General features: G+C 50.5%; 1 non-coding gene across 1 annotated transcript; it reads left to right on the plus strand.

The window, feature by feature from the left end:
• The first annotated feature begins 40,253 nt into the window (after positions 1-40,253).
• Positions 40,254-40,326, plus strand: TRNAG-CCC (transfer RNA glycine (anticodon CCC)). Its single transcript has one exon. It is a non-coding gene; the product is annotated as a tRNA-Gly (tRNA).
• Positions 40,327-52,641: the final 12,315 nt, after the last annotated feature.

The following is a 52,641-nucleotide window of genomic DNA, read 5'->3' on the forward strand; positions in this document are numbered from 1 at the left end:
ATTTTTTTGGGCTCCAAAATCACTGCAGATGGCGACTGCTGCCATGAAATTAAAAGATGCTTACTCCTTGGAAGAAAAGTTATGACCAACCTAGACAGCATATTCAAAAGCAGAGACATTACTTTGTCAACAAAGGTCCGTCTAGTCAAGGCTATGGTTTTTCCTGTGGTCATGTATGGATGTGAGAGTTGGCCTGTGAAGAAGGCTGAGCGCCGAAAAATTGATGCTTTTGAACTGTGGTGTTGGAGAAGACTCTTGAGAGTCCCTTGGACTGCAAAGAGATCCAGCCAGTCCTTCCTAAAGGAGATCAGCCCTGGGATTTCTTTGGAAGGAATGATGCTAAAGCTGAAACTCCAGTAATTTGACCACCTCATGCAAAGAAGTGACTCATTGGAAAGGACTCTGATGCTGGGAGGGATTGGGGGCAGGAGGAGAAGGGGACGACAGAGGATGAGATGGCTGGATGGCATCACGGACTCGATGGATGTGAGTCTGGTTGAACTCCGGGAGTTGGTGATGGACAGGGAGGCCTGGCATGCTGCCATTCATGGGGTGGCAAAGAGTCGGACACGACTGAGCGACTGAACTGAACTGAACTGAACTGAACTGAACTGAAGCGATCCCAAAAGCACCAGAGATGATTCAGCACTCCAAAGGAAAAATAAACACCTTAAACTTACTTTAGTTTCTTTTAAACTAAGTATTTTAATGCAAAATTAATGTTAGTTAATTAATTAAAATAAGTTATGCCTTTATTCAGCTGTGCGGGGTCTTGGCTGGGGCATGTGGGATCTAGCCCCCTGACCAGGGCTCGAAACTTGGCCCCAGTGCCTTGGGAGTGCGAGTTTTAGCCTCTGGACCACCGAGTGGTCCAGTGAAGTCGCTCCGTCGTGTCCGACTTTGCGACCCCGTGGACTGTAGCCCACCAGGCTCCTCCATCCCTGGGATTCTCCAGCCAAGAACACTGGAGTGGGTTGCCACTTCCTTCTCCAGAGGATCTTCCAGACCCAGGGATGGAACCTAGGTCTCCCGCATTGGAGGCAGATGCTTTACCGTCTGAGCCACCAGGGGACCATCAAGGAAGTCCCTATATTAATTTTTAAATAAATTTTAACTTTTAATTTAGTTTTACTTGTTTATTGAAAAAATCTGTACGAGCACAATTCACAAATCAAAGGAAGACAGAGACACCGTGTTCAGAAGCCTCACTCCCACTTTGCCCCTCGGCTTCATTCCTCCCCGCCCACCAGGTGACCACACTTGTTAGTTTCTTGTGAAACTGCAAGCAGCTATGAAGAAATCTCCGTATTTCCCTCCCTGGCTTGCACGAGCGTGGTGGGCTGTGCGTGTGAGCTCACCTGGACTGCTGCGACCGAGCACCGCACGCTGGGCGGTCCTGGAGGCTGCAGGTTTGGCATCGGGGTACCAGCAGAGTCGGCTCCGTCTGAGGCCGGGCTGGACTCCGCTCCAGGAGCCGCCCCTTGGCCGGCAGACAGCCCAGCCGCCCGGCACGCCTGGCCGCGTCCACGTGTCCGCCCTCTCTGAGGGCGCCAGTCATCCTGGGTTAGGGCCCCTGAATGACCTCGTTGTCACTTGGCTACCTCTTTTTAAATTGCTTATTACTCTATTTTTGGCCGTGTCAACATGCAAATTTAGGGAGACAAAATTTAACCCATAATACTGTAATACTGTTCTGCTTTCTCTTTTTTTTCCACTTAGTCACATCACCCTGGAGATCTTCATATATCGACACAGAGAGAATTTTCTTGTTAGACATCATTTTTTTGTAGAAACCAAATTGCCATATAAACATGAGGCTGCTTAAGGACTATATCCATTTCTGGTGAAAAAGTACCTATTTTTCTTTCAGTAATACACTGTTTTAATTTCTCTACTGAAATTAATTAATATTATTAATTAAATTAATACAAATATTCTCTGTTAAAAAATTAACGTTTCGATATTTGATCGGTCAAGTCACCTCTCTGCACCACTGCCTTTTCCAAGTTGTATTGCCCATTTCTGTATTTCTTTAAAAAAAAACATTTTATTTAAATTAAAAGCAAAAAACTAAAAATTAAATAAGAAATATGGAAAATCTTATAGAAGGAAGTCTAAATAAACTATCCAAAATGCTACCAAGCAGGAAAGAGAATAGTGTTAAATATGGGATGAATATCACTTCAAACATATGTCTAAAGCTGTATGTACACAAATCAAAGGATTTTGTTAAAATTTCAACCATGAGAGAAGAATGAAAACTTGTGTGAAACTGAAAAAATCGCTGAACTTCAGAAAAAAAGGGCTTTTAAAAATAAGGTGTCCCTAAAATATTTCTCTGAGGTTATAAAACAATTAGAAACTTGGATATACGATATGCTTGCGTCTATGTGTCTCAGTTTCAGAAGAAAGCTGCGGACTCCTTGCTGTGCAGGAGGAGATTTGCGCTCTCAGAACTCTTTCTCCACTAGCACTTTGTCACTTAGATTTTAATTAGTATTTGGTCAAGTGTTACAACACATTTAGTTCAACAAACATTTCTCCAGTTGTGTAGTTTTAATCTGTGTTTACATGAATTTAGCACATAACACTGACCTTTTCTTTTCTTTTAAACTGCACAAAAACTTTTATACCATTTTCATCTCATCACTGGTTCTACTTCTTGTCATTCTTTTTGTGGTTTTTTTTTTTGCGAGAAGCGCCATACACAATATTTCTTGCATCCTTTCGTGATGGTGTGTGGCTTCCTGTTTCCTTTCTTGGCTGGTGACAAGCATCCAGGCTCCCACTTCCTTCCCCCCAAACATTACTAATATTGTCCCCTCCCCTCAATGTTCGGTGGTGGTGGCTTAGTTGCTAAGTTGTGTCCACTTTTCCAACCCGTGGACAAGTAGCCCGCCAGGCTCCTCTGTCCACGGGATTCTCCAGGCAAGAAGACTGGAGTGGGTTGCCACTCCCTTCTCCAGGGCACCTTTGCAGCCCAGGAATTGAACCCAGGTCTCCTGCATTGCAGGCAGACGCTTTACCAACTGAGCTACGAGGGAAGCCCCGCCCCCCCAACACACACACACAATGTTCACTGGTCACGAATGCTGCTGACCTCCTCCCTGATAAATGACTTGTTTATCCACCTAGATGCTGGAAGGATTACGTGTTCCGTCTTAAGTGTCAATAATTTCACAAAGTCTAAGGTATTTAATCAAACGCACCACCTTTGTTCAAATGCACCCCCACCCTGGGTTCCGATAGGAAAATCCACACTGGAGAAAAGCCTCACGAGTACAGCGAATGTGGGGAATCTCTTACTGCTGGCTCCGGCCTCCAGTATCAACAGAGTCCACAGTGGAGCAGGGAAGGAGTGCAGTGAAGACAGGAAACCTTTATTAATAAATCCAGTCTCTTTGCTCATCAGAGAACTCACGCTGGAGCAAGGCCTCTTGCGTGCGGTGAGTGTGCTGCTACTGCTGCTGAGTCACTTCCGTCGTGTCCGACTCTGTGCGACCCCACCAGGCTCCCCCGTCCCTGAGATTCTCCAGGCAAGAACACTGGAGTGGGTTGCCATTTCTTTCTCCAATGCGTGAAAGTGAAAAGTGAAAGTGAAGTCGCTCAGTTGTGTCCAACCCTCAGTGACCCCATGGACTGCAGCCCACCGGGCCCCTCCGTCCACGGGATTTTCCAGGCGAGAGCCTTGTGAATGTGGGAAACCTTCAATAGCAGATCAGGTCTCTTTGGTCATCAGAGAGCTCACACTGGAGAAAGGGCCTTATGAGTACAGCTGAGGACAGCGCTGGGGTTGGCGGAGCCTGGGGTGCTAGCAGCGTGGAGGACACGGGGCAGTCACCAGGCAGCAGGTGGACCATTTCTAGGGAGGAATTGGAGGCACTGGAGGGTGCGTCTTCTAATTATCATCTCCCAGCAATGGACAGGTATTTGGGATTCAGGGTCAGCTTGCCTATTTCAGGACAAGGGGAGTCTGGTCACTGTAACCCTCTTTCCCTTCCAAGCCAGCTTTGGGAACTCAAAGGACACCTAGCCCGCCCTCTGTCCCTGCCCTCCCCGCCCCTCCTCAGGAGCCCTGCTCAGACGCTGCACCCCACGCTCAGCGGGCACGACGATCCACTGGGAAGCAACGCTGATGGCTTTCCTGTGAATGAGCCTATTGCCTCCCTGCTAATGCTCTGTCACCTCCGTGCCAAGCTCTGCACTGGGTTTAGGGCAGCCAAGGGTGGAGAGGAGACTGGGATGATACTGTGTGACATCACTTGGGTGCAGCTGGCAAGCAACGGGAGTAAATGCACGTGCCGGATAGCAACAAGCTCAGCTTCAGGGGCCTCGCTGGAGGCTCGCTGACCGAGAGCCTGCCAGTGCAGGAGATGCGGGTGCCATCCTGGGTCGGGAAGACCCCCTGGAGGAGGGAGTGGAGGCCCGCTCCAGTGCTCCTGCCTGGAGAATCCTGCGGACAGGGGAGCCTGGGGGGCTACAGACCGTGGGGTCACAAAGAGATGGACACGACTCCGCAGCCACAGAGACGGTATCGATCGTTCTGGATACGTTTCCCCCAAAACACCCTGTGTTCCTCTGAGCCAAAGATGTCATGGTTTCCTCACTACAGGGCTCCTTGACTCCGTCCTACTCACGGCCCTTCTTTCCGTCCAGCGTCCTGGGTGCTGGTTTCGAGCTACTCCAGTCATCCTTGTGTCTGTTCATTCCGTCATCCCTTCAAATCCGTCACCTCAGCTGCTGCAGCCTCTTCGTATTTTTCTCCTGAAATTACTCCATGTTCTGGATCAGGAATCGGATGTCTTGCTCTTTCCAGATCATGTACTGGGTCTGGGATAGAGCTGGACTCTCGTTTTTCGTCTCGTTTTATTGCCTCAGCATCGAGCTGGGTTTTACTGAGTTCGTATCCTCTCTAGCTGCTCCGTATCATGAAGCGCGCCTGGACGTTTGCTTCTGTTCCGTAGACGACGTCTTCCTCCAGGCCGGGTTCTTTGATATTCCATGCAGCATTTTATGCGTTTTGCTCGTTATAACCTTGCGTAGCTGCGTGCCATTTCCTTCATCTTGCACGTTCTTATGACGGTACCCATCTGCCCAGAACTGCTATCTGCCCTGCTATCGTGTGGATAAGCTCTCCTTGACATTCTTCCCAAGACTCAGTTTATGTTGCACTCTGTGTGACTTGAGGGCACGTGGTGTGGATCAGGTCAGTGCAGAGTCAGCTGGAGCTGTTAGTGGCCCTAGTCAGGTCACTGGCTCTCTCCTGAGCATTTGCCTGGGGTCTTGATTCTGAAACACCCTCCCTCCCTCCTGGGGGCTCTGAGCTGTTTCTCTGAGACACTGGCCTCTCTGTAGCCTGGGGGTGACGTGTAACATTTCCCGCTTGTAAGGTTTCCATCCTCTCCTCCCCGGGTCTTCCTAGGTACCACTCCATCCATTTTTCTTCCAATTGGAGGATGTTTGTGAAATTTTCTATCCTTCTCTCTGTGAGAGGAGGTGAAGCGGAGGATATCCATCAGTTTCAAGTACCTCTGGGGGGATTTCAGTAAAACATTTTACTGAACCATCTGACACATCAGAATCAAGCGTAGATTGATGAGAACAGAGACTCCACAACGGGGAGCTGGGGACTGCAGCCGGCTCAGGACAAGATGACGAATACTACAAGTGGGAAGGAGAAAGCCTGGCTATATGGCCAGACACCGGAAACAAAATGCAAAAAAAGGCCAATAAAAGGTCCACGGAGTCGGTTTCTCATTTGATGTGCTGGGTTACGATACTGAACTGCTCACTCTAAGGCTTCAAAACCCCAGTCAGATAGGCTTGACACGCAGCCTCGAATCAGTGGGACTTCCAAGAATGACGATATTCTGCTGGTGTTATGAAAGTGAAAGACGCTTAGTCGTGTCCAGCCCTTTGCGAATAGTCCATGGAATTCTCCAGGCCAGAATACTGGAGTGGGCAGCCTTTCCCTTCTCCAGGAGATCTTCCCAAGCCAGGGATCGGACCCAGGTCTCCCGCATTGCAAGGGGATTCTTTACCAGCTGAGCCACAAGGGAAGCCCAAGAATACTGGAGTGGGTAGCCTATCCCTTCTCCAGCGGATCTTCCCAACCCAGGAATTGAACTGGGGTCTCCTGCATTGTAGGCAGATTCATTACCAACAGGGATATCAGGGAAGCTGTGGTGTTCTGGCGAGTGTCCAAGAAAAAGAAACCAACAGTGAAGAAAAGGAAGCGAAGTCTAGAACAGAGATCAAAAAATCGGTGGACGTCTTAAAGGCAGGAATGATCAAGAGAATTAGTCCCCCCATTAAACCATGAAAATGTCGGCTGGGGAAGGCAGGTTTCCAGTTTTCTTACCAGACACAGGAAGACGGGGTGACACTCACCAGGCGTACAGCGCCGACAGCTGTACTGACTGTGCAGACACAGTCAGCTGTCAGCTGTACTGACACCAAGCCACAAACGTTCAGGAACAGAAGTTACAGGCTTTCCTTGACACAGTTTGCGTCACACCCATGTCTCCTCTGTCTTGATATGTGGAATTGTTATTATCGGGCTTGCTAAATTATTCATGTAGAATCTACATCAGAAGCCTTCTAAAGACCTCTCATATGTAAATATTAGATGAAACTATTATTCATTGGGGATTTTTGCATTTTTTAATTGAAGCAAAATTTACATACAGTGAACTGCCCAGATCTCAGAACGCAATTCAATACATGTCAAAAAATACCTCCACCCAGGTAGCCAACATTCGCGACGCAGAACCTCTCTAGAAGCCCCAGGAAGTTCCCTTGCACCGTCTCCTGCTCCTCTCCCCCACTGCAAGCAGCTACGGCTCTGAGTTTTATTGTAGGTTATTTTGCCCGGTTTGGAACTTCCTGTGAAAGGGATCACACAGTGCAGGCCCTTTGGCACCTGGCTTCCTCGGCTCCTCACTCTCCGCGCTGTTGTAGCGTCACCAGTTTGCGCCTTTTCATGACTGATCAGTATTCTCCTGCACGGATACGCTGCAGGTTGTCTGTTCTCTTACTGCTAGACATTTATACTATTTCCAGGTTTGAACCATTCTTTTCTGTGTCTTCTTGTGAACAAACATTTTTGTTTCACTTGGGTAGAACTCACAGGTGGAGTTTCTGGCAGGTGTGTACTCACCTCGTAGGAAAACACCAGCTTTCCGCAGTGGCCGTGTGCTGTGCACTCCCGCCAGTGATGGGGCGTGTTCCGGCTGCTCCTCGCCTCTGCCGACGCTTGGCGCTGTCCTAATATTGCCATTCTGTTGGTAAGCAACAGGGCCTCATTTGGTTGGAACAGCAGTTATTGGATGACGGAGATGTGAGCATCTCTACACGTGCTTGTCGGCTATTTGAATTCTTTTTGAAGTATCTGCCAGCAACATTTGATGGAAAATCAACTGACTATGTGCCAGTCTATTTCTGGATTCCCTGTTCTCTCCCAGTGACCCACTGGTCCATGCTTATGGCCGTAGAATGCTGCCTTTGATCTCTTTAGCTCTGTAGTAAGCTATGAAATCATCCTGCGTGAGTCCTCAGCTTTGCTGAGTTTTTTCAAGATTGTTTTGACTCCTCTATAATCTCTGTGCTTATATAAGCTTAAGAATTTATCAATTTTTGCCAAGGGTCTGCTGTACTTTTGATTAGAATCACATTAAATCTGTAGATTAACTGGGGCGAGATTTTACATTTTAGCTAAATCGAGTCTTCCTGTGTCTAAGTTGGGTATATTTCTCCGTTCAGACCTTTAATCTCTCCTTGCAATGTTCTATATGCAAATACATTTCACACACATATAACATGTGAATGCTTTTATGCAAATAGTCAAGGAAACTATATTTGCATCATTGCTAAACACTTCTGGCGTTCTCAGTGAACTGATAAAAGATCTGTCGCCGAGCGGGAAGAGCACACAGTAAGCACTGTGTGGCTAAGAGCAACTGGACACTCGGGAGCTCCCAGTTCTATAAAATCGGTGATTTGACTTTGAAGCACAGTAGCAGCTCTTCCGGTTTCCTAGGTGGTGCAGCGGGAAAGACCCCGCCGGCCAGTGAAGCAGATTCAGGAGACCTGGCTTCGATCCCTGGGTGGGAAGATCCTCTGGGGGAGGCACTGGCAACCCACGCCCGTCTTCTTGCCGGGAGAACCCCACGGACAGAGAAGCCTGGTGGGCGACGGTCCAGGGGGTCGCACAGAGCTGGACACGACTGCACACAGCTGCAAGACACAGCAGCTTTCAGGGGAAAGCAGGACGGTGCTGGGGACAAGAGTTCAGTCTGACCGCCGTCCTGGGTGAAGCACGCTGTCCACCCCCACGCTCCATGGCTTGTTCCGACACTCATTGCCCGCTCTGCCCGGGAGTCTCTCCTTTCTGTCCATAAGAGGGGTGCCCTGCCCCCAACCGGCCGCTACCCTGGAGCCGGGTGCTGCTCACCTCCTCGCTGGACCACTGTAATAATATCCTAACTGGTCTTTGCACACCCAGGTCTTCAGCTGCCAATTCAACCCACATGCTGGACTCCAAAATTACTTTTAAAAGCATACACCTGCGTGGGTAATATATACTGGCTACTTCTGCTAAACAAAATGTTTCTTACACATTGCTTTCTTTCACATGGTATGGCAGAATACAATCTCCATATATCCATGGTAGTTCTGTTAAGTTAGAGGTTATTAATTTCCCAGTAAATAAAAGAATATGCTTTGAATAGTTTGCTTGAGACATCTGAATCACCACTCATTTTTCTCAGCTACAAAATGATCGAATTTGAAAGAAAATATGGCAGGAAGACAGAATACACCTCCTGCCTCTGTGAAGAACGTTAACTTCCCACCAGACCAAGCCTCTAGACTGCAGAAGAAGCCACCAGCAAATTGAGTCTCCCTGATGGATGATCTGAGTCAAATCTTCCTGCCTGTGACTTAAATCCTGATTTAAAATGTGATTAGCAACGATGTAAATAAATCCACACTTCCTGGAAGCCATGTTGGCAAAGACGAATAGTTGGCCATCATGTCAACAACCCCAAGAGAAGATTCCAATGTGATTTGCCAAGTATAAATCAGCAAGAGGAAATCTCTCCTGGATAGAAGTACAGCCTTGTGCCTCCAAGGGGTTCATCCACTTTACTTCCAAGCCGTTCTACAAACCTGACATAATCATGTCAAGGGGAAAAAAAAGCAAAACAAAAGGCGGGGTGTGCTGCCGCATCTCTGCTTGCCAAATTGGAGGGGAGAAAGCAGCCATTGTGCGGCTGCACCGTCCGGCGCGTTCCGGCAGTTCCAGCGGACAGAACAGCGTCCGTCACGTTCTGCATCGCAATTGCTCCTCGCCGCCCTCTCCCAGCTCATCATAACATCATTACGCTCCATTTTTTTCCCAGCCAGGGGCATCTATTTTCTCTCATCCAGGACAACAGCTTCAGGGCCCGGCCTTGATGCCTCCTCACAACGGTGAAATGTGTTTGCTTTTTGTTTCAGGCTTGGCGATCCCCATTTTCACACTCCTATTTGACAGATTTTCTTGCTGCCAAAAAAACAAATGCATTCAGCCCCAAAACTTCCATGGGGCTGAGCAAAGGAGCTCCCAGCTCCTCTGTACTGTAATTTACCCCCGAGCCAAGTTGTTCTGGGCCTGTGTTGAGGAGACGCACCGCTTTCATTCTTTTTATAGCCTTATAATTGCCCAAGGAGGGCTGCCTTTGTGTCCAACCCATCGGAACATTTCTATTTCTCTTTCTATTTGCGTCTACTCATGTATCCCCGCGTCGACGTTTTCTGGGCCAAAATCTTGTCAATAAAAATGTTCTGCTTTCATGGAGAACATTCTAAGATCTTGTGTGAATAGTAAGACTAGCTAATGGCTTTTCTGAGCATTACTCAGGGACAGACCCGTTTCTCGGGGCTTTTGGTAAAAAAAAAAAAAAAAAAAAAAAGGGCTACCCTCATTTTCATGCCAGTCACCAGGTGGTACCCCCAGGATTCTCCCTTTCCAGAACAGGGTGAGGAGGTCAGAGGGCTTGAGAAAGTTGCCACTGCAGACGTGGTGGAGCTGGAGTTAAGGCCAGGCCACCAGAGCCCAGGCCCCTGCCTTGCCCTCCTGCCTCCCACGGGGGCCACCACCAGCTCCCAGGGGGCTCAGATCCTCCTTCCAGCCCTGCCAGGAGGCAGTGTGGGCTCCTGGCTCACAAAGCAGACGATGGGCGTTAGAAGCCTGACGCACAGTCGGCACTGGCTGCATCTGACACACGGGGGCCTTGTTGAAATTTCTCTTCCTGGCTATATAGATTTTTAAACTGCTACGGCCTTGATCAAAGACTGTGTACCTGAGCATCAGCAGTTCTTCATCCCCGAGGTTGAAGTGGAACAGGCTTGCAAGCCGCTAGTCAAAGGAGGCCACATAGGAAGCCTGGCCACGGTGGAGAGACACTCGTGGAAAGATGACAGACGGAGGTGGAGATGCCCGCAGGCCCGGCTGTTCAGTCGTCCCCGTGCCAGACGCGTGACAAGTGAGACTTTCAGGCAGCCCAGCCAGTCACCTCCCGCCTACGACCTCACGAGAGACCCCAAGCAAGGACTGCTCAGCTGCCTCAGTCAAAGCCCAGACTCATGGGCACAATGGTCGGGGGCTCCTTTTCAGACTGCTGCCTTGGGGTGGTCTGTCACCATGTGGAAGAGCATCAGAGAACATCGGGGGACATCCTGGTGGCTCACGTCTGCACCAGATGTTTGCAGGCGGACCTGCCATCGCGACGAGCTCACTGCCTCTCCAGTGCACGCTGGCACCTGTCGGACTTGCATCCCTCGGGCCGGGTCTTACACGAGGACGGCCATGATTATTGAAGTTTTACGTGCCACCTGGGGCCTGAGACAAGTCCGTCCCCAAACAAGAGCTACATGGACCCAAGTGAGAGGCGGATAAACAGGATCACTGTCTTGGCCAGGCAACGGGCAGCACCCGTGTGTGAGGGTGAGTCGTGGGCCGTGGGCAGTGGCTTCCGCAGGGACATGGGCCCGTCTGGGGGTGCCAGCCCCTGGAGGGAAGCAGGGACCACACGGGACCCGTGTCCCCGTCAAGGTCACCAAGGTCTCGTGGGAGCTGAACCCGTCTCTTGCTTCTCATACGTCCATGGTTTTCTCTTCTGTTCGCCTCGATATTTAATGAGGGCTTTTTGAAAACTCCAGCCTACTTTTGGATATGCTGCAAGAAATCAGAGGTGGGCACAGCTTTGAGAGGGGAGTGCTGGGTTTCTGCGGGGACAGGCAGCTGCTCCCCGATCCACTGCAGCACTGATCACAAGAGCCAAAATATAGAAACGAGCTTCCATCCACAGACCCCTGGACACGAGATGCAGTCTGTTCTGCAGACTGTGTGTGTCCATCCCAGCCTCAAACAGCAACAGGACTCTGCCCCCTACGATGGCGTGGACAACACAGAAGACACTGTGCTTAGGCGGTTAGCCAGACGCCAGAGGACAAATGCTGTAGGGTTTCACTCACGCAGATAACTCAGAACAGGCGACCTCACGGAGGCTAGGGGGTCGGGGGGGGGGGTCAGTGTCCGACGGAACCAGACGCCATCCGGGAAGACGAGAAGCTTCTGGAGATGATGGAGCTGATGACTGGACCACGCTGTGAACATATGCGATGCCACTGAACTGGAGGCTTTGAAATGGTTAATAGGGTGATTTCTATATTATGTGTGTTTAGCACAGTAAAAAGAGAGCAAAACACTGTCCCACGCAACACGGGGAGGAAGGTTACGGGGGACAGAAAGAGGGTCACGTGCCCCAGGCCCCATTCTCCACACAGAGCTCTCCAACCACCGCTAAAACCAGACATCTTGGCCTCATAGGCAAAGAATCCCTTCACTAATTATGATGAAACGACAATGAGAAAAACAGCAGACACGTCAGGAGCACCCGCCAACATCACTCACTGTTCCGAACACACGTATTAACACATTTGGTCACAATCGCAAGCTTGGGAAGAAGTGCTAACTTTTAGTTGTGTGTACACACACCTACACCAGACACACAAACAGACACGACGGAGGCTGAGCGACCCGCCCAGAGCCACAGAGCCGATCGGGTGGGCAGGGGCCACTTAGCACCCGCAGCCGGTCCCGGCCGAGTGGGGGCCACTGTGGCTGGGAGCCTCCCACAGATGGGAGCATAGTCCAAGCGGCTGCTGGCACAGGCAGCTGGTGCCCCACAGAAGCCAGGGCCTCGGGGGGCTCAAGCCAGAGACAGGCACAGTCAGGCTCAGCGAAAGGAACCGATCACGGTGCAGCGAGCGACTCAATTGGAAATGGATGGTGAAACCTCAAAACCTGTTTATTTTTATTTTTGCCACAATTCACAAGAAAAGACACGCTGGCCGTTTGCCAGCAGCTTGAAGCAGAGAAGCCTGCTCCCTGAAGGCACCTGACTTCCGCCGGGACCCTCGACTGGGGAGGACGCGGTGGGCTCCAAGCACCCCTCCCCGCCCTGCCTCGCAGGCCTGGCCTCTCTCAGAAGCCTGCCTCCAGCTTCATGCGGGTCCCACAGGGGCTCACCCTGTGCCCTGTGCCCGAGCCAGTCGGGGCCTGGCATTCCCGGGTTGCAGCAAGGGGGCAGGAAGGGCCATGAGACCAGTCTCCTTGCCGCCCCCTCCCCCACGGGGTGCAGGGACGGAGCCAGACGCACAGCACGAGGGGGCGGTGGTCGCTGCGGGCCTGTGGGAAGATGTCCCAGCCGAGACGTCCGCTCTCCTCTGAATATCGGTGGGACCAGCACATGCAGGGGGGCCCGACAGGGACGCGAGGGCGGAGCCACAGGCCCTTCCCCCGCTGCTCCGTCGCTGCAGTCGTGTCCGACTCCGTGCGCCCCCAGGGACAGCAGCCCACCAGGCTCCTCTGTCTACAGGATTCTCCTGGCAAGAACACTGGAGTGGGTTGCCATGCCCGCCTCCAGGGGATCTTTCCAGCCCAGGGGTCGAGCCCACATTCTCCTGTGTCTCCTGCGCTGGCGGGAGAATTCCTTACGACCAGCGCCACCTGGGAACACACACAAAGCTGAATGCACAGAACGAAGCTCCCTCCTGACGTGTCGCCATAAGTGCGCACAAACTCAGGCCTTGAGGTTTTACACGTAGTGCGTGAAGGAAATTCTCAGAAAGTTAAGACAAACACTTGAGACCGGAACAACTGATTATAAGTATCATGGTGCGGACACAACAGACACAGAGGATACAGGAAGAGGCGGCAAGAATGCACAGAACTGTACATAAGAGGCCTCAGTGACCCAGATAACCTCGATGGTGTGATCACTCACCTAGAGCCAGACATCCTGGAATGTGAAGCCAAGTGGGCCTCAGGAAGCATCACTGCGAACAAAGCTAGTGGAGGTGATGGCATTCCAGCTGAGCTATTTCAAATCCTGGAAGATGATGCTGTGAAAGTGCTGCACTCAATATGCCAGCAAATTGGGAAAACTCAGCAGTGGCCACAGGACTGGAAAAGGTCAGTTTTCATTCCAATCCCAAAGAAAGGCAATGCCAAAGAATGCTCAGACTACCACACAACTGTACTCATTTCTCATGCTAGCAAAATAATCCTCAAAATTCTCCAAGGCAGGCTTCAATAGTACATGAACTGTGAACTTCCTGATGTTCAAGCTGGATTTAGAAAAGGCAGAAGAACCAGAGATCAAATTGCCAACATCCGCTGGATCATGGAAAAAGCAAGAGAGTTCCAGGAAAACATCTGTTTCTGCTTCATTGACTACACTAACGCCTTGACTGTGTGGATCACAACAAACTGTGGAAAATTCTGAAAGAGATGGGAATACCAGGCCACCTGACCTGCCTCCTGAGAAGCCTGTATGCAGGTCAAGAGGCAACAGTTATAACCAGACATGTAACAACAGACTGGTTCCAAATTGGGAAAGGAGTACATCAAGGCTGTATATTGTCACTACCTATTTAACTTATATGCAGAGCACATCATGCGAAATGCCAGGCTGGTGGAAGCACGAGCTCAAACCTAGATTGCCGGGAGAAATATCAATAACCTCAGATACTCAGATGACACCACCCTTATGGCAGAAAGTGAAGAGGAACTAAAGAGCCTCTTGATGAAAGTGAAAGAGGAGAGCGAAAAAGCTGGCTTAGAAGTCAGCATTCAAAAAGCAAGATCACAGCATCTGGTCCCATCACTTCATGGCAAATAGATGGGGAAACAGTGGAAACAGTGGCTGACTTTATTTTCTTGGGCTCCAAAATCACGGCAGATGGTGACTGCAGCCATGAAATTAAATGCTTACACCTTGGAAGGAAAGCTATGACCAACCTAGACAGCATATTAAAAAGCAGAGACATTACTTTGCCAACTAAGGTCCGTCTAGTCAAGGCTATGGTTCTTCCAGTGGTCATGTATGGATGTGAGAGTTGGACTGTGAAGAAATCTGAGCACCGAAGAATAGATGCTTTTGAAATGTGGTGTTGGAGAAGACTCTTGAGAGTCCCTTGGACTGCAAGGAGATCCAACCAGTCCATTCTAAAGGAGATCAGTCTTGGGTGTTCTTTGGAAGGAATGAGGCTAAAGCTGAAACTCCAGTACTTTGGCCACCTCATGCAAAGAGTTGACTCATTGGAAAAGACTCTGGTGCTGGGAGGGATTGGGGGCAAGAGGAGAAGGGGACGACAGAGGATGAGATGGCTGGATGGCATCACTGACTCGATGGACATGAGTTTGAGTGAACTCCGGGAGTTGGTGATGGACAGGGAGGCCTGGCGTGCTGCGATTCATGGGGTCGCAGAGTCGGACACGACTGAGCGACTGAACTGAACTGAACAGGGGGGCACCCAGAGCATTGGAAACTGAGCATTTTAGTGAAATAGAGACAAGATCCACTGTCTAGTGTGACATTAATTATAATTTATGATTACACATGAACTCTAGCCCACGCCCCAGATAATTTCTCTCTTCCACGAGACCCATGTCTTTACTAGTAACGAGCTCTCTGAGGGAACTCGGTGTTGGAATCGCTTCATTTTGTGCCAGGGACACCGAGGCACAGAGGGCTGCCTGGCTCATGCGCACATAGCGAGCAGTCATTGTGAAGTGGGGTCTCTGCAACCCCACAGACCGCAGCCCGCCAGGCTCCTCTGTCCAGGGGATTCCCCAGGCAGGAATCCTGGCATGGGCAGCCATGCCCTCCTCCAGGGGCTCTTCCCGACCCTGGGACTGAACCCGCGTCTCTTACGTCTCCTGCACGGCATGCGGCTTCTTCAACACTAGCGCCAGCTGAGCAGCCTTAATGTGAGGAGCCGTAGCTCCCAGCCTGCCCAGTGGCCCACGCTGCGTAACTCAGCACGTTTCCTCCTGTGTCTCCACGTTCCAGAGCTGGCTGCCCGGAGCCACGTGCACTGAAGATGTCCAAGTTACGTTAAATGAAAACACAGCGGCTGAACACGTGCAGAGAGCGAGTCCAGTCAGGAGTGTTTTGGGGATCGCCATATTAGCCGGTCCATTCCGAGCAATCTCTGGTCTACTGGAAACACAGGACAAAGAGCAGTCCCTCTCTCTCCTGCTGGGCGTGAATAAGGCGTCAGGGCTTCTCAGCAGTAGTCAAACAGGACAGAAGGAGACCCCGTCCAAAGCAGACAGAAAGGGGAGAGAAGGTCTTGGCGAGAGTCCCGAGCTCCCCAATCCGGCCTCACACAAAACGAGCCCCAGCTCCAGGCTCTCCAGCCACCGGACTGGACTTAGCGCCATGCCTTTCATGCTCCAGGAGGAGCCCGCCTGAGTCCCAGCGCTGATACAGCTCACACAGCGGCGACCGTCTGGACGGGTCCGGAAGAGGCTGTCACACGTTCCCGGTGATTCTTCGGGTGTGAAAACTGCAGGGGCCCGTAGGACTCTGCTTCCCACTTCTCAGCCTCTGCACAGTGTGAATTTTTATTTCTATGATACTGAGTAAATAAATGCCCCTGCCAGGGCAGGAGATGCGAGAGGCAGGTCCGATCCCCAGATGGGAAGATCTCCTGGAGAAGCAAACGGCAACCCACTCCAGTATTCTCGCCTGGAGAATTCTATGCCGGAGAAGCCTGGAGGGCTACAGTCCACGGAGTCGCCAAGAGAGGACATGACTGAGTGTACACGCACCCCTAGATGAATGAGAAAGACACGTCCAAGGAAGACTCAAGCTTGAGTGTCAGGCCCCCGTAAGCATCATGGTGGTGATGACTGTGGCTAATCAGGGAAAGCAGCCTCCTTTCTGAGGTCAAGTTGGACCTTTCCTACATGTTTCGAATGAGACTGTATGAAGGTTGTTTAAGGAATGCTCATAAATCATAATCTAAAGTCAAATTATAACATACTTGTGGACAATATAATATACTACATACAATATATTCTGTGGACAAAGACACGCAATGAATGACAATACATTCATTGAATTGAAATGAATGTATGATTGAAACCTCACTGCGATGTTGAAACCTCGCTGAATTCAGAGAACGGCTTCGATGCCTAATTTCAAACTACAGTGACGTTCTCAAAGTTCTGGACTTGACCCTCAGCTATGACACTCAAGACAATATCTAACCCGATCAATGAAACATGGGTAAGAAAAAGGATAGCATGCTGTTCTTATTTCCACAGAACGCTGAACTGTGAAAAATAATTCATATTTTACCCAAATGCATTCCAAGAAAGACCTCAGGAAGTTAGTTGGTAAACTAGTCAAATAGAAGATAGAATTCAGCTGCAATAGAGTTCTGAATTTACACAGGAAAAAAATGACTGAAAAAACCATGGAACAGTGGAAACTTTTCAACAGCAGCACAAATTTTGTCTTTCCACGTGAACACGAAGCACTTCCCCCTAAGCAGCGCATGTGGGATCCCCAGATCACACGCCCTTACTCACACCGAAGCTAGAGTTGCCTCCCAGGTCTGGCTCTGAGATTTCAGCACGAAACATCCTTCGAAACCTCGGCATTGTCAGCCACGCCCGCGCACAGAAGAACCGGCCTCACCACTCTCAGTCTGACCGCCTCCTGTCTTTTGCAACTCTCGTTTTCGTGTACAGACACATGTAGGGTGTTCTTTCTTCTTGATGAGTTACATAATGTCCTTGTCTGCCTCTGGTAATCTTTCACTGTTGTTCTGAAGTCTGCTTTATCTGATATTGGTACAGCTGCTCTTGCTTTCTTTTGATTAATATTTGTGTGGTATGTTTTTCCAGGCTGTAATTACTTTTAACCTACATACATCCTTATAGTCAAAGTGAAGTTCTTAGATACAATATAGAGTTGGGTGTGTATTTATCTCCTCTGTCAGCCTCTGTTAATTTCTGTATTTGGACCATTTCCCTTTGGTATAATTTTGGTACATCATGGATTAAGTCTGGAATTGGGGCATAGAAATGTTTTCTGTTGGTTTCCTCTCCATTTTTACCTTCATTTTCCTGACTTACTGATGTTTTCCAGAATTCCATTTAAATGTATCAATACTATTTTTTTTTTTTTTTGACCACACCCCAAGGCCTACGGGATCTGAGTTCCCCCACCAGGGACTGAACCCTGGGCCCTCAGCAGTGAGAGCACCGAGTCCCACCCAATGGACTCCAAGGAGTTCCCTATCGAGACTATTTTAAGGGTATCACTTGCCATCAGTTTTTTAGTGGTCGTATTAAATTATATGCATAAGCGATCACGGTCTACAGTGTTGACATTTGACTCGTTCGAGTGAACTGTAGAAAGCTAACTGCTTATCGTCCCCGTTCATGACCGTTTTACACATTTCATATACTCTAGAAGACTGGAGAATCGCATCAAACATGGTTTTAATTTTTCTTCCAGCCATCAAACGTAGCTTGGAAAACTAAAAAGGACCAGCGAGGGTGGGAGGGAGGCTCAGGAAGAGGGGATCTGTGTGCACAGGGCTGACTCGTGCTGTCTTTACAGCAGAAACTATCGCCACATTGTAGAGCAATTATACTCCAGTTGAAACGAATAAATAAAATGGAAGAAAGCTGGAAGGAAACTCCGTGGCGCTCAGCCTTATTCTGACCCTGCTGCTGTGTCCCCTTCCTTCCTGATACTTGCGTTTGCTGCTTCTATCCTTTCCTTTCTGTTTCAAGAAGTCTCTCGGTTACTTTTGTAGCTGGCAACATATTCTCTTAGTTTCCCTTCATCTGAACATATCTTGATTTGCCTGAAAGATGTTTGCTGGGTATAGAATTCAGTATTGATGGCTTTCTTTTTTTTTTTTTGGACCATTATGGTTTTTTGAGAAATTCACTTGCAGATTTTTTTTCCCACATAGATATGGTGTCATTTATCTCTCATTGCTTTCAAGATTTTTAATTTTTAGTTTTCAGGGTTTTACTTCAGACACACACAAACCATGCGTCTTGCTGTGGATTTCTTTGGGTTTATTCTGTTAGGGGTTTCCTCGGCTTCTCGAACCTGTAAGCTGATGTGTTTTGCCGAATCAGGAAATGTTTGAGCCGTGTTTCTTTGAGCACTTCTTCAGGCCCAGCTTCCTCCTCCTTTCCTCCTGGGACTTCAAAGACACCACTGTTAGACCTTGCAGGATTATCTTCCGGGTGTCCCAGTCCATTCTCTCTGCTTTCCAGACTGAGAAATCTGTCTCCTTCTAGCTCCAAGTTTACAGACTCTGTTCTTGGTCTTCTCCATTCCTATTTAGCCCATCCACTGGATTTTATCGTTATATTTTGCAGTTCTAAGGTTCTCACTTGGTTTGTGCGCCTTCTACATTTTGCTGAGACTTCTATGTTCTCAGTTCTTTCAGGCACATTTTCAACTGCTTACTGGAGCATTTTTCATCAGTTAAACCCACTACAGATGATTGCGACATTTGTATTATTTTGCTGTCTGTTGATCGTCCTTTGTCATTCAAGTTGGTATTTTCCTGGCTCTTGGAATGATTCATGATTTTTATTGTGTCCTGGACATTTTGCGTGTTATGTTATGAGTGTCTGGATCTTACTTCATCTTCTGTTTGCAGGAAGCCTCCCCTGCTGCTGGTGAGGGATTGAGGATGTAACCTTCTTATAGCACGTGCCACACTCAGCCTCTACTGACCCCTCCAGTGTGGGGGAAGACCTCGTCACTGCTGAGCAGGGCTGGGGGTTTAGGCTCCCAACTAGACCTCCATAGGGGGCTTCCCCAGCGGCTCAGTGGTATGGAAGCTGTCTACAAGGTAGGAGATGTGGGTTCAGTTTCTGGGTCGGGAGAAGAATCTTGGATCTGGAAATGGCACCCCACTCCAGTATTCTTGCCTGGAGAATTCCATGGACAGAGGAGCCTGGTGGGCTACAGTCCACAGGGTCCCAGAGAGTCAGACACGACTGAGCGCTCACTCACTCAGACCCCCACGGACCCTCCCTGGCCAGGGAGAGAGGGACACCCTAGTACCGGCTCTTGTGTGCCTCCCATTACTGCTGCCGGGAGAGAGGCTTGTTACCACTGGGTGTAGATCCTGGCTCCCCACTCGGCCTTCTCTGATGCCTCTCAGTTGGGAAGGATGTCATCTCATAACAACTGAGCCCGAGTGAAAGTCCAGGCTCTCTAGTGAGCCTCTGTTATGGACAGAAGCCATGCTTTCTCTAGGCTGTTTGGCAGGAGAATGATTACTACCTGAACGTCTTCTGTCTAGCTAAGCTGTGCTTGTCTTGGTCATTTGCATAAAGAGGATTTTATCAAGGTTGATTTTGGGACAGGTATCTGTTCTCATGGGTGTCCCCAGGTTGTCATCTTCTCCAGCCCCCATTCCAGGGTGTATGAGGCAAAAGGGAAACCCGAAGAACGCACTGCCACGGTGCTCCCCAGCCCCCAGGGTCCCTGGGTGGTCTGCTTTTTCCCTCCACCTTTCAGACTCGTCTCACCTGTTTTATAAATAACGTTCAGGGTTTTTAGCTATACTGATCAGGAGGAACAGAGAAAAGTGTAACTATTCCATCTTCTCCACGTCCACTGTTCATTTCCTCACTTTAAAAACAACTGTTTTATCATTTATATGTTTCTCCCTAAACTTTATGTCATATAATTTTCCTGTCTTTGCAAGAGTTATCATATTGTGACTTGCCTTTTCAACTCAATATTAGGATTCTAAGATCTAGGATCCATCCACGCTGCTGCGTTTGGCAATGGCGCCCTCATTCCCTGCTGTGTGACAGTCCATCCTGAATAGAACACAGTTGACTCTGCATTTCCTGTTGACGGACATTTGGGTTACTTGTGGGTTTCTTGTGGTTATGAACAACGCCACCATATACTCTCTTATACAAGGTTTCTCCTGCACAGAGGCAAGAACGTCTCAGGAGTGGAATCGCTCTGAATGATGAAATTCAACACTTTTCACAGTTCAGTTCAGTCTCTCAGGCGTGTCCAACTCTTTGCGACCCCATGGACTGCAGCACACCAGGCTTCCCTGTCCATCACCAACTCCTGGAGCTCACTCAAACTCATGTCCATTGAGCTGGTGATGCCATCCAACCATCTCATCCTCTGTCGCCCCCTTCTCCTCCCACCTTCAATCGTTCCCAGCATCAGGGTCTCTTCCAATGAGTCAGTTCTTCCCATCAGGTGGCCAAAGGATTGGAGTTTCAGCTTCAGCATCAGTCCTTCCAATGAATATTCTCCTGAATATTTTCCTGATTTTCTTTAGGATGGACTGGTTGGATCTCCTTGCAGTTCAAGGGACTCTCAAGAGTCTTCTCCAGCACCACAGTTCAAAAGCATCAATTCTTTGGCACTCAGCTTTCTTTATAGTCCAACTTTCACATCCATACACGACTACTGGAAAAACCATAGCCTTGACTAGACGGACCTTTGTTGGCACAGTAATGTCTCTGCTTTTTAATGTGCTGTCTGGGCTGGTCGTCTGAAAAGAACATGTTATCTAAAGCTTGCCGCTGGCCGCTCAGTATCGCTTACTGGACTCTGTCGTCTACACCATTTCTCTGCTCTGTCTTCCGTGGTGTCAACTGTTTCCTAAGGCAAACGATTTCCTCCAGGGCCCCAAGGTGACAGCCGAAGCCTTCCCAGGGCTACACGGGCTTCCTCCTTCTGATCCAGAAGAAAAGAGAGAGGTTCAGCTCCAGCGCCCCCAGGACTGCGGACCTCATGAGCATTTAACCTCAGTAACTCACCACGTGGGCTTTCCAGTCTGGCCACACAAGCCCAGTGGTTCAAACTCACCCTCGGTCAGTACTCACAGACTTAGGAAACAAACGTACGGTTGCCGGGGCAAGGGATGGTTGGGGAGTTTGGGAAGGTCAGGCACGCTCTGCTGTATTTAAAATGGGTAGCCAACAAGGCCCTTCCTGAGCTCCAGCACATGGAACTCTGCTCAAGGTTATGTGCCAGGCCGGAAGGGAGGGGAGTTTGGGGGAGAATGGATACATGCGTATGTCTGGGTGTTCACGTGAAACTACCACAATATTGTTAAAGGGCTGTATCCCAATACACAATAAAATAAACAGTTTAAAGTCTGAAAAACAAAACAAAACCCTGCAGACAGTGTTGATAGGGACAAAGTATATAATTAAATAGTTAATCCCACTAGCAGACTGTAAGCAGAAATAACATAGGAGACCCCTGTAAGTTACTGATTACTCAGAAAAGCAGGCTTGTTAAACCACAAAACCAAGCAGGCCGCTTAGTAACGAAACCGTGCGGCAGAAGCATGAAGCATGCCCCCAAACAAGAACACGGCCGGTCGTGGCGTGAGACCTCCTGCCCAGGGAGCCCCGTGAGTTCACGATCCCTAGGACATGCCCTGAACACATCAAAGAAACAGTAATTTATGGAAAGGGCACATTTTCAAGTCAAGACCCTCATCGTACTGAGACCTGAAATAATATTTCCATTGCGCTGTGATAGACCCGGCTTCACCACGTAGGGACGAGAAAACTCCAACACCCAGCCTGGAGGAGGAGCTGATGATGGAGACGTTCTTCCCCAAATGAGGAAGAAAGTGGACCCCTCCCTCGCCCCGCTTTTCCTCTGATTAGAAACGTGGCCCGCTGAGTTCTCGGGGTGGCAGCCTCTGGCCCCTGCTTGCAAGCCTCGAGCAAGCCGTGTGCTCAGTTGCTCTGTCGTGTCCAGCTCTTTGCAACCTCATGGACTGCAGCCCACCAGGCTCCTCGGTCTGCGGGATTTCCCAGGCAAGAGTACTGGAGTGGGTTTGCCATCTGCTTCTCCAGGGGATCTTCCTGACCCAGGGATGGAAGCTGCACTGGCGGGTGGATTCTTTACCATTGTGCGGTGGGCCAGGTGTCAAAATTTGGCCCACACCCGACACTCAAGGGACGACTGAGGTCAGACAGCACCATGCAGGGAGTTTTAGCACAAGCCAGATAAACAGAAAACCCTTCAGCAAGGGAAGCGAGGATGAGCATTTCACTGAGTCACGCAAGGAGAGAGGGGCACGGGCACCTGCCATTTCTCCGGGAACACCCGAGTCGCAGTTACTGGAACCGATGCTGCTGGTTGAAGATGCAGGTTCCTGAGGGTGGTCACCATGGGGTGTGTCCATTCATGCATCCCCTCTTCCTTTCTCACGGCAATGCACACGCCATCTCTCAGCACAAGACTGCCCAGGACAGAACACCGATTTTCCTATCTTTCAGACAGAAAGATACAGCTGCATATCAGAATAGGTGCCTCTATTTTGGCAGTCAGATGTAAATGGGGATGTCATGCTACAGCTTCCAGGAAGGGTTCTCCTATGTGACTCATGGTTGCCCTTTGCCTCTTTTTCCCTTCCTCCTTCCTCCTGGCTGGAGAGCAAGCACAATGGCTGGAGCTCCAGCAGCCCTCCTAGCCCATGAGGTGACCTTGCAAAGGGAAGCCTGTCACAGCTGCACGAGGTGAGGTGTAGCAGGGCCCTCGGTGGGGAACATTGTACCAGCTCTGCACTGTTCACATGCAAGCTCCTTGCACATGAAACAAGCTTCTGTCTTACATAGACCACTGCTACTGCTGTTGCTTAATCAAACCTCATCCCAATATAACAGGTGTTTACTGAACCTACATGTCTTGGTGGGGCCAAGGAAGTGGCATTTTAAGCTGCATGCTGCTGGCCTGAATGAACCGCGATAATCAATACTGACCTTCCACTCCCTCATTTGTTAAAAAAAGATATTGGATGATGACCCAGCAATCCCACTACTGGGCGTTTACTCTGAGAAAACTGTAAATTCAAAAGGACACATGGGCCCTCAAAGTCCAGTGGAGCGCTATTCACAACAGCCAGGACTTGGAAGCAAACTAAATGTCCATCAACAGATGAATGGGTAAAGATGTGGTGCACGTGCACACACACGCACACGCACACACACGCACACACATGCACACACGCACACACAAGCACGCACACATGCACACGCACATGCACACACATGCACACACATGCACGCGCACACACACTGGACTGTTAGCCATAAAAAGGGAATGGAACCGACTCACTTGCAGAGACGCAGGTGGACCTAGAGCCTGCCATACAGAGTGAAGTAAAGTCGGAAAGAAAAAAACAAATACTGCTTATTTATGCATACATTTGGCATCTAGAAAACTGGTACCAATGAACCCATTTTCAGGGCAGGAATAGACATGCAGACGTAGAGAAGAGACACGTGGGCCCGGCTCGGGGAGGAGACCGCGGGAGGGGCTGAGAGCGTGGCGGTGACACACGGAAACCACCGCGGGTAAAAATAGCAGCTAGTGGGGAGCTGCCGGGCAGCCCCGGAAGCCCAGCTTGGCGCCCTGTGACGGCCAGAAGCGCGGGACGGGGATGGGGTGGGGGAGACCCAGAGGGAGGGAATTATGCGCACACCCAGCTGACCCCTCGGGACGCAGCAGGAACTGGCGCAGCGCTGTCAGACTGCACACTCCAGTAAAAACCATGCATACGCCGCGCAGGCTTCAGGCTTCCGGACACCAGACTGCATGAAACCGACCCAAGTCTCAGCGCTCGGGAGGCCTTCACCTCTAGTCACTGTGACTCTCAGCTCTGGACCCCTAGCTCAGCCCTCTCAGGGCTCTTGAGACCAGAAACAGGGTGTCACGCACTGCGGAGGGGCAGACCCCGTTGGAGATGACTGTGTCACGCACTGGGGAGGGGTAGACCCCGTTGGAGATGACTGTGTCACGCACTGCGGAGGGGTAGACCCCGTTGGAGATGACTGAGGTACACACCAGTCGCTGAGGAATTTGATTCCTGCAAACTGACCCAGGCAACCATGAGCACCTTGATTAACATGCATTCACAGAGCCTTCAGAGCTGAAGGGCAGCACCGCCAGGGCATCAAAACATCTCCACCACACTCCGACCTCGATCCAGCTTCAGGGGACACGACTATGGACACGCAGACTGCGGGGAAAATTGACCAGTACTGGGCCCCTGCCTTAGAAAGCGTGTTTACTGATGCTTACGTTAAATGTTCAGATTATTACTTTCTTTTCTTGTGATTTGAACCGGTCTTTTATTTTTTAGTTTTTTTAAATATTTTACTTTGTATTGGGATATAGCTGATTAACAAACAATGTTGTGACAGTCTCAGGTGAACAGCAAATGGGCACAACTATATATATAATATTATATTTAATCAATTAATAATATATTAATATACTATTTATTATTTATAGAAATAATATAAATTTATAAAAATAAATTATGTTTATATTGTAATATAATTTATATTATATTGTTTATTATATTATATATTATATATACAACTATATATATATAAACACACATATATATCCCCAGGGATCGAAGCCAGATCTCCAGCATTCCAGGCAGGTCCTTTACTGTCTGAGCTACCGGGGAAGCCCACACGGGTATCCATTCTCACCTAAACCTCCCTCCCGCCCAGCCTGCCACATAACACAGCCAGAGTCTCCTGTGCCATACAGTAGGCCCTTGTTGGTTGTCCGTTTTAAATACGGCAGTGTGTACACGTCCATCCGGACACCCCCCGGAACGACCCCCTGCCCCTCCTTCGCCCCAGCAACGGGAAGGTCGCTGGCTAAGTCTGGGAGTCTGTGTCTTCAGAGTTTCGCTTTCACCGCCTCGGTTCAGTACGGGCCTGAAAGCGGCCACCGAGAAAGCCGGGGACGGTCTCAGAGGAAGCAGGGCCAGCTGCTGCCCTTGGGATCACGGGCAGCGCGCCTTCCGCGCCTCTCATCAGCTGCAGCGCCCGTCCTAGGAGCTTTCAGGGCATCTGCCTCGGAACAGCTCCGAGAGACGGAAAGTGCTGTCTCCGAGTCGCAGACAAAGAGATTAGATGATACAGTTTGTAGCCCCTGGTCTTTTTCTACCTGTTTCGAAACGATTTATATCACACGTCAAGAAGAAATCCTGCGTTAACAGTTGGCCTTCAGATTTTTAGACTAAACTATTCTGTAGCTTTTGTGAGAAAAGGCAAGAGGAAAGCAAGAAGTGCCTAGAGATAAGTGAAAACACACCTCAAGACCTTTCGGACGTAGCAAAAGCAGTTCTAAGAGGGGAGTTTTCAGCCATACAAACTTACTTCAGGAAACAAGAAAAATTTCAAAGGAACAACCTAACCTTACAGCCCAACGCAGAACTAACAAAGCTCACAGTGATAAAGGAAAGACGTCACGAGGACGAGAGCAGAGAGAAATGGAACAGAGACGGACCAAACGACAGAAAGAGCAGTGAGACCAAAAGCTGGTTCTTCGGAATAACACACAAATTGATAGACCTCTAGCCAGACTCATCAAGGGAAAAAAAGGGAAGTGGCTCCAATAATAAAAATTAGAAATCGAAAAGGAGAATTTACGAGGAACAGCACAGAAATACAGAGGGTAAGAGACTACTGCAAGCAACTCTACGCCAGTAAAATGCACAACCTGGGAGAAATGGGCGAATTCTTGAAGGCGCCACCTTCCCAGACTGAGCCAGGAAGAAAGAGAAAACATGAACAGACCAGTTACAAGCACTGAAATTAAAACTATGGTTTAAGAACCTCCAACAAACACAGGTCCAGGGCCAAGTGGCTTCACAGGTGAATTCTATCAAACATTTAGAGAAGCGTTAACACCTATCCTTCTGAAACTCTTCAGAAGTCGCAGAGGAAGGAAACCTCCCAAACTCAGTCTTTCAGACCACCATAACCCTGATACAAAAACCATACAAAGATACCACAAAGAAGAAAATTACAGGCCAATATATCACTGATGAACACAGATGCAAAACTCCTCGACAAAACACTGACAATTCGTATTCAACAGTACAGTAAAAGGGTCGTACACCAGGACTGAGTGGGATTTATCCCAGCATGCAAGGATTTTTCCATACACGTAAATCAACCAGTGTGGCATGACACACCTCACCAACAAATGGAAGCGTAAAGACTGTAGGATTATCTCAACAGATGCAGAACAAACTTTTGACAAAATGCAATACCCATCTAGGATAAAATCTCCAGAAATTTGCCGTAGGGGAACCTACCTCAACATAATAAACGCCACATATGACAAACCCACAGCAAGCGTCATCCTCAACCAGAAAGCTGGACAGCTACACGTGAAAAAAGAGAGAGGAGGACGAGGGGTTTGGCTCCGCCATGCCACGTGTCCCCTGATCAGGGGTGGAGTCTGCGCCCTGCGGTGGAACTGTGGCGTCCTGGACGCCGGACGGCTATCAGTTTCCCAAAACTAGAACATTCGCTAACACCATACATGAAAATGAACTCAAAATGGATGAGAGGCCTAAATATAGGACGGACACTATAGAAGTCTTAGAGGAAAACACAGGCAGAACACTCTTTTACATAAATCATAGCAACATCTTTTGGGATGCATTCCCTTGTGACTCAGCTGGTAAAGAATCCGCCTGCAATGAGGGAGATCTGGGTTCAGTCCTTGGGTTGGGAAGATTCCCCTGGAGAAGGGAAAGGCTACCCATTCCAGCATTCTGGCCTAGAGAATTCCATGGACTGTATAGTCCATGGGGTCGCAGAGTCGGACACGACTGAGCAACTCCGACTTCACCTCCACAGTAACGAAAATAAAACCAGAAGTAAACAAATGGGGCCTAATCAAACTTAAAAGCCTTCGCAAGCAAAGGAAAGCATAAACAAAAAGATAACCCCACAAAATGGGAGAAATTATTTGCAAAGTAACCAACAAGGGATTGATTTCCAAAATATGAAACAGCTCAAAGAGCTCGGTATCAAAAAGAAACAAAGAAAACCCACAAACAACCCAATCAAAAATGGGCGGAGCATCTAAACAGACTTTTCTCCAAAGAAGACACGCAGATGGCTGAAAACCGCATGGAGAGATGCTAAGCTTCACGAATCACCAGAGACGCTAAAATTAAGGGGATTGCAAATTAAGACAGCAGTGAGGCATACCTCACCCTGGTCAGAATGGCCATCATTAAAAAGTCTAGAAGCAATAGATGCTAGAGATGGTCTGGAGAAAAGGGAACTGTCCTAGACTGCTGGTGGGAATAGAAATTGATTTAGCCACTATGGAGAACAGTATACAGTTTCCTTAAAAAAAGAAAAAAATCTAACTAAAAATAGAGCTGCCATACAATCCAGCAACCCCACTCTTGGACAGACATCCAGAGGAAACCACAGTTCAGAAAAGATACATGCACCCCGATGCTCTCTGCAGCACCTCTCACAGTGCCCAAGACATGGAAGCCACCTAAGTGCCCACCAGCAGAGGAGTAGTTAAGGAAGACGCGGTGCGCACACACACACACACACACACACACACACACACACACAGAGCGTGGAACACTGCTCTGCCATAAACAGGAATGAAATCACGCCATTCGCAGCAACATGGCTGGACCGAGATGATCATTCTAAGTGGAGGAAGTCAGAGACAAACATAGGTCATCACTGATACGTGGAATCTAAAGCCAGGATGCAAGGAGTGCGAATGAGGTGGGTCAACCTACAGCCTGTTATACACAGTGGAAAAAGTCAGAGAGAGAAAAACATACCGTATCTTAACCCGTATATATGGGATCCAGAAAGATGGCCCTGATCCTATCTGCAGGCAGCAATGGAGACGCAGACCCAGAGAACAGAAGGGAGGGGGTAAGAAGGAGAGGGTGGGACAGACGGAGAGAGTAACGTGGAAACTTATACGACTCATGTGTACACTAGACCGCCGGTGGGGATCTGCTGTGTGGCTCAGGGAACTCCAACGGGGGCTCTGCAGCAACTTAGAGCGGTGGGGTGGGGTGGGAGGCAGGAGGGAGGCGCAAGAGGGCGGGGACGAAGGTATACCTGGCCGATCCATGTTGTGCGGCGGAAACCAGCGCAGTATTGTAATCATCCTTCAGTTAAAAATAAAAATTTTAAAAGATGATACAAATGAGCTTATTTACAAAACAGAAACAGACTCACAGACTCGGAAAATAAAGTTATGGCGGCCAAAGGGGAAAGGCGGTGGGGAGGAATGAATTAGCAGGTTGGGACTGACACGCACACGCTGCAGTCTATGAAACGGTTCATCAGAAGGGCCTGTGACACAGCTCAGGGAACCCTACTCCGTACTCTGCAATGACCCATGTGGGAAGAAATCGGAAACAGAGAAGACACGTGCATATGTGTGACCGAACGTCCTATATGCGCCTGGAAATCACACGACATTCTGAATCAACTACGAAAAAGGTGTCAGTCGCTCAGCCGTGTCTCATCTGCAGCTTCATGGACGGCAGCGCAGCAGGCTCCTCTGTCCATGGGATTCTCCAGGCAAGAATACTGGAGTGGGCTGCCGTGCCCTTCTCCAGGGGACCTTCCTGACCTAGGGATCAAACTCAGGTCTCCTGAGTTGCTGGCAGACTCTTTACCACCTGAGCCACTAGGGAAGCCCAGATGAGCTATCAGTTCAGTCCAGTCGCTCAGTCGTGTCCGACTCTGTGCGGCCCCATGAACCGCAGCACGCCAGGCCTCCCTGTCCATCACCAACTGCCGGAGTTCACTCAGACTCACGTCCATCGAGTCGGTGATGCCACTCAGCCATCTCATCCTCTGTCGTCCCCTTCTCCTCCTGCCCCCAATCCCTCCCAGCATCAGAGTCTTTTCCAATGAGTCACCTCTTCGCATGAGGTGGCCAAAGTACTGGAGTTTCAGCTTTAGCATCATTCCTTCCAAAGAACACCCAGGACTGGTCTCCTTTAGAATGGACTGGTTGGATTTCCTTGCAGTCCAAATAAACTATACCCCAATAAAAAATACAAACAATCACAAGCAAAACAATTTTCTTATTTTTTAATTAAAACATTAAAGAGAAAGAGCTAAGTGCGTGAAATGGAGGCTCTCTTGGGGCCTGAGCTAACTGGGATCCAGTCACTTGTTCTGTGTTTCTATATGCCTTTCAGAGTCTGGGCTAGGCCTCTAGCCTAGGCCTCTAACTTAGGAAAACAGGATCCCAGTCATCTAAATGGTCTGAGGCAGCCCTCCTTCTGGGGATCTGGCCTGTTTTATGTTTAAAAACTATGGACATTCTCCAACCCACCCACGCACAGGCCTTCAACAAACTCGGCCAAACAAACGAAAAGTAATCCAGGGTTACAGGGCCACTGTGGGGAACTTTTGATCTCCCCAGACCTGCTTTTCTTAAGATTAAATTGAAGGACTTGAAAATTAAATAACGTGAACGGGGTATTTTTCTTCAGTGGTATCTGGAGGCTTCCAAATGTGCACAAAACTCTAAAATGGCCTCTTTGCAAGATTCCGTTACTAAATTGGCCCAAATAACCGAAACCCTAGAAGAGAGGGCTTCCCTGGCGGCTTCGCGGTAAAGAACCTGCCCGCAGCGCAGGTGACACAGGCTCGACCCCTGGTCCGGGAAGACCCCACGTGCCGCGGAGCAGCTGAGCCCGAGGCCACAGCGGCCGAGCCTGTGCCCAGGAGCCCGTGCTTCGCAACGAGAGGAGCCGCGGCAACAGGAAGCCCGCACCGCACAGCTGGCGCGCAGCCCCACTCACCGCAGCCAGAGAGAAGGCCGCGCGGCAGTGAAGGCCCAGCACAGCCGATGACAGACACACACACACTCACAGAGTGCTTCAAACCAGGAGAGGGCAGAACGGCTCCTGAGCCCCCAACTCCTTGTGTTCCCTTCCCCCAAGTTCTTTCTCCCGGGGTCCAGCCTGTGTGTCTTCCTCTTGTCCCAGACTCCACCAGACGGCCACCAGTCCACCCCGACACCAACCTCCTGCCCCCTGTGCCCTGCACCCACCTCTGAGTCCACCCCCGCTCTCTGCCCTTCTGAACCCACTAGAACCTGCCATTTTAAAGGTAGACCCTCTGAATTTCCGAATAAACCTCCGATTCTTTATATTTGCACTAAGACTGCACAGCAAGCTGTTTAGCTTGTTTTCTTTAAGGTTTTAAGGTCACGTTTATTGAAGTAGAATTTACATTCGGTAAAACTCTCTGTGAAGTTTGACAAACGCAATCACCGCCATAATCTCAGCATAGAACAGCTGGGCAGTTCAGTTCAGTTCAGTTCAGTCGCTCAGTCATGTCTGACTCTGTGACCCCATGGACCACACCACGCCAGCCCTCCCTGTCCATCACCAACTCCCAGAGCTTACTCAAACTCATGCCCATCGAGTCGGTGATGCCATCCAACCCTCTCATCCTCTGTTGTCCCCTTCTCCTCCTGCCCTCAATCTTTCCCAGCATCAGGGTCTTTTCCAAGGAGTCAGTTCTTTGCATCAGGTGGCCAAAGTATTGGAGTTTCAGCTTCAGTATCAGTCCTTCCAATGAACATGCAGGACTGATTTCCTCTGTAGCCCCCCCTACCTAAAACTCCCCCCTGAACCTTAGGAATTCACTGATGTGTTTTCTGTCAAAGGGGACACACTTAATCACCAAAATGATCCATTATAGAAAAAAATTGTGAGCATCACAACCGAAGGTTTTCGAAGGATTCTTGGAAACGTACAATCTTTAGAATAGTCAAAGGAACGGGATTTAAAAATAACCTTTTTAAAGTGAAGCAGCTGACAAAGCTGCCTTAAAGACAGTTGTGCAACCGCTAGTCTAGTTACTGTGTGGAGCTTCAGGCTGCGGTGGCTGGCAGAAAGACTTTTAAATAATGGACTGGAACTCTACAGCGGCAGATACATGCTCTTACAGTAAGTGGCTCCCCTCCTGCCGCCATGAAAAGGACAAAGAAAGCAAATGCCTCTGTTCTGTGCATATCAGCTGTCACGTGTTCAACTCCACTTTATCTCCTGAAAAGCTTCTTTCAAGCATCAGTCCTGAAGTCTGTCAGCCTCTTGAGCTGGACAGAGCTGAGCCACATGCTGTGGCCAAAAGCGCAAGCTGTGGTTCAGGATTTTCCAAAAGTGCCAGAAGACCCCCACAGACGCGCTGATGAATTTAAGGCGGTCATTCAGACCCCCTCACTGGGTTGTCAGATTTGTATCAGTTGATTCACACGCTTGTGGGTGAAAGTCAGGCTCAGCGATGGATGGAGTTGGCGCAGTAGCAACACCCCAAAAGGGATTTAGAGACACAAGCATTGTTTGGGGGGAGATGTGGAAACCCCGGCAGAGAGCTCCACCGCAGTCACCACGGCCTTTCCCGAGCCTGTCGCCTGGGACAAAATTCCAGCTTGTGTGCAGAGCTGTGATGGGTCAGTCTGTGATGATTACAGTCGGCTTCGAATCTTGCAAACCCCAGTCTCCCTACGGAAGCTTTGAATTCTGTGTTCACACGCCAAACAAGCGCCTTCTCCTGGTGAAAAGGACGAGGAGGGAACAGGAGGCTCGTCCACCCCGCGTGGCAGATCAGCTCACTCGCACCTTCGGCGGTTCAGCATCAGCCAAGAAGAGCCATAAAAAGCCCCAGTTTTCAGGACTTCCCTGCTGATCCGGTGGCTAAGATTTCATACTCCCAATGCGAGGGGCCTGGGTTTGACCCCCGGTCAGGGAACTAGATCCCGTAGGACGTAACAAAGACCGGCAGGGCCAAACAAATTAATAGATTTTTTGGGGGGTCAAATCCTCAGTTTTCAGCTGCAACAAGTGGAGGCCCCTGAAAAATATCAAAGCGGAGGCTGGCTATTGCTGGAACTGGATTCCAGATGTTTCTCTCACGGTCAAGACCCTGCACGTTTCACTAAAAAAATTGACCAACTCAATTCTATGGGGAGAACAGGAGGACATAGTCTTTAAAGCCTTGACGGAAAGTGTAATGAGCCCTTCTGCCCTTGGGCATCCCAGGGATCAATGTCCTTTTTTCCCTTCTGTGAGCAGGAAAGAAGGGAGTGCTCTTGGGGTTCTCCCCCAAAAGCACGAGTCTCCCCATCAGCCTACAGGGTACCGAAGCCAGACCTTTTCGCCCAAGAGTCCCCTTCCTGCTTTAAAGCCATCCCCCTCGCCAGCCGCCCGAGAAAACAGTTATGGATTTGCCTGTGACCACGCTCACATCTCACGTGGCGGGAGCCCCTCTAAAACCTCGCCATGCACATCTCTCTGCTAGCTGTCTCCCCTCTTACGAAATTCTTTTATTAACCACTTCTCATATAACTTTCTCTCCTTTTTATAACCTCGATCCTGCTCCCCTCCTACAGTGCCCCCACAGCTGCTAACACTGACGGATGCCTCCTAACACCCACCCCCCCACGACCTTTAAGAAGCTTCGGAGTAGTGCTGATATCTCATGGCTTACTGACGGTTCTTCAAGAGAATAAGGAAGACGCTGCACTGGCTCTTCGGTACCGTGCCTTTCGGTCTACTTAAGACAACACCCTTGCTTCCATTACTCTAGCCCAGTGGGAATCCCACGGGGCGCAGCTGGAAGAGAACCTTCCTGCCAATGCAGAAGTCTCAAGGGACGTAGCTTCAGTCCCTGGGTCGGGAAGATCCCCTGGAGGAGGGCATGGCAACCCACTCCAGTGTTCTTGCCTGGAGAATCCCATGGACAGAGGAGCCTGGTGGGCTACAGTCCATGGGGTCACACAGAGTCGAACACGATTGAGCGACTGAGGACGCACGCACGCTTGTACTGTCCCAGGACAATTCAAGGCTTGGCAGCCGATTTTATCCAGCCTCCCCAACCTCGTGCACATAAATAAGCTCTGGTTGTGGTGGGTATGTTTTCTCATGGACTGAAGGCTTCCTTTAGGGATAAGTTACTGCTTCTGCTGTGGCCCAGGTCCAGGTGGCGACCACTCCCGCCCAGGGAACCTCTCTTGAAACTCAGTCACCGGGGAACTCACTTTACCAGCCAAACACTACAGCACGTCCGCGCCGTTTGCGTGCTTCCGTGGCGCTTTCACTGTGTCTCATCCGCGGTCCTCTGGGCTGGTCGAATGCAGCAACTACATCAGTTCGTTCAGTTGCTCAGTCGTGTCCGACTCTTTGCAACCCCATGAACTGCAGCACGCCAGGCCTCCCTGTCCATCACCAACTCCCAGAGTTCACTCAAACTCGGATCCATGGAGTCGGTGATGCCATCCAGCCATCTCATCCTCTGTCGCCCCCTTCTCCTCCTGCCCCCAATCCCTCCCAGCATCAGGGTCTTTTCCAATCAGTCAGCTCGTTACATCAGGTGGCCAGAGTATTGGAGCTTCAGCTTTAGCACCAGTCCTTCCAATGAACACCCGGGACTGATCTCCTTTAGAATGGACTGGTTGGATCTCCTTGCAGTCCAAGGGACTCAAGAGTCTTCTCCAACACCACAGTTCAAAAGCATATAGTCCAACTCTCACATCCATGCATGACCACTGGAAAAACCACAGCTTTGACTAGACGGACCTTGGTTGGCAAAGTAATGTCTCTGCTTTTCAATATGCTGTCCAGCTTGGACGTCTGTAGAGTCTGTGTGGCTAACAGCACAGCTGCTGGTCCTCCCGAATCCCAGGCCTTCCCCCTTTAGGGGTCACAAACCCTCACCCTTTGACATCATCTCAAGACACCCTAGGCACTTGCCTCCCACTTGATCCACAGCTGATAAATGGAGACATACATCTGTGTTGCAGAGGCTTACCTGCTTCTGTTAAAACAACCATGTGAGCCAGCCCTGGTGGAGCAGCGGATAAGCATCCACCTGCCAGTGCCAGGGGCGGGCTCAGTCCCGGGTCTGGGAGGACTCGCGTGCCACGGAGGAGCCGAGCCCATGCGCCACGGCTACTGACGCCTGCACGCGCCAGGGCCGGCGAGCCGCAACCACTGAGCCAATGGGCCGCAAGTGCTGCAGCCCGCGGGCCGAGAGCCTGCACTCCACAAGGGAGAAGCCGTCGCCATGAGAAGCCCGCTCGCCGCAACTGGAGAGGCTCACTCGCAGCAACCAAGACCCGCACAGCCTCAGATGAATTTTTAAAATACATCTTTAAAATACATTTTTAAAATACATCTTTAAAATACATTTTTAAAATATATTTAAAATAATTTTTAAATATAGTAGTGCGTACAAACATAAACCAGATTTTTAAAATAAAAAGTAGCAAAAAATAACCACATGGAGCACTCTGCACAGTGAAATGAAAACCAATATTAACATCACACCTAGAACCTACGTCCCCAAGGACTGTGCCCAGCCCCGCTGGAAGGGCCCCACCAGGTGCCGTTGAATAACGTCTGTGCCGCCCCCTCCAGGGAGGGGGCGCCCGGGTCCACGAGCTGCACCTCACCTGCAGCAGGACCTGAGCCCCACGTGGACCTGCTTGCCGCCCAGCAGCCTGAGGACAGAGCCTGCAAGACCTGGGCAGTGGGTGTCAAAGGCCAACAGCTTTCCCAAGACACCCGATGAGGCCTGAAGGCCGCTTTCCCCACACTGTGTCTCACCTGTGTGCTCATCACTCCCACAAAGGGACAAGGTTCCCGTCCACACTGCCCAGCCCCTCACAGAAACCTTGCTGATGGGTAGATTAGCCATCAGGAACCTCAGTCCATCCAGGACACCAGTGGCCCTTTGGTTCACCCTGTAAGCGACCTCCCAGGGGTTTCGGACGCTGTGGGCAGTCCAGGATATCCCACAGGTCCACTCTAAAGAGCCAGGGAGCTAAGCCCACTAAACTGATGACTTGCTTCAATTTGACCCTGCCCTGAGACGGGAAAACAAGACCTTGACCACGTGACGAAAGTCGGGGTCTGGCTAAGTTACGCTCAGCCTCTGTTCCAGAAGTCCACAGACAGTGTCATTTGTGGGAGGGGCTGGGGTACACCCCGCTTACGCCTTCATGGGTGGAAGTCTGGGGACGCCCCTCATGCTTGGAAAGCTTCCTGCCTCAACAGCTGGAGAACACAGGGCACTGAAGGACACAGTCCTGCTGTGTCCGTCCCTCCCTGCGCAGCCGCAGGCCCTGCACGGAGCGCCGCCTTGTAGTGGGGAGCGGCTCGCACAACTCACTGACGCTGTGAGCCACGCCTCTGTGGAAGCGCTGATGCTGAAGCTGAAGCTCCAACACTCTGGCCGCCTGATGTGGAAAGCGGACTCACCGGAAAAGACCCTGATGCTGGGAAAGACTGAAGGCAAAAGGAAAAGGGCACGACAGACGATGACATGGCTGGATTGCATCACTGAAGAAAGCCTTCTTCAGCGATCAATGCAAAGAAATAGAGGAAAAGAACAGAATGGGAAGGACTAGAGATCTCTTCAAGAAAATTAGAGATACCAAGGGAACATTTCATGCAAAGATGGGCTCGATAAAGGACAGAAATGGTATGGACCTAACAGAAGCAGAAGATATTAAGAAGAGGTGGCAAGAACACACAGAAGAACTGTACAAAAAAGATCTTCACGACCCAGATAATCACAATGGTGTGATCACTCACCTAGAGCCAGACATCCTGGAATGTGAAGTCAAGTGGGCCTTAGGAAGCATCACTACGAACAAAGCTAGTGGAGGTGATGGAATTCCAGTGGAGCTCTTTCAAATCCTGAAAGATGATGCTGTGAAAGTGCTGCACTCAATATGCCAGCAAATTGGGAAAACTCAGCAGTGGCCACAGGACTGGAAAAGGTCAGTTTTCATTCCAATCCCAAAGAAAGGCAATGCCAAAGAATGCTCAAACTACCACACAATTGCACTCATCTCACATGCTAGTAAAGTAATGCTCAAAATTCTCCAAGCCTGGCTTCAACAATATGTGAACCGTGAACTTCTAGATGTTCAAGCTGGTTTTAGAAAAAGCAGAGGAACCAGAGATCAAATTGCCAGCATCCGCTGGATCATGGAAAAAGCAAGAGAGTTCCAGAAAAACATCTATTTCTGCTTTATTGACTATGCCAAAGCCTTTGACTGTGTGGATCACAATAAACTGTGGAAAATTCTGAAAGAGATGGGAATACTAGATCATCTGACCTGCCTCTTGAGAAACCTACATGCAGGTCAGGAAGCAACAGTTAGAACTGGACATAGAAAAACAGACTGGTTCCAAATAGTAAAAGGAGGACGTCAAGGCTGTATATTGTCGCCCTGCTTATTTAACTTCTATGCAGAGTACATCATGAGAAACGCTGGGCTGGAAGAAGCACAAGCTGGAATCAAGATCGCCGAGAGAAATACAAATAACCTCAGAAATGCAGATGACACAACCCTTATGGCAGAAAGTGAAGAGGAACTAAAGAGCCTCTTGATGAAAGTGAAAGAGGAGAGTGAAACAGTTGGCTTAAAGCTCAACATTCAGAAAACGAAGATCATGGCATCTGATCCCATCACTTCATGGCAAATAGATGGGGAAACAGTGGAAACAGTGTCAGACTTTATTTTTTGGGGGCTCCAAAATCACTGCAGATGGTGATTGCAGCCATGAAATTAAAAGACGTTTACTCCTTGGAAGGAAAGTCATGACCAACCTAGACAGCACATTAAAAAGCAGGGACATTACTTTGCCAACAAAGGTCCGTCCAGTCAAGGCTATGGTTTTTCCAGTGGTCACGTATGGATGTGAGAGTTGGACTGTGAAGAAAGCTGAGTGCCGAAGAATTGATGCTTTTGAACTGTGGTGTTGGAGAAGACTCTTGAGAGTCCCTTGGACTGCAAGGAGATCCAACCAGTCCATCCTAAAGGAAATCAGTCCTGGGTGTTCATTGGAAGGACTGATGTTGAAGCTGAAACTCCAATACTTTGGCCACCTGATGCGAAGAGCTGACTCACTTGAAAAGACCCTGATTCTGGAAAAGATTGGGGGCAGGAAGAGAAGGGGACGACAGAGGATGAGATGGTTGGATGGCATCACCGACTCGATGGACATGCGTTTGGGTGAACTCCGGGAGTTGGTGATGGACTGGGAGGCCTGGCATGCTGTGCTTCATGGGGTCCCAAAGAGTCGGACACGACTGAGCGACTGAACTGAACTGAACTGAACTGACTCAACGGACATGAACTTGGGCAAACTGTGGGAAATGGTGATGGACAGGGAGGCCTGGCGTGCTGCAGTCCACGGGATCACAAAGAGTTGCACATGACTTAGCAACTGAACAACAGCAACCGAACAGGCCGGCTCACATTTCAGCCCTATTCCGCCTCTGCAACCACCTTCCCGAGAACTTCCAGGAGTTCTTCCAGCAGCAGTCACTTCATTCACCAGCCAAGTGGTATCACTATTTTGCAATAGCTGCCTGTACGTAAATGCCTCTGGGGAAGCAGATACCTAATTGCATAAAAGGAAAGAGTAGGCACCCTGGTTACAGCAAATATCACCTGACGACCTGCGGTCTTTTCAGTTACAGTGAGCTCCCTACACACAAGCTTCCAAGCTGCAAACATTCAAAGATGTGAACGTGTATCTGATTCCAGCAAGGAGCTGGAATCAGCCTCAGGCATTGGAGTCTGCCTGCCCCCGTCCCCTACTGCAGACGATCCTTCAGCTCCGCCATCCTCCACCTCCTGTCCCTCCCCCAGGCGGTAACTCTTCTTGCCTGTTCACCTGAGGCCAGCCCCCATCCAGCTGTCAGGCTGTACTGCTGGACTTTTCAGAGCACGGTCCTGTGAGATTGAAAATGCCGTTCTTTCTTGTGTTTGCTGTGTATGACTTGTGTGAAAAGTATTATAAACCTCTTGTAGGGCAGTACTATATAGCTGATTGTGTTACGGGGTACCTAGGCTAGCCCCTCCCAACTCCCCGCCTTTTCCCTATAAAAGCAAGTTCCCTTCCTTATTCTCGGATTTGCCTGCGGTTCACCCTGGTTTACATATCCTGAATAGTAATCTCTCTGTCCTTCCCAGATAAACTTGCTTCTGCTGGTGAAATAGCTGCCTATCGTATTGCTAAAGTTGACAAGTTACATCAGCTATATTAAAATAGCAATGTATTAATTTGGCTGAATCAGCTTTCTTAAATGTCTCTTTACATTCTTTTACTTTTAACCTCCCTATATTTATATTTAAAGAGTGTTTTGTTAACAAAGAGTTGAGTCTTTGTTTCCTGTTAAGTGGAACAATCTCTGCCCTTTCCATTGGGGGCTTATTCCGTTCACATTTAAGCTTCCCAGATGACGGAGTTTAAGCCTCCCACCTTGCTATTTGCTTCCACGTGTCCTTTCTGATCCTCTATTCCTCCTTTCCAGACTCTTCAAGCTTTTTAGTGTGTTCCTTTGTATCTCCTCTGTTGGATTTTTAAAAATTAATTGATTTATTTGACTGCACGGGGTCTCTGTTGCAGCACGCAAGACCTTTGTTGTGGTCCATGAGCCTCTCTCTAGCGAGAGGGAAAGTCACTCAGTTGTATCTGACTGTTTATATGGTCCACAGGATTCTCCAGGCCAGAATGCTGGAGTGGGCAGCCTTTCCCTTCTCTAGGGGTCTTTCCGACCCAGGGACTGAGCCCCAGTCTCCCACACTGCAGGCAGATTCTTCACCAGCGGAGCCACATGGTGGCTCATCAACTCAGTTGTCCACAGCTTGTGGGGTCTTAGTTCCCCAACCAGGGATCAAACTCACATCCCCCGCATCGGAAGGGGGACTCTTCACCCTGGGCCACCAGGGAGGTGCCTCTTCTACTGGATTTAGTCACAACTCACGTTACACTGTCATCTCTACCCTGGAGATTACGGCATGCGTGCTGAATTCATCACACTCCACCTCAGACATTCGAATTCTACCTGTGATATAAATCCCACCACATGCTGACTGCTTGCCTTTAAATGCTCAGTAATTTTCCAACGTGTTTTTTAAACTCGTCTTTTATGTTTATATGGCCATTTATTTTTCCAGTCGTCCTGATTCCTTCGTGAATATATGGACTTCTAACCAGGGTCTTTTCTCTTCGTCCTGGAGAACTTTGGTAATTCTTACAGTGCAGGCCTTCCAGCCAGAATTTATTTTAGCTTTGATTTTGGGGAAAATGCCTTTATTTCCCCTTCATTTCTGAAGGGCGTTTGACTGGATTCAGCATTCCGCGTCTTCTTTCTTCCCACGCTCTCCGGATGCCATTCCCGTGCCGTGCCCCTCGCCAGCCCTGGGGGGGCCGACATTCGGCTGCCGTTCCCCTACACGGGTGTCTTTTGACTGTTCCTCTGGATGCAATTTCTTGATTTTCTGCCTGCTCTCAAGACCCCTCTCTCCACTGCAATGTGCTCAGATGTGCCTTCTTGGTCTTGGTGAGTTTTCTGAGCGCACGGGCCTCTTGGGATCGCTGGGCTAACTCATCAGTTTCAGGAAGCACTCACCCGTTGTTTCTTCAGCTGTCTCTGTGCTCTGTTGCTCCTGTTCCCTTCTGGAACGTCAGCTGTGCACACTTCAGACACTCTGAGACTGTCCTACGGGCCCTCAGTACTCTGCTCCCGTGGCGTGACGGCTGTTCTTAATGAGGATACTCAGGATACGTGAACTAGGCCTTTTGGGGCTTTTACCGAATGCCCAGAAGGGATGTCCACCAAGGCCTCTGGCTAGGCTGGCTGGAATCTTCCAGCACTGCGTGACCTCTGAACCCTCTGCTCCCTGGGAGCTGCTGCCTCCTGGGCCTCATGTGTCTCGCCCTAAATGTGTCCAGCTGAGGGTCTGGCCGGGAACCTGGCAGGGAACCTTCTCTGGCATTAAGGAACTCCCCTCCCTTCTGGCACCAGCCTGCAGATTACAGCGTCTCAGCAGCCACGCTCTCCGCTGTTTCCTCTGCCCAGGAAGCTGGTCGTCCTCACTGGACTGGACTTCCCGGGGCTGTGTTTGCACACCACCCCTCCAGCAAGAAACCGAGATAAACATGGAGGTCACCCTGAGGGCACCCCTTGGCTCGAGGATCATGGCCCCAAACTACACTGCTGGGATTCCCTGGTGGCCCAGTGGTTAAGACTCCGTGCTCCCAACACAGGGGGCCTGGGTTCAATCCCCGGTCAGGGAACTAAGATCCCACGTGCTGCAATTGACCCCAAAGGCCCCATGTGTGCAGCGAAGGCTCGGCGCAGCCGGGTAAACCAAGCCAAAGCAAAGCCCCGCGAGCTGCCCACTTCCCTCCGGGCCCACCCTGAGCACAGGTCCCAGCCTCCCCACCTTTCCCCACAGCCAGGGACAGGCAGTCCCATTCAGGCTGACATTCCATCCGACGCCCCTTCTCCTTTCATTCTGAGCCCTCCCCAAGACTCAGGAATTACAGAATGGCCTTTGTTTGGAGGAAAGTGACACTCAGCGAAAAGTCTCCAGAAAGGCCTCAAAATACAAGGTTATATAATATGTCAACAACAGGACAAAGGCTTCTAAGCAGAGGACTGTATCCTGTTGAAGGCCTAATGCAATGTGAGAAATAGCAACCGGGAGAGCTGTTGGCTTGCGTTGCATTTTAACAAGGCAGAAACCCTCCGGACAACTTTACCCTAGCGGAGGAATGGCAATAACAAATCGCAATTCAAAGCAACTCTGCAGTTCATAACAGAAAAACAGAAAATACAGATCTGTTTCAGCTGGAGACTGAGAATGTGTGTGTGCGTGTGCGTGCGTGCGTGTGTGCGTGCGTGCGTGTGTGTGTGCGTGTGTGCGCGCGTGCGTGTGTGCGTGTGTGTGCATGTGTGTGCGCGTGTGCGTGCGTGCGTGTGTGTGCGTGCGCCTGTGTGTGTGCATGTGTGTGTGTGCGTGTGCGTGCGCGCGTGCATGTGTGTGTGTGTGCGTGCGTGTGTGTGTGCGTGTGCGTGTGTGTGCGTGTGTGCGTGTGTGTGCGTGTGTGCGCGCGTGCGTGCGTGTGTGTGTGCGCGCGTGCGTGTGTGTGTGCGCGTGTGTGCGTGCGTGTGCGTGTGTGTGTGCGTGTGTGCGTGTGTGCGCACGTGCGTGTGTGCGTGTGTGTGTATGTGCGTGCGTGTGTGTGCGCGTGTGCGTGTGTGCGTGTGTGTGCCCGCGCGCCTGTGTGTGTATGTGTGTGCGTGTGTGTGTGCGTGTGCGTGCGCACGTGCGTGTGTGTGTGTGCGCGTGCGTGTGTGTGCGCGTGTGTGCGTGCATGTGTGCGTGTGTGTGTGCGTGTGTCCGTGTGTGTGTGCGTGTGCGTGCGTGTGTGTGTGCGTGCGTGCGTGCATGTGTGTGTGCGTGCATGTGTGTGTGTAATATTCCCAATCTACAGCTCAAGTTAAGGTTGGGGTTGAAAGTTTATCACAAAGAATCTATAAAATGGACAGCAGTGAACATCTCACAGCTTTAGCAGTTTGTTGTGCGCGATTCTGGGGTTTGCCAGGCGGCTCGGCGGCTCACTGGCTCCACTTGGCAATACAGGAGACCTGGGTTCGATCCCTGGTCGGGAAGATCCCCTGGAGAAGGGGATGGCAATCCACTGTTGTATCTCGCCTGGAGAATCCCATGGACAGCGGAGCCTGGCGGGCTACAGTCCTTGGGGTCACAAAGAGTCAGACACGGCTGAGCGCTCATGCAGGCAGGCACATGCAGCCACAGACCCACTCTAGGTGCTTCCAGACGTTTCTGAATAAACGTGCGTAACACAAATCCTTAAGCATCGCTCACAGCAGGTCTCCCCTCAAGCACCACACACAGACTCTTCCCCGGTCCCCTTGTCGACCTGAGTTCTTATCCAGCCACTGTGTTGACTGTTTCCACAAATCTTGTTTAACTTGGAAAATGCGTCTCTAAGAAGCATTCTATCTTCACATCTGGCTTTGGGGACCATCAGCTTGCCAAGTCCACTCACGCCTGCCAGTGTTTCCACAAGCTTTATTTTGGAAATTCGGTAATCTCTGGCTTCGAAACACGTGTACAGAAGATTTTTAACATAAGAAGCCCTGCCTGCATTGTTATTTTTAAATAAATGTATGCAACTGTTAAATTCTGTGCTTCTGGGGTTTTTGTTTTCCACAGCTGCCCCGGGCAGACTCCCAGTCAGGAAACAGGGTCAGTGAAACAGCTGCAATCATGAAAAGGGGCCAACAGACACGAGCGAGAACCAGCGGGAAGGTCTGCTGCCGTACTGGCGCGATCTCGAGGAGGAAGCAACTCGATGTAAGATGTCGAGGGCGAGATTTCCACGCAAGGCTATTTTTTTCAAAGATTTTTCATGTGGACCATTTTTAGTCTTTATTTAATTTGTTACAATAACGTTTCTGTGTAATGTTTTGTTTTTTCTCCGCAGTGAGACATCTGGGATCTTAGCCCTTCTACCCGGGATGGAACCCCCACCCCTTGCGCTGGCAGGAGAAATCTTAACCACTGGAACACCAGGGAAGTCCCCAGTGTTCCTTAAAGGCTCAGAAAATCACAAACATGTTGGCAACGCTTCATGGATATGTGTACATGTGTAAAATGAACCTTGTGCAATGTAACATTTATCTGAAAACATGCTAAGTTCTGAGGCTAATGAACACTCAGGCAGTGGAGTGGAAGAAATTTAACATTTTTCTTCTTGGAAAGCAGCCAAAGTGTTTATGCGACCCCATGGACTGCAGCCCACCAGGCTCCTCTGTCCATGGAACTCTCCAGATAAGAACACTGGAGTGGGTGGCTATTTCCTTCTCCAGGGGATCTTCCCAACCCAAGGATCCAGCCCGGGGCTCTCCTGCATTGCAGGCAGATTCTTTACTGTCTGAGCCACTAGGGAAGCCCTAATTTTGTTCTAATCTCAACCCCGCTCCTACCTAGTTGTGTAAACATAAGCAGATCATTGAAATAACCCTCTGTGCTCCCAGCGCGGGGGGCCCGGTGTCCAACCCTGGTCAGGGATCCAGGTACCACATGCCGCAACTGAGACCCAGCTCAGCCACAAAAAAATTAAAAAAGAAAAAAGAAATAACTTGACGCGTCTTAGTTTCCTTGTTGGAAACCAAACGATTTCTCAGATTTCTGCTATGTTATCCACCCCCAGCCCTAGAAGTCTGTACTTCTCTGGGAACTCGATGTATTTCTTTCAGATAATTACATGCTCTTAGCTGAGTGCTATAGACCACGGTGGAAGACTGGCTGGTAGGAAATACTCTCCGTGTCAAGGCTTATGTTTAGAGTGTACAAAACAGGGGGCCAATGTCCGACTCAGTGTCCCGGTTACGTTCTTACTGTCAAATCTAACGTTTTAAAATTTAAGTCGGACGCTCTGAGGTTAGTCATATGATGACCTAGTTTATAAATGACTTTATTTCATGCTTAAACGTCCTACACGGACCCTCACACAGGCAAGTATCGGCATCGCTCATTCATTCAGTCGTGTCCGACTGTTTGTGGCCCCGAGGACTGCAGCCCACCAGGCTCCTCTGTCCCTGGGATTTTCCAGGCAAGAGTACTGGAGCGGGCTGCCATTTCTTCCTCCAGGGGATCTTCCCAATGTAGGGATCAAACCCACATCTTTACGTATTGCCGGGTGGGTTCTTTACCCCTGAGCCACAAGGGGAGCCGGGCGTACGCTTCATTTAGAACTATGTAATTTTCATTTATAATGGCTACCCAATAGGCTAGTCAGAAACCCCTTCATGTGTATCTTTTCATCCTTAAATATTCTTAAATGTGGACGGCACGATGTCTCAGCACTGAAGGCCAGGCAACCCCCACGCTTGTCCTGTTTCCCGCTGCCTGGAGTAAGACGTTTACAGCCGGCAGCGCTGTGGAGCAAAGCGCCTCTAAACGTGGCGGCTTTCAACGGTGAACAGTCACCATTTGCCGCAGCTGAGCAGCAGTGAGGGGTCAGCTTGCCCAATTCGTCTAGTTATGAGGTTGGCAGTGGGCTTGGTCCCTAGAGGCCCCACTGGCGGCTCCGGCATAAACCTGACGTCAGCGAGGCTCCAGCCTTGCCCCTGATCACCCAGCTGGCCGGCCTGGGCTTGTCCGGGTGCAGGTGGAAGGGTGCTCGGCAGCAAGAGAGGGCAAGCCCAGCTCCGGGCGCCCTCCCTGTCCATCTGCCCACACCACATGACTGTGCTCCCCGGACCAAAGGGGAGCACGGCCAAGCCCACAGTCCTCGCGGAGCAAGGGCCGTCCTGCAGAGTCTGCCCCACGCTCCCTTCCAGTTTCGCTCTGGCCTAATGTCTCTTGCAGACATGTTCAACATTCCATCTCATTCTGACGGTTCCTCGGTCATCTTGCAGTTGGATGGAGTGGGGTGGGGGGACGAGCCTTCTTCTGACCTGACCAGCGTGTGCTGGCTGCAGCCCTGACCTCCAGCTCTTCGGAACACAGGCCCCGAATCCGTGGATGAGGAGGATGCGGCCAGAACGCCCAGGCCGGGGCTCCACCCACTCACCCGGCCAAGCTCCACCCCTGGACTGCTGTGTCTTGCGCAGAGTCAACTGCCAGGGGCTTCCCTGGGGGTCCAGTGGCTGAGACTCTGCGCTCCCGGTGCCGGGGGCCCAGGTTCAGTCCCTGGTCAGGAAACTAGACCCTGCAGGCCACACCTAAAGGTCCCACACACTGCAGATAAGACCTGGCACAGCCAAAGAAAAGCAAACACCAAAGGTCAGCCGCCAGCCCCCAGTCTCACTGGATGGGAACAGAACTGTCGCATCCAGGTGAATCCAGGGAAGGCAGCACCTCCGCCGCCTGACGGGAGCCAGCCTCACCGCCCCACGTCTCCTGCAGAGATGAGCTGCAGCATTGCTCCAGCCTGTCCTGAGCTACCCGGGCACAGCGGGAGCCGTCCACGCGCTTTTCTGAGTGCCGTCCACCTGTATCAGCGAGGTATTTCCTAGCCTCTGACGCGCTTTAGCCGATGAGATGTTAGCGGAGGAGATGCAAGCGGAGGCTTGGAAGCGCTCACGTGGCTGGGCTGCCGACTCTTCCTCTGAACGGAGAACACTCCTGCCCAGGCTGTTGGTCCAGGGAAGCCGAGGGGCCTGTGAACAGAGCTGCCTTTAAAGGGGGCCCTCAGCTCAGCCAGCCGGGCCAGGAGAGCCACCCTGCCACGCTGGGCATTGTCTTAAGCCGCTGAGTTGTGAGGCAGTTTGTTGAACAGCAGTGTTACAGTCATTAAAAATGGAGTTTGTGAGTGTCGGTGACCCTGGCAACACCCTCAGGGGCCTCAGTGAAAAGATGACCTACTTTCTGGCTTGGAACACGCCCCTCTCAGCCGAGGCTGGAGCCTCTGGGTTCACAGCTGACCGCAGGGTTCCGCCCGGGAGCAGCCGGGAGCCCCAGAGCTGTGGGCTTCCTTTATTCCCTCCACTCTCTCAGTCTCCATCACTCCCAGACTCTAATAAACACCCCCTCTTGGCACAGCGCTAAAGACACAGGAGTCCCTTCGTACCTACTGCTTGAATAAATTAATCAGCGAGCGCATTGCAAGGCCTTTTCTGAAAGTGTCACATGAGGTAGGAGGTCCACCATTGACGGTATCTAATGCAGCTAAATATATCCCTGACATTATGGAAAAGAAACAAAATTATATTTCCGGTGGAATCTGGTTGCGATTGCATCTCATTTAACATCTAGCTCTGGGAGTCTAGCACTGACGGGAGCCGAAAGGGCGGCTGGACTGGGACACTCACTGCCCTCCGGCCCTTCTGAAGCCGGCACTAAGAGAAACCTGCTCGGCCTAAAAGAATTTTGTGAGTGCTGTGTGCTCAGCCGTGTCTGACTCTTCGCCACCCCGTGGACTGTAGCCCACCAGGCTCCTCTGTCCATGGGGATTCTCCGGGCAAGAATACTGGAGTGGGTAGCCCTGCCCTTCTCCAGGGAATCTTCCCGACCTAGGGATCGAACCTGCGTCTCCAGCACTGGCAGGGATTCTTTACCACGGAGCCACCTGGGGAGCCAGAAGAACCCCGTCCCTGCACTAACACGCGTGCTGAGTCACTCAGCAATCACTGAAGCTGCCTGTGTCACGCGGCACTCCTCGGAACTTCTAAGATGCTGAAGCAGCACGTTGTCAAGCTCTGAGCAGGGGATCAGTGCAGCGCCCGTCCTGGGCCAACTCGGCCCCGGGACGCTGAGAACCTCTTGTGCTTAGGGCTCCGGTGTGATTGACACCAGCCCAAGGGACGGCTGGAGAGTTTCTGCTCATTTTCAGTGACCTCCCCAGTACTGAATCATGCCGTCAGCTACATTCAAATTCCACCTTCCTGGCCCTGAACTGACCACCCAGGCGGCCCTTTTTACGGCCGCGGCACACACAGAAAGGGAGGCAAAGGATGTGGGAGGAATGGGTAAGAAGCCACGAAACAGGTCAGAAATAATGACAGTGCAAACACTTCTCGAGCCGAACAAATCTCACAGGGCTGTGAGGAAACCGTCCATGGGTATCCGATCTCCACCCCGTGACACTGGGTCTTGGACCAGCGGCTGGAGCCACACTAACAAGGAAAGCGCTGAAGTGCTCGAGGGGGCTCGGGGGTTGGCGCAGGCTAAGGTTACAAGATACCCTGTCACTCCCGGTGGCGACAAGCTGTATCCTGTGTTTCACAGCCTGGTTGCTGCTGCACAGACTTAGGGCAAGACAGTCATGCACGTTCAACAGAGCGCAGCACACCTTCCCCAGAAGTTGCAGAGCTGCAGTGAGCGCCCTGCGAGCCAGCAGGCGCCTGGAGCCAACGGTGGCAAGTTACAGCCCCCGCCCCCAAACCATCACAAGTGAACACCAGCGAGTGAGTGATGTCCAGACAGGTCCCTGTTTTTCTCAACTGTGCTCTGCTTAGAGTCCTTTTAAAACAGACACAAAGATCAAAACAAGAATGGAAACACCTGTAGTCCACCTGGTCGTCCAGAGGTCACTGGATCAGGGACCCAGGCGGATTAGGTGCTGAGCTTGCAAGTATGGAAACAGTCAGACAGTCCAAACACAGAGAAAATGCCTGTTTGTCTGTGAGCACTCAGGTGTGTCCGACTCTCTGCGGCCCCGTGGACTGTAGCCCGCCAGGCTCCTCTGTCCATGGAATTTTCCAGGCAAGAGCACTGGAGTGGGTTGCCATTTCCTACTCCAAGGGATCTTCCCGACCCAGAGATCGAACCAGTGTCTCTTGCATCCCCTGCACTGGCAGGTGGACTCTTTACCACTGAGCCAGCTGGGACGCACATTTCTTCCCAGGAGCATCACGTAGCTTGTGCCTGCAGGGCCAGCCCCCAGTGACAGCACCCAGGCATTTTCCACCACAAGAAAAGTTAACCCTGCCAGTGACACAGGAGGTGACTCGCCCAGGTGGAAAGGCACGTCTGGGTCTTGACAGAATACTCAGGATTGCAAAGTTACTTGGTTTTCCCAAAATAGCATGTTGGGACTTTGTGCAATTCTAAATAAAATTACAAAGAGATTATCTTGGAAACCTGTCAAAATGACTGTAAAATTGAAGTAAAATAGTTATATAATGGTAGTCAAGAGATATTGAAAACAAGAGAAACTTATCCCAACATGAGCTTGAAGAGCGAGAGCTGTCCTCAGTGAGATCGCTTAAACTATGACCTACTATTACGGCTCAGTAAACCACCTCCTGTAGCCTGCCTCGACTGCCTGCTCACCCTCCAAGGTCCATGCAGCTTAGAGAAGGCACGTCAAGACTGCTGAGAGGTAACACCTTGAACATGCGGGTCACTGTAGCCACAGTTGCTGCAGCGGTTTCTCAGGAGCAGGGAACTGGTCTTTCCCAGTCCGAACGGGTCAAGGTCACAGACCACTCAACTGGGCCTGTGCCAGTGTTCGACAGATGATGTTCTGACATCAAAACTCCACCCTCGGATCACGCTGACGCTGCTGCTTTCTGAACCACTTCCCAGGGAGAAGCCTGAAACCCAGCTACCCCTACAGGAACCACTGACGACCCCCTCATTCCCTGCCTCTCTCACCGCCCCTGCATCTCCAATCACCCTAGATTCTCCACTCGTAAGTGTCCTGGTCGCCTGCAGGGACCCGTATCTGAGACTGGTTCTCCCGTCTTCTCACTTGCTGCCTTCCAAATAATCCCTTTCTCTGTGGTAAAGCTCGGCATCTCAGCATCTGACTTGCTGCCTGTCCAGCCAACAAAAAACAGCTTCCGTAACAAGTTAAAGAGCGATACGGGGACTTCCTTGGTGGCGCAGCGGCTAAGACTCCACGCTCCCAACGCAGGGGGCCTGGGTTCAATCCCTGGTCAGGGAACGAGTTCACCTACACGGACGAGCTCACGTGAGGCAACGAAGATCAAAGATCCCGCGTCCCAACCAGACCGGGACAGCCGGATAAATAGAAGGAGAGGGGGGAAGGGACAGAGGAGGGGCCGGGGGAGGGGCTGGGGGAGGGGCCGGGGGAGGGGACAGAGGAGGGGCCGGGGGAGGGGCTGGGGGCGGGGCCGAGGAGGGGCCGGGGGAGGGGACAGAGGCGGGGCCTGGGGAGGGGACAGAGGAGGGGCCGGGGGAGGGGCTGGGGGCGGGGCCGAGGAGGGGCCGGGGGAGGGGACAGAGGCGGGGCCGGGGGAGGGGACAGAGGAGGGGCCGGGGGAGGGGCTGGGGGCGGGGCCGGGGGAGGGGCTGGGGGAGGGGCCAGGGAGGGGACAGAGGCGAGGCCGGAGGAGGGGGCGGGGCTGGGGCGGGGCCGGGGCGGGGCCGGGGGAGGGGCTGGGGGAGGGGCCAGGGAGGGGACAGAGGCGAGGCCGGGGGAGGGGACAGAGGCGAGGCCGGGGAGGGGGAGGGGCTGGGGCGGGGCCGAGGAGGGGCCGGGGGAGGGGACAGAGGCGAGGCCGGGGAGGGGGAGGGGCTGGGGCGGGGCCGGGGCGGGGCCGGGGCGGGGCCGGGGAGGGGACAGAGGCGAGGGCGCTACAAAGCTGCAGGAGGGAAAGCAGAATGTTCCTGAGACAGGATAAACAGATCGCCCGGCAGGAAAAGAGAGCGCAGAAATGCACAGAAGTAAGTAAGGCGAGGCGGTACGGGAAAAAGTCAGAGTTTCCGAGCAGACACCGCAGAGGGAGCGTTCTGTACAGGGCTGGGACAACCAGCTCAACAGTCAGAAAAAAAAAAATAATCACAGATGCCACGTCACTCGCTACAGCGAAACAAACCCCGAGCAGGTTAACATTGCAAGATTTTTAAAGCAGACAAACCCATAAACACACAAGAAACCCTGATGCAATTTTAAAGAATCTTGTGACAGGAAAACATTTCTAACCACGTTGCAAAGCCCAATAAAGAACGAAAAGCTCTTCTTAAAAAGTCCGTAACACTGAAAGACAACAGGAGAGGGAGGGGGGAATGTTTGTAATGCAGATTTGTAACATACTTTTCCTACAGGAAAAGTAATTTAATAGCATTTATATCTCAAACCTGAAATAAACCAATAATAAAGCAAACTTACAAAAGGAAAACAAAGAAGTTGAACAAGAAAAAGGACTACAAACCGGCAACACGAAAAGATGTTCAATTTTGTTAACGATCCCAGAAAATAAAAACAGGATAGTATCTCCTGCCTAACAAAGTCTCACAGACGAGTGTGTCTGTCTGCAAGGGCACACGACCTTGGGTTCTAGGACAAGCTTGTCCAAAGGGGGCTGTGGTTGTGATCTGTTTGCATACCTTGATTCAGTTCACTACGCTCACGTACAAATTTTCCATAAACAACATTTTCAAAAGACAAAAAAGTTAGGAATGAGTAAGAAAAGCCAGGCCAAACTGCAGAGTGAGGCTCCCTCTGGAGTGAGGCTCCCTGTGGAGTGAAGAGGGAGCCCAGAAAGTGAGGTGGCAGGCAGGCGGCCCGGGTGTGATCAGGGCGGCCTTTCAGCGGCGGGAGAACCTCCGCAGGGCAAGGAAGAGACAGTTTGGTTCCTCTCACCGCAGCTGATTGTTTGTGTTAAGTGTCCTGACTTTCATAATGACGGTGTGGATGGTGAATACAATCCTGTCCTTCGGACCACATGAGCAAATGTTTAGGCGGGGAGGAAGTCTGGATATCTGGAATTTCCTCCCAAATATTCAGAAAAAGTAAAATTATATGTGAAATAAAAATATAAAATATATATATTTATATATGCCTGTGTGCTAAGTTGCTCAGTCGTGTCTGACTCTTTGCAACCCCATGGACTGTAGTCTGCCAGGCTCCTCTGTCCATGGGATTCCCCAGGCAAGAGTACTGGAGTGGGGTGCCATGCCCTCCTCCAGAGGATTCTCCTGACCTAGAGATTGAACCCATGTCTCCTGCAGCTCCTGTATCCAGGCGGATTCTTTACCACTGAGTCGCCGGGAAAGCCCCAAGTTGTATATATATAAATATATAATTGTATTTATTTGGGGCTTCCCTGTGGCTCAGTGATAAAGAACATGTGTGAGTGTGTGAGTGAGTGTGTGTGTTTGTGTATGTGTGTAAATCTTGACAGAGAGGAAGTAAATAGGACAAAAAATTAACCACTGGTGAACCTAGGTGAAAGGTAAACGAGAGTTCAATACAGTATTCTTGTGTCTGTTTTGTATGCTTGAAGCTCTTTCAAAATAAAAGGAAAAACGGAAACAGTCCCCCAGGTAGAAAACCCGTGGGCCAAGAACACAGCCCTGCTGAGGGGCTCAGGTCTGATAAAGCTCCTGATGACTCACAGAAAGTGGGCGATTGTCGGCACAGACTGTCATCTTGAAGTGATCCTGGCCAAACCTCTGGAATGTGTTCCGGCTGGATACATTACAAGTGCTTTTTAAGGGTGGTGAGGCTCTCTAGTGGTCAACTTGAGCTTCCCTCTCTAAGTGAATAAATAAATGCAAATTCGATCAAACCAGTTTCGTTTTCTTTTCTAAAATAAATTACAGAGATGGTCCGAAGTATTGATGCTGTCGATCCGTGGTGTTGGAGAAGACTCGTGAGAGTCCCTTGCATTGCAAGGAGACCCAGCCAGTCCATCCTAAAGGAGATCAACCCTGACTATTCACTGGAAGGACTGAGGCTGCAATACTTAGGCCACCTAGGCTACTGAGTAGCTTTTAGGCTACTGAAGCTCCAGTACTTTGGCCACCTGATGGGAAGAGCCGACTCATTGGAAAAGACCCTGATTTGGGGAAAGATTGAAGGCAGGACTGAGGACAAGATGGATGGATGGCATCACCGACTCAATGGACACGCCTTGGAACAAGCTCCGGGAGATGGTGAAGGACAGGACGGCTTGCGCGCTGCAGTCCATGGGGTCTCAAGGAATCGGACATGACTTAGTGAGTGAACAGCAACAAGCTTCATTTTCTTTTCTAAAGTAAATTAGAGAAATGGTCCTCAGCCCAGTGTCTTGATTTTGGCAAAGTTTTGGAGAAAGCTGTTCATGACATAGGAGCTTCCCAGGTGGCTCAGTGGTAAAGAATCCACCTGCTGATGTAGGAGATGCAGGTTCGATTCCTGGAGGAGGGCATGGCAACCACTCCAGTATTCTTACCTGGAGAATCCCACGGACAGAGGAGCCTGGCAGGCTACAGTCCACGGGGATCACAAGAGTCGGACAGGACCGGGCGACTAACACTGCCTTTTACACTAAACGGGGAGGGAGTAGGGTCCCGCTTCCAGTCCTTACTGAGGGGGCAGTGTTCACGTCGGCCTTCCAGCAGCCATTCACGGGTCAGTCAGCTGGCGAGGATGTTTTCTAAGCTAAACTACATAATTTAGCCCAATGCTCACTTCCTGGCCAGGCCGGGTTCCCAGAGACGGGCCATGATGCATCATTTAAGCTTCTAGGAAACATCCCTTCAGCGATTACCTTTTAGCCAAAGCGATAGAAAACAAAGGTCAAAAGAAACAGACCCAACGTGGAGTCAGATTAGTCCTTCCCCATTACAGACTCTGTCTTCACATCCACGTGGTGTCTCCTGCTTGTGTCTGTCTCCAAATTCCTCCTTCTTAAAAGGGTGCCAGTCATGTTGGACGGGAGCCCACCCTAATAACCTCATCCTAACCGGATTACCCCCGCACTGACCCTATCTCGGCGTTTGATGAGGCAGCTGGCATAGCAGCCGTGGCCTGGGGGCGGGGTGTCCAAGGCCAGCTCTCTCAAACGTCCATGTGCCCCGCGGCCGGCCTGAGGCTCAGCGCACCCCTGGTGGCGTGAGCGTTAGAAGGGGGAACAGGCAAAGGCTTCATGCAAACGGCAAGCCCACATCAGCCCCCTGGCCTCAGGCACCACCAGGCAAATCCCACGACTTTTTTCTTTTTATTAAACTTTTTATTTTAAATCAGAGTATAGCCGGTTAACAATGTTATAGTAGTTTCAGGTGGACAGCAAAGGGACTCAGCCATACATGCATCCATTCTCCCCCAGAACTGTTCGTTCTGATATAATTCCAAACTTACAGGAAAGTTCTAATAGAAGTGCAAAAACTCTCACAGACC

This window comes from Budorcas taxicolor, chromosome 1 (genome assembly GCF_023091745.1).
Source record: "Budorcas taxicolor isolate Tak-1 chromosome 1, Takin1.1, whole genome shotgun sequence".
NCBI classification, from domain to species: domain Eukaryota; kingdom Metazoa; phylum Chordata; class Mammalia; order Artiodactyla; family Bovidae; genus Budorcas; species Budorcas taxicolor.